The sequence below is a fragment of the Pseudopodoces humilis genome, chromosome 9 (assembly GCF_049639895.1).
Source record: "Pseudopodoces humilis isolate 2021_Gansu_Grassland_sample_001 chromosome 9, ASM4963989v1, whole genome shotgun sequence".
NCBI classification, from domain to species: Eukaryota; Metazoa; Chordata; class Aves; order Passeriformes; family Paridae; genus Pseudopodoces; species Pseudopodoces humilis.
This window is the reverse complement of record NC_142208.1, coordinates 264047-336135: the sequence shown is the minus strand read 5'-3', so window position 1 is coordinate 336135 and position 72089 is coordinate 264047. Positions and strand designations below refer to the sequence as shown.

Below are 72089 nucleotides of genomic sequence, written 5' to 3'. Positions count from 1 at the left end.
GACTAATTTTTCAGTATCAATATTCTTTAAATTACTTCTATAAATTTTTTTATACAGTCCAGTTACACTTACATAATTTAGATTTTCACTGGTTGTTGCCTAGGAGGATCTGTTTCCAGTTATTCTCACAGAAGAATCTGTTTGTTTGGCTTGACTGGAGTGTGAAGATTAGGACTTTGCCTCCAAGTGGAAGTAGGAATTTTAAATTGTCCACTCACGTGTGAGGAAAACATAGGCAGAGTGGAAATCAGGCTCTATTCTGCTTAGCGTGTGCTAATGTAGTCTTCTCAGTGTAATCTTTTACCTTGCCTAAATAAACTTCTAAATGCATATTTCTCTCAAGGTGCTCGTAGAAGTTTCTGTTAGTTGGCAGTGTGCAGCAATTCCCAGAAAAATAATACCAAGAGAAGTCACTGAGAATTGTGTTGTCATAAAAGCTAGAATCACTTATTTCCCTTTACAATTTAAAACATTGCACAAGACTCTCCAGAGTAGAAATAACATCTCCAGCCAGCCTGATTTGTGTTACTAAAAGTAACAACTCCAAAAAAACCACTGCCTTCTATAATTTAAAATCGAATGTATACCTTATTATCAGAGTAGGAGGAATGCATTTCACTGTAGTTCTCATGGCAGTGTCCATAAGGAGGAAAAGAAAGAAAACCAGCAAGGTCTTACCCAATCATAGAATATCCTGGGTCATAAACCTTTGGTAATGAAAATTAGAATTCAGTGAAAATTCACTTGAAATGGTTCAATTAAAAGCAGTCATTATGAAGGATGAGTGTGTGATGCAGCCTTTCAAAATCTGTCTTTTAAAATTTTGCCTGTTTTGACATTCTGATTTGACTTTGTGGCTTCTTTGTCTCTGCGAACAGCCCTAATTGTCTCTTGCTAAAAGCCATGAAAGTACAAGTCAGCCAAAAAGGACGTGAGTGAAGACAGCCCACGGTGTGGGGGTGGGTTTGTGTGTGTGCAGAGGCAGCCGTGCTTCACGTGCTGTGTGAGGGCTGTCTGAAGCAGAGCAGGCAGGGCTGGGCCCTCGTGGTGCACACCTGATGAGAAACAAAGGACACACCCTGCAGTGCTCCAGCTTCCAGGCACTAGGGCAGTGCTCTAACCAGTTCCATAGAATCCCAAACGCCCTTACAGCCAAAGGGTACAGCTCCTTCAGCATTCACAGTGTCAGAGCCTCCTGGATGTCAGTGAGTTAGCTCAGCTGCTACAAGCTGGTGTCAGGGTGTCAGAGAGGAATGGGTGCTGTTGCACAGCAGCCCTGCTGTGTCACAGAGAACGGAGGGCAGGATGCACTCGTTGCTCTGTGACCCTTCTGGAGCCGTGCGCAGGCAGCCCTGGTGGATCCGGTAGTTCCGGTGCCTCAGGCAGCAGCTGTGCTGCTGCACCCTTGTGTACAGGGGGGCTGCTCCCCCTGCAGCCAGCAGAGCTGGGAGCTGCATTCCAGCCTCAGTTCCCTCAGGATCCTCTGAGCTCTCGGGCCCCTCAGCAGTGGCTCAGGCACACACACGTCTTCTTCGACCAGCACTGCTATGGGGCTCCAGTGTGGGCAGACAGGTGGAGCAGCAGCACTTGAAATTTCCACAGAGGTTTGCTTCTGTTGTTGTTCTTGTGTAAGAGTGACAAACCTTCAATTAATTTACCATCCTAATTGGTCTGAATTAATCCACAGTGCAACTCCATTAGCTTCAGCTGACCCTGTGACATCATTAAAATTATAGAAAGGTATTGATATTTCTCTAATGCAGCCAAGAGTTTGTAAACAGAGTTATATTAATTCTTATGTAATGAAGCTAAAAATCTACATCTATCTTACTTTCCGTTTTGTAAATATATTCTCTTAAATCAGGGACTATTTTACCCTGAAGCACTGGGTTTCTATTGGTATCAAACTCACTCATTTGCAAAGAGATGCTAAATGCAGTTTATGTAGATAAAGTGAAAAGCATAGGGTCTCGAGCAGAGATTAAAAACCAGTAATGCTTTAATGGCAAACTAAAAAGTGTGTGCATTGACTTGTTTGGAGTAGACAAAAATGTAAATTTTGTTTTTCCCAAATTAGAGTGAGTTTTCTGTTTACCCATACCTGCAAAGGTTGTACAAGGGTGAACCGTTCATGTTGAATTTTGGCAGGGTTTGGGAAATACTGTTCCTCTGAGAAGGAAGATCTGATGTGCTCCCTATCAACAGCACATTCCTCTTTGTCCTGTGCTGAAAAGCAAGATAACCTGGAGTGTGCTTGAATCTGGACTTCCTTATGTTTGTCTGTATTATTTTTCTCTTCAATAAATACTGCTGCAGGAGGGTTGTATTTAAGTTCTCAGTGGTCTTAAGTTATATTTGTGCAAGGATTCTTTTGTTTTGTTTTTAATTCTCCTTTCTTTAAAAACAGTTTATTCAATTGATAATTGAACTTTGATCAGTGCTGCCTGACTCATGTTTCTTGGAAACTGCTCCTTTTCTAGGAGTGCTGGTTGGGCTAGTGAAAGGTACTGCTTCTAGGTAAGACACTTTCCCTGTGTTTATTGTAGACGTTATAAAATGCACTGCAGCAAAACATTTTTGTGCTGTTGCTACTAGAATTAGTTTACAAAACTAGCCACATAATTTGCCATTGTTTTTTTCAATTAATATATTTTTTCAGAAATCATCCAACATACAATAAACCTGAATTTTATATCAAGATTCTAAATGGTGAATGTGTATCGGTTTCAGTGAGCTTACTGAACAAATACTGAGTCACCTGAGAGGTGTTTTAAGCCATGTTCATTGCACTGAGCATCTTTTTGGTTTGGTGATTAGTTTCTTGACATCATCCTCCAGGTCGGTTTTTCTTCTTAAGTATCTGCCTGAGACTGCTTACAGACCTGGAGCTAAGTAGACTCTTTCAAAGAGACATAAGAAGCAACTTTTGAAGTGTGTGTGTTTCCACAATAACAGCAGAGTTGGATATTTTTTTCCTTGACCTTGCAGACCTTGGTGCTAGCGTAGCTGTGTAGGGTTGAATGCAGCAAAAGCAGGAGAAACAGTAAATGGGATTTTGCCTGAGGCAGGCAGTCTTTTTCCAGAGGATCTGAGGGCATGCTCGATCACTTCAGGTGGTGATACCAGGGAAAACAGAGGTTGGTAGATCTCCACTAACTGCTATATAGAGGGTGTTTCTTTTGAGCTGTCATAGCCTCAGACAGTTCTTGTCCAGGATCTGTGAGTTAGCCATAAAACTCTGCTTGACTAATCCCATTCTGAGTTGGGAATAGGGTTTTTTTCTTTTTTCTCCCCATCCAGAGGTCTGGATGAGTGGGATACCTCACGCTAATGATAGAATTGCAGGCGAAGTATCAGGGAACAGGGCAGCCTTCCTACCCTGGGTTTAACTCTAGCCTAGCCACCATAGGTGAATCCTGTATGCCCTTCAGTGCCAAAAGCAAGTAGGTAAACTCCTGATTTAGGACTCTGCGTGTCAAGGATGTAGCACCTCTGTCTGAAATGCAGATTCTTTCTTGCCCCCTTCTATCCAGAGGCAGCAGAACCAGCTATCTTTGCAGTAGAAGAGGCATACTTCTGATGCAAGACTTACTAATTTTCTTGGCATCTGAAGGAGGATGTTTTGTTGTTTACTGCTTGTCACAGCCCCATTCCTGGCTTTGCTGGAAATGTGCTCGGGGTTCTTCTTCAGCACAGCTTGTCCCGTAGTCTGAGGTTTGTCCGTGTCCTTTCAGGGAATGTGGAGAGCCTTGTGTTCTGAGTAAGCAATAGTTTCTTGAACAACATGCCCTAAAAATGGCGAGAGCAACATATCAGTGTGGAGAAAGATGAGGGTATTGAGGAGGGAAAATAGAAGTCTGCTGAGGGGATTGTCCTTCATTAATTTTTCTTGCACTTGAGACAGAGGAAACATTGAGTAAAGACCTGTCTTCTTCTCTTCCCTGTCTTAACTGCTTCTGTCCAAATAATGAAAAAGTAACTATTCTCTTGCTCTCTTTTTCACTTTTACTGTTGTTTACAGGGAAAAAAAAAACAGACTCAGTTCAGTATGAGGCCTGCACATATGTATTTCCATCAGATTTATCTGAGATTCTCCCTTCTCCCCCTCAACTGGCTATATAGAAAATACTTCGGTGGAAAATGAAGTCTGCTGCTCTTTCTGCCAGTCTGTAAATGTTCTGTGACAGCTGGGCATAGATATTTAGATTTCAAATATATTTCTCTAAATGCACTGCTAGTGCAGACTGTTTCTTGGTTTCTTCCTGCTTATTGTAGGTGACATATTTGTCCCCGTAAGCTGTGTTCCAACCTTCTGTGAATTCATTGGTTTTTCTGTGAACGCTTGCTTTATTTATGGTAATAGAATCAAAGCTTCAATGATTATTGCTGAATAAAGTTTTGTTGTACGTATAAAGAATGGAGAGCAAACTTTTCACAAAATAAAAAAGAAGGAAATTGTTTTGTTGCATCATAAGGTCGTTGGATAACTCGTTTGGAAAGGATTTCCAGAGGGCTCTAGTCCAACCTCCTGCTGAAGGTGGTATGGAGACTGCAGGACCTCTCTGGGTAACCTGTTGCAGTACCTGGCTGGGTGTGTGGGAAGTCTTAACCTCTCTTTTCCATCTCCAGTGCACTGTGTGATATAATAAGTTACCTCCCTCTTAAAGTCGTTGTTTGTTTTTGCAAGTAATCCTGGGGACATGCCCTGGAAATAAAATGCTGTGTTTGTTCTGACTCCAGGGGCTGGGGGTGCCGGCAGTACAGGCTGGGCTCACTTGGTGGTTGCAGCTGGGTCTGACTGCCATGAAGCAGGTGCTGTTTAAACTCATTTTTGGGTGGTGTGGTTAGGAGTTGCTGTCCTGCTTTGCTTCTGAAAAGTTCACATAAATTTGAATGTGTCTTAGAAATGAACTCAAGGTATCAATGAACTGCCCCAGTTTGGAGGTAGGGAAATGTTTCACTGTTGATGATTTTGTTCTGTGGCTACATGAACATGCAGGGGAAAAAGAACTCCTGTAAATAGGTCTTGCTATCACTATGGGGTTGGAAGGAACTCTGACTACAGACTGGAGATGTGTAAAGACTCTGGAAAAAAACAGCCTTTGAGAGGAGTGTAATGTGCAAGATAAAACAGTGGCTGAGTGCAGAGAATAGCTCAGACGGGCAGGCTGGCCAGTTTAGATTGACGCGGATTTTAGGCACAAATGCTTCCTTTGAAAGAGGAACTGACTCCAGTGGAGTTTTCATGATTACACTGAGCAGTTTCTCTTCTGAGACCATGGTAGAGACAATACTAACACAAAACTCAGTTTTGTTTGTGAATACCTGTTAGTATGGAACAAATTTAGTTCACAGATGAACTTCCATTTATGGATTCTGATGAGAAAGATGAGCAGGTAAGCTGGAGGTACTTCTGTGAAGCTGAATTAGTTACTTGTGTCTGTCCCTTCTTTGTGTCTGTCTGTATTTCTGTGAGACCCATCAAGGTTCAAATCAATGGGCTCATATAAATGAGGCCTAAGGCATATAACATTTCAAATGGGATTCCATTAACGCTGAGCTGAATTCCTATAGAAGTTCCTGCCTTTCTGACTAGAAGTGAATCACTTGTGATAAAATTATCTGTGATACAATCTAACCAATATGTAAAATGAGCAAGAGCATGTTTCTCTCTCTGACAGGTAAATCTAAGATGACATGTTGATCCTAGAAAGAATTTGCTTTGAAAGTCTGCACAAAGCAGTGATCGTCATGGTTGGATATGTAGCTCATTAAAAAGAATAGGGATTTCTTTCCTCAAAAATGAAAGATACCCTAAGAAACTGGCAGAAAGGACAGTGGAGATGCTGAACACAAACAGTCCAGCCTGGATAGTGGCCCTCTGAATTCCTGGGAGTACTTAATCTGAGGAAGACAATTGTCCATGTGTTGGTTTAGTACAGTTATGTGCTGCCTCAGGGTCACTCCAAGGGTCTTTGTGTGTTTCTGCAGTAGGAACTCTGTTCAGCTGAAAGGGAAGAGGAAGAATGGTATGGAAGTGGTTTTACTGGAATAGACTAACAAATGTGTAATCCTAGTATTGTTTTAGGTGAACACTACGAGATCATCTCCCTTTTGCATTTTGCTTTTATTTTGTTTTTCCTCTGTAGGTGCCTGAAACCCAAAGTAGTCATAAATGCTTTCCCATTTAGCTTTGGAGTCAAAATTCTCCTTAGTTATCAACAGCAGCTGTGCTGTTCACTTGCTAGTTTGTGCACGAGGGAGCACAGCACAGGAACTGCTTTTCATTGCAGTTCTTGAAGACATTGCGGTCTTGTCAAGACTTAAATTAGAATTATCTTCTCAAAAAGCCATGTACTCTGGCTAGGAAGCCAGTGCAGCATGTGAATTGCCCCATGATGATTTATAATGACCATTTTTAGTTTATACTTATAACTGCGTTAGACAGTGAGAACAATGTCCTAGATGGGTATTCAGAAGGCTGTCGTGTTACTGTTGCTTAATAACGCAAATTTGAAAGATTAAATGTAATGGTCAAAAAGAAGAATCTGTTTTTAGTGCCTCAGGCTGTCAAAATGTGTCAGTATTTGTGCTTTAGCTGGCCATACCAGACAAAGGGACTTGCAAACAGAATCATCAGGTGTACTGTGAACCAAAACGTGACTTCTGCAGGGTGGTAACATTCAGATACTTCCAAAAATGAGTGTGATGGCCTTGGGAGAGAGTTGAAGCCAGAGGCTGCCATGACACGAATGAAGGCACACTGCCCACGTGCAAGGTATGATGTGGCACTTGTGTTGGACTCCTGTGGGGCGTGCACAGCTCAGTGGTGCTCTGAGGAGGCAGCACGGTTCCCAGCTCCACGCTGTGCTTCTTGCTGTGCAGGACCAACATCTGCATCCCCTACACTGTGCTAGGGATTGGAGGAAAGCTGCCTTTGGCAACGTGCTAGTGCTGAGGCACAGTGGTGGATGCAGCCCAATGATCCCCTGTGCCTCCCACATTCCATGTGCATCTGGTTCTGCCTGGTCACACCAGAGGCACTGGCATATAGCTGGGACACTTCTGTTTTACAGGTGAGATGCATCTTCCTCAATGCTTTCAAGCCATCAGCGTTCTGAGCCCACTGCAAATCTAGAGCAGCTGTGGGACAGCCATCCCTAGGTGACACAAGCACGGTGGCTTCCCAGAGCAGTCTCTGGAGGTGGGCATGAAGATGCAGCAAAGGAATAATACTGCAAAGAATGGAATGCAGATGTGTGGATATCCTGAATATCATGTGACTGGGTCACACCGTGCTGTTACTCAGACCAAACTAAATAGGGATGTTCAAACCCTTTACAGACAACTTGCGTGTTATAAGGAGCTATAGCCTCACTTTTGACTGCAGAGTAATGTCAGTTACACTTATCTGGAACAATGTTTATTGTAATATTTACCAAGTTGTAAGAGATTTGCAGCAGGAAATTGAAATGCAGTAAAATTCGAGAGTCTCTTTCCCTTTAAGCTGGGAAGGCAACTGAGCAAAGTCTAAAATTCCATCTTCTGCTGCCCCTGCACCTTGTACCTGAAGTTAATTTGATCTCTTCAGGACAGATCATGGAGGAAGTGTTAGAGAGGCAGGTTGATTTCCTGTGGTTCAGGTTGCAGTATCATAATGCTGTATTTGCTTGGTTCTCTCCCCAAGTGACTGTAACATGGAAAATGTGTGTCAGTTTGGTGTCATGTGCATGTTGAGCTGTGACAATCATACTTGCTGAGTAGTGCCAATCAAGGCTCTCCTCATTCATAGCTCATGGAAAGGTGCAAGGCAACACATACATAACATGCTGGTTATGTATTTGCTGGACACAGGCCTTTTCCTTTCCTGACACTGTGACATTGTTGGATATCTGCTTTTATAAATTCTGATGTCAGTGGGGGTGAATTGAGCATAGCCTATGTCTGTGTATAATCATCTAAAGAGAACAAAAGTAATTTTTTTCCCTGCTAAATCCCTGGAATATATTACGTTACTGTATTATCTGCCTCATCAGGAGAGCCTGTAAATTGTGACATACATCATCAAAACATTCTTCCTGTGATGATGCATAATGGCACATGGTGTATTAGAGGTAATACATTTTAAAATGGCCGTCAACCACCAGAATAATTTATACTCCATTTTTCTCTAGAAAGAAGAGCAAGCCTGCATACATGCTCTAGTATATAGAACTTACACCAAAGTTCCCAATGATAATGAGTATTTTTATATTGCAATACCTGTTCATGTGTTAAGTACACATTGTACCAGAGGTGAGTAGTGTAAAGCTGCCTTTGCTGCAGAATTGTTAAAACCATTTCAGCATACTCATTTAGGCAGATACTGCATGGAAACTAAACCACACATTATACCCAGGGTTATCCACTTTGTATGTGACAGAGAGGAAAATAAACACACTTTGATTGACACCATTACTAACTTGTGAAAGCATGCCAGTACAGACTGCTTCAAAGAGGAATCAAATAGGTTTCCCTCTGCCCTCTTTTATCTTGTGTTTCACTGTGGTGACATTGTTTGCTGAAAACCCCTGTCCTGTGACCAGTTCATTATCTTGTGAGGAGAAAGCCGGGTGAGTTGTGCTGACTTGCAGAGAGACGTCTCAGTGTCTGCCCGGGTGAACGGGCTGCTGCGGCAGCTTAGAGCAGCATTGCATCTTCTGTAGCAGCTGTTTAAAGTCGTGTTCTGGAGAAGCAGCATGAGAACGTGGACAGCTTCGGTCAGAACTGTGGGCAAAGGAAGATCAAAACAAGTTCCTTTGCAAACACCAGCTTGGGTGCAGTTACATGGAAACCTATCTGAGCATTAGGCACGTAGGTTTGAGGATTAATTCTTTGGCTACCATAAAGGAATGGCATATTTGAAAGAAGGTAAAGGAAGTTGACTCTGAAGGAATCTGAGGTTTTAGCAATGAAAATCCAGAGTGGAATTGGAAAAATAAGATATCTGTATAGAATCACTTGTAAATTGCTAAGCTGCATAAGGAGTAAAAAAGGAAACTAAAGAGTTTTTTTACTTATTTACTCTGGGTTTTTTACTTACAGCTATTTATAAATGAAAACTAGTTATTTAGTCATGTAAATGTTTCCTTCTCCCTTCCAATTATGACAGTTTAATTTCTTGTGGCTTCTTTGACATGTTATGTCAGCTGAGCAGACCCTAACTGTATGGCTGCTAGAGAATTCCTGTGAATTGGTGCTGTGTGACAACTTCTACACAATCCATGAAATCCTGACCCTTTCCCAATATCACACCTATCTGTGAGCTCCCAGATTACCCTCAGAATAGTTTCTGGCAGTTCTCCATCTACAGGTGTCAGATCTGTTGGTGTGTTCTTGTCTCTCTGTCCCGGAGCTGGTTTTCAAACCCTTACGTGTAACGCAGACCTTGTATTTAGGCACTTTCAAACCAGAGGTTTCCCAGCATAGCTGACAGTGCAGTTCTTTCCCCATGGATTTGCCCAGAAGGTCACAGATGAGTACCAGCTGTCCCAATGGCTTGTTAATTTTAATGTTCAGAGTAAATGGTGTCATCTCTTATTACAATGTCTTCCAGCAGCCCTTTGATTGGAAGGTGGTGGAAAAGCGCTCCTATGCTTGATACTGTAAGGGAATCCTGTAAGGAAATACCTTTAAGCTTTCTTATTTTAAAAATCAGTTCAAAATTAACCAAAACCTGTTTTTTTAATGTGATAACATTATGTTCCCGGAGCGCTCCTTTTATGCCTTGAGCATAAAAGAGTTTTTAGAGTTAGATTAGTTAGATTTTAGTTACATGTTGGAGTAATGTTGGAGTCTGAGATACAGAGTGTGTATCTGCAGTCTAGATTCCTAGGCAGGTATTCTGTTCCTTTTGAAGGAGGACGTATTACTAGGTTTTATGAGTCTTATAAGCTGATCTTAAACCACTTTGTGTTCTTTATCTTTGACCACATTCTGACATCTAGTCTGCCAGTATTTATGATCGTCTGTATTTCCTTTAGACAAACCTTCAGTTTTGCTAGAAATGACTTCTTGGTATTTTAGCCACATCTGTTTTTTGAGTGATGTTTATAATGTTGGTGTGTTTTTGAAGGCAAGCATTTACCTTGAGCCTCTGAAGCCTGTCTTTATTCATGAAATGATTTGGATTGGAAGGGACTTCAGAGATCATCCAGTTGCACTCCTGCTGCCATGGGCAGGGGCACCTTCCACCAGGCTGGGTTGCTCCAAGCCTTGTCCAGCCTGGCCCTTAGCGCTTCCAGGCATGGGGCAGCTTCTGTGGGCAACCTGTGTCAGTGCCTCACCATCCTCACAGGGAACAATTTCTTATTGATAGCTGATCTAGATTGTCCCTCCTTCAGTTTAATGCCCTTCCTTCCCCCCTGTCCTGTCACTAGCAGCCCTGGTGAAATCGCCCTCACCAGCTCTCTTCTACTGAAAAGTACTTTCCGGTTTTGTGTGTTTGTGTGTGAGCATTTAATGAAAGTGTCTTAGAACCAAAGCTAAAAGCTTTGATTTTGTGATAGTAAGAGTCTAATGCAACATGATATTTGCAATATAGTAACAGAACAGAGAAGATAAAGAGGATTAAATCCAGACTGGTATTTTCCTCAATAAAGAAAATCTACATCATTCAAGCCCCACACAATTAATGTACCCCTGCATTCCGTGATAAAAGAAATGAAGAATGAAACTTCTTGATCCACATCCATTCCTGGTCTCCCTAGCAGGCCTGCTGAAGAATACAGGACTAATTAATTCTCAGCTGAGATAAAATTAATGTTGTGTGGAACTATTGGCCTTTTGGTATAAAAGCATTGAACATAACAGGGCTAGGATACAGTGCCTGTGGTCATGGTAAGGTAGCTCCTTTTTTTAATGTTTGGTTAGTCCTTTAATACATACTGAAAAAAACCAGAAATTATTTTTGGGATTTTAGTGAAGGATGGCTGGGAAAAATCCTGGATGTAGCCTGTCAGCAGATCAGCTTGCAGAAAAGTATTGTTGTATACGATAAGGAATTGAAGGATTAAAATCAAAAGTTACGGTATCTTTGGAGAGAACATGAAAGTTTCAAATGACTTGGCAGAAGAGTATCTACTACATGTGCTTTATTTGAAGGTAATTTTGAGAAGTGCTTGTATATTTAAGTGAAAAGGGGATTTTCCTCACAATCTGTAATGGGATGAGTTAAAAAGTCCAGGCTGAAAATTCGTGCAGATGCTCTGTTCCTGTAATTTGAATACATTGCAGCATTTATGCATGTATTCAGTTTATTGTGAATTTCTGTAGTTGACCTGTCAAGAAGCAGTTTTTCATTGGTTTCCTGTGTTGGTTAAACTTGCCATGCACTTTGTAGTTCCGTCTTGCTGCGCTGTCTCGGATCCATCCGGGGTAACGTTTGTGTTGCTGTCAGCTCAAATGCACAGTTCAGATTATGGAAAACAAATCCAGTCCTGGCAGTCGTGCTCAGAGCTCACTGCTGTGGAAGAGCCAGCCTCGGGAAGCTGCTTGCCAGAACGCTTTGAGAGGAAAGCCCTCAGTCCAGAGTGCTTGAAGCTGATGCATGTCTGGAGACTTGTCCTAGAAGAGGCATGTTCATTTTGTTTCTTTCTCTGTACATTAGGATCCTGCTCATTCTGCTTCTCCTGCATATAAAAGTTTGGCAAAAGAACATTTACAAGCACACACAGTACAAAACTGACCAAGAACACTACGGAATGGTATTTACTCTTGCACTGTAAATTATCTTTTTTATGAGTCATGGCTAATGACAGCACAGTTTTGCATCTTCTTTGGAGCGGTTCAGTATCATGATTTGCAAGTGATCATATTTGTCATCATTTATATTTACTGATAGAAATAGACCTAGTTTGGAACACATCCTCAGATTCTCTGGTGCTCTCTGGCACTATGAAGCGAATGCATCAGTTTGGGAATTCACTTTTCAAGTACCAGTACTTCTCCCTCACCTGAATTAAGTGTTCCTGCTATCATAAGATATTTTTGAATTAGCATTGCTGTTTGCCAAATCTGTTATGTCATCTGGCAGATGCATTTTAAACTTTTATTTAAGCTATTACTGAGTATTACAGAATGGTGTGAAAAATCAGTGTAAAACAAATTTGCAACATTATTTTTTACATTTATTAGGTTTTATTTTTATGCTCCTTAGCATTAGGTGGCACTATTTTCCAAGCTTACCTTTCACAAGCAAGTCTGAGATTTTGAAAGCTGAAATTGAAATGCCATCAAGTAATGGAGGTTTTAGTGTATTTACTGTAAGATAATTTAATTAAAATGTGGCATTGTGACTTGGAAAGGTATTGACCACTATCAGCTGGAAAGATAGAGACCTTTTACAATAATGCTGTTACAGTTCTGGACGGACACAGCACCCCTCAATGCACTAGACTTTGTACCACTAATGCAGCTAGGGGTGGGACCTTGGGATTTACCCTGCTGTACTTGGGACAGCTGTGACTGACACCGAACCAGGGAATAGTTCATCTGCATTTCTACCTGGCTCACTTGGGAGCTTTTTTGTTTGGTCACGTGTGAGATGCTTTGTTTTGTTTTTCTGGGTGCTGGTGGGGTTTTTTTGGTATGTATTTGGAGGGGTATTGGTTTTCTTCCTTGCAGTCTGTAGGGTTCCTACAGCAGCTTTGCTTCTTTCAAGAGAAGCTCACCTGTGCTGTCTTTAAAATAATTTGCCTGTCAACCATTGCATGAGTTGAAGTTAGATCAGCATGCTTCTATTAGTTGGCACAGCAACAAGAGGAAGAAAGATGTCCTGGAGCTGTGCTGAGAAAGACTTGTTCCTCTGCAGCTGCCTGTCCGTGCTTTGTGTCTCCTGTCCTGCTGAGGGCTGTTCTCCCGGGCTGCGGGTGTGTGCTGCTGCCAGGCTGCAGTGGGGCTGCGGGAGGGCACGGGTGGAAGGGCTGCTGGGCTCAATTCAGGCTGTGCTCAAAGCCTGCCTCGTGCCTCAAGCGGTGGGCTTGGCAAAGTGGTTTTCTTCCCACCACTGCTCTGGAGGCTTTCTAGATCCAAATTGCGTGTGTTGCGTTGAAAGGCACAGCCAGAGCTGCCAACACGAGTGTGAGTTGGAGCAGTGCAGTGCAGTGGCCAGCAGATGGGAGCTGCTGGCATCAGGAATCTGCACTCTGCTGCTCTCAACCAGGACTTGGGACCTCCAGGAATCAGTCTTCTTGGCTCACTGGTCCTTAGTAAGATTTGGATACATCCTCATGTATGGACCATGCTATGAGTATCTCAGCAAATAGAACTCAGTGGTGAATGAGCAAAAATAACATTGGGGATAATAATGTCAGTGTGTGGCTTAAGTATTTAATAGGGACAATTTGATTGCTAATGGAAACTCAAGTATGACCGTTCTAAAAACATTCAATAAACATGAAACAAAAAAGCAGTGATATTTTTCAATTTTATTGTCTAAAAGGGTCAAAACCAAAACAGAAAGAATAAATTGTTGAACAAAACTCCAGCTTTACCATTCTGATTATTATTTTCTATAAATTCTCCTCCTCTTTTGAGATATCATTTTACTATCTGATTTAAGTAATGAGAAGGAGAACACTTGCTTTCTATAGTGGTCTATTTTGCAAATACCTAGAAAAGAGTGCAGAATTGCTGTGTTGACACCTGGGTGATTCAAGAGAAGTGATCTTGCTACAGGAAATGACTCCTTTAGTTTTCAGATGTCGGCAATGTTTAGATGAATCAGTGGAGCTCCCCAAGATGTGACTGGTCTCTTAGTGTGGAAGGGCTGGGTGATGGTGTCACGTTCAGGAGCTGCTGGGGGGTGAGGGGATTTCCTCCTTCTGGGGCAATAGCCTTTATCACCCTGCTGTCCCATGGGACTGTCACCTTGGGCCCCCTTTGGTACAGCTCTAGTCAGTATCCTGAATTCTGGGACAGTCTGGGGATAATGACAAAGTTAATTAGTCACCTTTGCCAAGAGGTGCTCGTTACATACAGCAGCCAGCAGTGTGGAGCTGCTGAGTGTGGAGTCAATGTGAGCTCCCCACTGCCTGCGCTGTCCTGCCACCTGCACAGGTGGAGGTTGTGCACCACAGACAAACAAGAGCTCCTTCCCCAGCTGCTCTGAGTGGGAACAGGAACAAATGCCCCCAGTGCAGGACTGGGTGAGAGACAGGGGCTGTTTGTCCTCAGGGAGGCTCTCACCCTGCCTTGGTCACACTCAGCTTTCTCCTGACTTGGAGCATGGACAAGGTTTGCTTGTAATCGCTTACAAAGCACAAAGGCACGCCTGGATACACCAGTCTGTCAGTTTGTCCTTTTTTTTGACTCAGTAAGCATCTGCATCAGGGCTAGTAGCCATTAATTCAGGTTGTCTTTTGTGTTTAATTGACTTTCTTTGGTTCAGGATGTCTGTCCCCTTGCAGGGGAAAGAACTCGACAGTCTTGTCACTTGCTTCTGTAATTTATATTAATTAGCTTCTCCTTTCCCCTCAGACTGCAGTTTGCACAGAGAATTAACTTTGAGCACGAGTACAGACGATTGTAATCCTTGCTATAGTGAATATTAAAAAAATTGATCATTGTCTAGGGTATCAGAGGCCTCTGAGTGTTTGTCATGTGAATGCTTTTAACACTCTGATTGCTCTAATACCATTGCTAGCCAGAGTAATAATGTGGTGTTAAACTTCTCTTTTTTAATACATGCATGTTCATTCAGGTTTATAAACTGGTTTATATGATACACCATTCTTCTTGTAACCTCCTCTGTGTGTGCCTATGTTCTTTATGCCCTGCTCAGCAGAAAATCTCAAAATACATTCAAGTATCAGGAACTATTCTACAATTCTAGAAAATTTTGTACTGCCCTAGCTTGTTTCAGGAGCTGGTTGCTAGTTGGCAGTTAGGTACAAAGTAAGGTGGGAGGAAATAATGTTTAATGTAAGCTGCTGTGTAGCAAGTACTTGAGTATCTTTAATAGATAATGCCAATACAAGAAAATGCCTGGAGAAACACAGCAAACCCAGATGCTTTGGAGAGTTTCTCCTAGCTGCAGTTGACTACAGGTATTTTCTGACATGCCTGTAAATATCCTGAGGAAATAAAACATCAGCAGTCAATCCTTCACCTCAGAGAAAAGAGTCTGCAGATACGTGAGAAGGCTTTGCTTCAACTACAGAATCAAAGTTACGTTGGTTTTGAAAAGGTTTTCCTGTTGCAGAGTGCACAGGGCTGTGGGGGGATATTTAACTGGACCTGCTGGCCCCGAGTTGTGCATTGTTGTGTGCTTGTGCTAGCAGAGACAAGACTGGAGGCCAGGGTAGCTCTTGTGAGGAGCAACACAAAGATCAGCTGCACTTCTTCCATACATAGCTAAAAGGTTGTAGTCTCTTATCCCAGGCATCCTTATGAAACAGGAATTGTGCTGCACGCTCAAGAACCCAGAAAGTTACCAAACTCTGTGCCCACACTGTGTTCCCTGCAGAGAAGTCCTTTACCTGACAGAGAACACCAGCGAGCGCTCAATGACTCAACAGCCTTCCTGCCACTTGTCACTGTCCTTCGATGTCACAAGCACCGCCCATAACAGCAGGGGCTGCACTGTGACAGTGACTGGAGCCTCAGTGAAGTCTGGTCTGTTTGAAAGTCAGGGTTATTTTAACAAGGTTATTGTACCACTTAAAAACAACTGATAGAACCCAATTCTAAAATCCAACTACACAAGTACAGAATCTTTAACCATTCTTTTCATTTAATGTATTAAAAACGCCTGATTTCATTGTAATATTTTTTTCACTAAAACAGCAAGCCATAAAATCTCCGGCAAATGGAAACAAATTTAAAATTTAAATGAGAACTAAGTCAAAAATTTGGTGATACAATCATGTCTTTTCAATTATATATTCAGAGTCTGCAAGTGATTTTATTTAGGCCAGTGTATCAGCATCATCAACAAAAAAATTCATCATAATTACCACTTTCATCTGGCACAAATTAGTAGCAGATGTTACAGAACTTTTCCACGTTTATATTCATGGATGCTTGACATTCCCCCATTGAGCTCAAAATACAAAAGCACAGTGAATAACAGCCCTATGTTTTGAATCCTAATCTGCACTTTCAAGTGCCACCACCCTGGCCTGCAGCAGCCACTGCTTGTCAGACTCAGGCTTAGCAGGACAATTTGCTGCACAGAAAGGGCACCAAACACCAAACTGGAGCACTGGCTTGCAGGTCAGCTACTGCCCAATCACTGCCACTATTCCCTGGCCACTGTGATTTACCTCACACCACCAATAAGTGTCAGTCCTACTCTGTAGCCCCCTGGAATATTCAGTTTTACTTGTTGCATTGGACAGGTCGCTAAACTGTACAGCAAACCCTTCTACATGAGCCCAGCCAGACTCACAAACACTGAGTGAGGTAAGATTTGTGAGTCAGGGTTGAAAACAAACTCACAGAACAATGCAGGAAAAACAAACAAACACCACTACAAAGAAACCCACAATAACAACTCATTGGCTGTCCAAGCAAAATTATCCACATTGTCCCCCTTCTCCCTGCTGGTCAGGAATCACATAGCTCATAGCGGTGACAAAGTTTGGGAAGGGGAGAAAAGAAGCTTCTCTAAGGTACCTGCATTGCAGACAGGGAAATCTCAGGAAATCATGAATTGGATGATGAAACTCCAATTTCTTAACATACCTACAGACTTTGCCTTCACATGACTACATCATCCAGGAACTAAGTGTACCAAAGGTAGCTTTTTTCTCCTCCTTCAAAGGATTAATTTTTCAGTGAAGTGATTTACTGCATGAACATGAGCACTCAGACAAGGGAAGTGGCAGGGACCTGTGGCAAGGAGCACACAGAGAGGAGACAGCAGCCAGGGATTAAAACGCAAAGGACCCACGCTATAAAGATGTACCAGGAAGAGAGGGATTTGTTCCCAGATCTGTTTAAATCCCTTGCTCTCCCGGGTGCCAGGAATTCTCCTGGACTGGCGTGCCATGCTTCTCTGGTGAGCTGTTCTGCACTCTGCTCCATCTGACCCCGGAGCAGCCGCTGTGCACCCCCAGCACAGCCACCAAAGAGGCCGGGAATGCTCTCGGGGGAGGGCAGGGAGAGAGGGGGAGGAAAAGCTGCCCCACATCCCAATTTTTATTTTCCTTCTAACCAGGCAGGTACACCTAAAAGATCCCTCAGGGACACAAGCTAGAGCAGGTGGCAGGAAGGACAAGAGGAATTCACAATCAACACTGGCACTCCAGCAAGAAGTAAAAAGAAAGCTGTGGTGCCTTAGATAAAATACTAACAACTCTAGCCCGTAGCTAGCAAGTACACAAAAAGTCCTGATGTGCCCTTAATTCCTATTTTACAGTACACAGCACAAGCAAAGGAGCAAAAGACTGCATTGTAGAAAAAAATATACAGACCACATAAACTGGTAATAAACCTGAAATATTAATGCAATGTCACTCTGTCAAAGCATGTTTAGTCTACCAGCTAAAATACTAGCAAGAAAAAACCCACAGCAGTGCAGTACTCCCATTTATGACTGAAAAAAACCAGAAATATAACTTTTGATTCGCTGAAACCCTGTATTTCCTTGAATCTACAGATTATACTTTATTTAAAATGTAGTGAGTGAAGTATATTTATTTGCATCAGGTTACAATTGCAAATAGTTATAAATCTGTACTTGGAGTTAAATATTCCTGCAAACAGGTGTACAATGTCACATTTTCTGAACTAGATAAAGGGGATGTTATTTGATGTTAAATTAACAGGATATCAAGATAGAAAATGAAAAAAAATTGCTGTATATATACCTTTAAGTATGTTTGAGCAGTTAAAATGTAGCTACATTTATAATTTTGAATTAATGGTGAATACCAATGTTTTTAATGCAATATAAATTGTTACTGAGAACTGGGAATACATGGAGCTTTGTGTTGTTGGTTTATTTGGTGATCTGTTTTCTTTTTGTTTTAATACAGTAAGAAAAAAATAGCCCTCCTTGCAAGCATCAGTAAGCAGAGACACTCTGCTCTCATCCCCAACAACTCTTGCTATTTTCAAGAGGCAAATGCAGGAAAGCACTTCAGAACTGCAGAGCATGGCCATAAGGCTTTTATCAGGATTCTTGGAGGTCTCCTGTTTAATCAAATACCAGTAAGAGTGGAAGGTAATTATAAACAGTAACTTGGAGGGCACGAGAGCAGGAATCAGCTGTGCTGTTTCCAAAGCTGGCTCAGACATCTATGAGAAAGATAAATCTGACAGAGTATGAGCATTGTAGTATTAACTATTAATGTATTTTAATCAATGTTTTCTAGATTGTTCTGGGAAATGTAATGTAGCAGGGGAAAGTAGCAAGCACTCCCATACCCCCTGAGCTCGGTTTTACTTTTCATACAATACTCCTGAACATTTATCTATACACAGTAGTTTTTACAAACACAACAGTAAAAGCACCTCAGGTCTGTGGGCTGCAGTATCCATGGGATCCCTCTGCTCCCTCCAGAACTCATTCCTCATTCACAAAGCAACAATCCCCTCCTTCCACAACTATGTGCCGTTCAATTTCCCTTTCGTCTTCTTGAGATTTTCAAAGCCTTAAGCTACCCACAGATAAACATACCCAGCAGAATGCAGGAAGACCCACAAGTTTTCAAATAATTAATCTCTCCTTTCAGTCAGTTTTCTTTTACAAGCAAAGAGTTTCCTCTTCTACCAAGTGAAATTCTGGACAAGTTCTTTGTTAGAAAGCTTGAGACAGAGGAGACAGATTGCCTGGCCTCCCTAAAGACAAGCAGGAATATTACTTCATGACACATGCACCTACAGTGTGTTCAGAGGGGGGGTTACATTCCATGGCTATAGAGATTCCAAGGATTTCATGACTATGAAGAACCAAGTGCAACATAAACAGAAGTTGTCTATCAAATACAAGGAACGCGGCTGTTGCTCTCAAAATTGGTGTCACAGGGCAGTAGACAAACCAATCACACACTGGGATTGTGCACTTCACACTACATCAACTCAGGGAAAAGCACAACACAGCCTCTGTGAAAATGAGAAACAGGAGGCAGCTGTATCTTAGGGTCTGTCTGACCCAAAATTCCAGTTCTCATTCTATGAATTCCCATTAAAAAAGGGGAGGCATGGGGGGTGAAGAAAAAAATTCCTGTTTTAGCTCATCACCAGCGAGTACACGTTCACTTTGTTTTCTGACAGCAGTTTCCTCTTGGAAGCAACTGTTCGCATTTCCAACTGGTTTTTGTCTTTGCTGCTGGACAGATCTTCAGGCAGTGTTAATGAGGTTGAGGATTTGCATAGTTCCACTTGTCTGAAGCACAGCTGTGCCACCTCACACAGGTACCTGCCCAGCAAGCTGAGCAGGCAGATCCCAACAGCCAACATTCCACCCTCCCCAGAGGATCCAGGAGCGAGGATCAAACTACACCTCTCAAAGCACAGTCACACGTGTCCACCCTCGACTACAATTCCAGGCAAAAAGGGGCAGTGTAAATTCCCTCTGGGAAGGGATACCCAGCACATGGCATGGGAAGGTGACAAAGAGCCAAGGAAATGTGTCCTTGTGAAGGCAGATCCATTGGCCAAGGGCACAGAGCAAAGAAAGGTCCCTGTCCCTGCGGGTGCCGCTGTGCCACACCACAATCCACCTCAGGGAAAGCCAAACTGAAGCTTCCTGCGTTTGCCCGAGGCACTCGGTGCCTGCAGGGACCCTGCCTTGGCTTCTGGCTCTCCTGACTCTGCACAGCCACCGCTGACGTTCCAGAGAGGGCAGAGATCCCTGGGCCTTCATTTCCCTGCTCAGAGCTCCACGTAATCCCTCAAAGAGTTACTCTTGGGGTTGCAGCATTTCATAATAAGTCTTTCCATAGCTGAGTTTTCCCTTCACTGCTTGCAAACTGACATTGTTTAAAGTCACTGAAGCAGAGAATGCAAAAGACTGAAGTAAATATAACTAGAGCTAGACTGCCTGATTTGGCTTCAGAAAGGGGGGTGGAGAGACAAAGAGAGCTGTGAAAATTACACACATTACAATGCTAATTAAACCTTGTCTCTTCCATCTCACTGGAATATTTCAAGTTTTCTACAAACTGTAGCTCAGTACCAACTTCAGAGCAATCTGTCACTTTCAAACTTCTTAAATACCCAAGTATAGATTTCAAAGCCCAAATTTAGTCCCCTGATATGCAAATTTTTATCCTGGAATGGGTTCTGGAGGAAGCTTCTTGACTGTAAAATAGGGTCTGGTTGCATGTTCAGATTGAAGCAAAGGACGTGACTCGGGAGCAGAGCTTGTTTACTTTAGAACATCTGTGTGCTCCAAACCACACATTCTAACACATTTTTCAAGGGATGTAAGATTTGGGACTGATGGGGTAGGAAACGCAGAACACTGCATTTTGGAGAACTCCCACATAAGAAAGACTGCACTGTTTGGTTTTGAACTACTAGTAAGAAGGCACATCAAATCCCTTAGAGAGAAGTTATCCTTAATTAAGCAGTACAAAGCCGTCTGTGACAGCCTGGTTGATAAATCACAGCACAGTGACTGACGACAACTACAGCAGTAGAACAAAAAAAAGTCTTAAGTGGCTGGATGTGCTCAGCATTCAGAGATAGAAAAGAGCATCTTGCACATGTAAAAGAATGCCTTGGCTTTGGTGCTCTTCAGGACCAGAGCTGGTCAGGAAGAACCAGCCAGGCTCTCAGTAAACACTAGAAACAATCCATGCAACCTGTGAGTTGCATGTTAAATAATACTGAAAGCTCACATTGGAACTTCAACTATTTGGAGCAAATCATGGAAACTATGCATGGACAGGGGCCAGAAAGGATTGGATTGCAAAAGAAATTATCTGAATCAATGAAACTGTAAATGGAACACACTAAAAGGAGCCCCCAAGTGGTGAAGCAAATTAATTTCCACTGAGAAAACAAACCCCTACTTTTAAAGTTATTTTCTCATTTATCCCAAGTTTCATAAGATCTTTCATTTTTGGCAGGACACCTTCTGCTAATTCAGTGTTGCTAGTGTAAGTGCTGGGTTTGTGAAAACTCTAAACATGAGCAGAATGCAAGATGCAAGCCCCGAGGAAGAGCCCAGGGCTGGCTGCTAAGCCAGGGCCTGTAGCTGGACATGTGAATTAAAATCCTCCCTCCCATTCTCTGCCTTTGTCACTGAACATCAGCAATGCTGAGCGCTTGCACAGCAGGTGAGCCCGAAAACTTGGCTTGTTTATAAAAGCACTTCCACAAACCTTCATTAGACTGAGGATGACTTGCTTTATATGATTTTAGTAAACAATATTACACTTCTGTTTTATTATTTAAAACTATAGAAGTTTAGGACACCTTCAAACGTGAAATGCATAGGAGTTTCAAACTCAACATCAGGCATTTGAAACCTTTTGCTCATTTTCCAAGGCAAACAACTGGGTATCTAGGAAACAGTTTTAAGATGCTCTTTAATTTATAGTCATATTTCACACAGTGTGTAAGGCTGTCAATTCCTGACCTCACAGATCAGACAGCCAGACAACTAAGGCTTTTGCCTATAATGAATCGCAGAAGATGGATTTTAAAACAAAATTATTTAGGCATAGATTTAAAATTACTTGAACTATGGTTTAACTTGCATTATAAAACGTGAATCAAATTATTTTGTAGGCTTCTCAGCTTGTTTCAACACTCTTTTCATCACAGTACATTCAGACTGTTTTAATCAACATCATGAAAGCCAGACAATGTTCCTTCTTGCTGCCACATCCCTGCTCATGACCCTGCAATGGGGAACACAGCAGAAGGAGCGTTTAGGAGCATTGTGGTAGAGAATAACAAAGCCTGGCTTCCACTTTCCAGGCTGCATAGACCGTGAAGCACTGACAGATACAAAAACCCCAAACAAACCAGCTTTTAGGGCCTGGCCCCTCAGTCTTACCCACCCAAAGTCTCATGTGCATGTGGGACATTGGTCATTCAAGTTCACATTTTCTTCCCATCAATATCACAGGCTCAGTTTTAAATGTCTGGGGGAGTTGCAAGGGGTTGCTCCAGCTAGAAGATCACCCATCTGAGAAGGAAAAATGTCCAGATGAGCAGACTTCATTTGGTTTGCAGTGGAGCTGAGGCGTGTTCCTCCCACCCCAGTCACATCCACATGAACAATGAGTGAGGCGCAGACAGGGCAGTGCCCAGCTCTCCCAGTGCCAGAAGGGACAGGACACACCCTGGCAGTGGATGTGCAGGGACACACAGACTGCTGTTACCCCTTCCTCTCCTGAGAAGGGGACGAGGAGCTCACAGCTCCCTTTACCCACAGCAGAGCGAGATGGATTTGATGGTTAGCAGCTTGTTGGAAGCAGCGGCAGCTGTGGATTTCCAGGCCCCCAGGATGTGTCACTGAGCTCACAGCACAGGCGCACACACAAGGCGGGGCCCGTGCCGATTATTCCCGAGGCAGGTTGCTAATTCCTGTCATGAATACACAGCCAGGTTCTCCAGGCAGCACCAGAATAACAACAAGGCTCCCGGGCCGTGCCTCTCCCGTGGCGGAAGTGAAATCCATCCTCGTGATTGCAGACATAAGCACGCTGGCTCAGACCTTCAGCCGGCCTGATAAATGTGATGGTGGTTTTCCAAATCTACTGGGACAAGTCAGGTGACAAATGATTTCCATTAGCTTCAGCAGAATGGAAACAAAACAGATCAATACAAATGATTTGCAGCAAGTTCACATCATAAATTTCCTTTTGCCCAGTTCCATCATTTTAAAATAGAAGCGTTCCCCACACACAATATGAGAAGAGGCAGTAGTGATCCAGAGACGTGATCATTCCAGTTACAACAAACTGCTTGTGATTTCAGCTTCGAGTGCTTTTTAATCAAGCGGTAATTTTACTCAGTGATACATAATGGTATTATTTTAAATGATAGCAAACAATAAAACTTGTAATGACCACATTATTTTTGGAAACTGAATTGGATCCTACTGTTACGTAAAGCCATAGCAATTCTAAATTCTGCTTTTACTTTACTAAAATTACCTCTTAATTTTATTTTTCTCCTTCTTTTGTCTATAACCATTTCTAAACCCCGTTTGTGAAGGATATTTTGGGAATCACCAGTTCTTGTATCTTTGAGATCAAACAGCAGATTACGAGCCTGCACTGCACAGAACAGCTTGCATATAGCTCCTTGTTCTTCATAGCTGCCTATACTATTTAACAAACTAGAATCCCAAAATACACTCATCTTCTGTATCATAGATGAGATACGCTGATTTATGAATCCCCTCTAATGAGTAAATCATCAGTACTAATGAAAAAGACATTCACAAATGAAGGAAATTGGGTGAGGCAGGAGAACCATTCATTCCTTCAGGGCAGGCTCAGTGCACCCCACTTTCAGAGCTACGTAATACACTTGTACACCAAAACCTTGTGGGGAAATTGTCTCGTAAATAGCTCATGTAGTGACAGACAAACACAGATGTTTCTCATATGCACTCACATTCTCCTGATATTTCTGTACAGTCATAAATACCAGTGATGTCTCCTTAACTAGCTCTGACCCTGGGCTCATTGTGATGCCACAGCTGGTTCCACAGGTTAATTACCAGTCACAAAGGGAAAACAAGCTTCCTGTTGAATTAAGTAGTCTCCATGTAAGATGCAGTGTATTGTCTTTACCTCTTTTATTACAAAAAAAGAAAAAAAGAGAAAATTGTCTTTTTTCGATATTAATACTTGAATAGAATCTTTTCAAAACATTTCTCCTCTTGACACAAGGGAAGGAGGTGGGTGCAGTTTCCTCCTCAGGACTGCTACACACCACCCTTCATGGGGGCACATCCCCACCTGCCTCGTCACAACACTTGGCTCTTACCTCTCTCCACTCACAAGTCACGCAAATTGGCCACTGGGAGAAAACAAATATTCCCCTGATATAAAGCAATCCTACTTTTTCATTTTTGTACTTGACAACATAAACCAAAGAATTGCTATAAATCACCAGTGGATTTAATTGAGTGCTGGGATCTTATCTAGAAACAAAGCTTAAGAAATCTGAACTGAATCAAAACAGTACCATGGGTTAGAAGTTACAGATCAAGTACTGTCATCCATTGGTACGTATTAATACTTACCTGGAGGAAAAATAGTTCACCAAAATGTGATTTTAGAGTTTATTTCAATAAACTAGAGCAGTCTTAGCTGAAAGCTGTCTAATTATCTGGAAGCTAATTAGAATCAAATAGCCTCCCCTTTAAGAGGTAGAATAAAAAGCTAACAAAACATATATTTTACTTAAGCCAGAATTTCAGCAATATCACACAATGCTCTGTGCTGTAAATTACTTCAAGCACAAAGCACTGTTAATTCATCAACAGTAAGAACACCAAATTCACAGATGCAGCACCTGATGAACATCCACCAGCTGTTGCATTTTCAAACAGGATACGAGAGGCATTAGCATGATTTTATTTAATGTGGAAAGCAGAATGGATTTCAACAAAAATTCCTTGTGCCATTACGAGATTTACTGTTGGACTCAGATTTTACCTCCCTCTCCTGCCCCTTGCCCCCCAAGGTTTCTCAGCAAAGTGGGATTTCTGGCATGCACAGCTGAGCACAGAAGTGCAGGTTTCAGAAGAGGTTCCACCCAGCCCTGCTGCAGCCCGCTGAGCCCTGGAACACGACACTGGCTTGGTGTGATACAGGTACTGCAGTGACAAACCTGTGACAGCTCTGCTCTGCAGGACTCTCTAAGGACATTTGCTGAGGAATTTCCCTGAAGAGACACCTTCTGGGCACCATCCTGTCCAATTCCTGCTAAAGAAATCGAGCACCACAGTGCGGACAGGTGGGTTGAACTTCACTTTTTCCATCTGTCAGGAAGCACAAACGGCACTGGAGGGTGGGGAGCATTTATGTGTTGTCCATCAGTATTATTGGGATCTCCCCACCCACATTCACCCCCAGTGCCCTTCTTTGTTCAAGTCAATTCAAGTCATTTTACTATTTGAAGTCAAAAGCTCTGATTTTTTTTAATTCCTAAATTGATCTAGATCACAGAAATTGAGTTTTTCCCCCTCAGCAGATACGTAGTACCCAGTTCACAGGGTATTTCATCAGTTGCTTTAACATCCAGGAAGGTTTTTACATCAGTTCTGCGAATGTCAGCTCACTGTAATGCACCACTTTGAAAAGAGCGAGTCAAATGCAGCCATTTTGAGTGTTTGAGAGGCACTGATCAGGAACACAACAATGAACTGCAATGGGGATTCCACACCTGCACAGAAATAAATGCAGTGCCGATAGCAGCAGTGCTGATCCTTCACAACTGAACTGTATTGTCAGCTGTGGGGGGCAGATACGACAACAGCACCAACAGCAAGGGCTGCAAGAGGCTGTTAGCTTTTCTGGAAGCCTCCATGAGGCTTCCAGCTTCTCAGGAGGGAAAGGAGGAAAACAGAAGAGATGTGCCTCTAAAATGGTGAGCAAATGGTCACTTTAGGACTGCAGCTGTTTCTCTCTGCAGGAGGCACAGAGAAGACACCAGAAGAGTATTCGGCAAAGATGTTCAATACATAGAGAAATACATAATGTGTGATCTATGGTGCTCTGCTTTCCCCTTAAACAAATCCCATTCCCAGATGGCCTGCAAGATATTAAACTATTGCTTATGTTTGCAGTTCCAGCTGGAGACCGCATATAAACAAAACGACTTCTCTAAGTCTCTTCGCAGTACAGTAGAATGTTTATTTTTAAATAAATCCCTTGAACAACATTAGATATAAATACAAAATATATCAAATTTCAGCACTAACTTACCACTTCACCGCAGTTATTAAAAAAATAAAGCAAGAAAAACTTCCCTTGGTCCAGCCTACCAAGAAGAAAAATCAGGGTTCTAACTAGGTCCTAACTGCCCTCCAGGCTTTAGAAGACTTCTCCAAACACCACTCCATGAATGAAAGCAGAAACAAAGATCCAGTGAACCCAGGAAATGTCTCAATTTGAAACAGTTTAATGAAGAACTTTAAAAATATGCCACAAAGCATACAGCCTTTGGTACTCTAATTGGTTGCATAATCTCTAATTAAACAGTTGCACCTAAAACAAAAATGGTGTGGGAGAAAAATCACTCTACAAGAATTCACTGGGTACAACATATTTGGAATTGTTTGGCTCCTAATTAAGCTTCCCTTAAGTACACAAGGGGGGAAAAAAGGGATGTCAGAAGACAATATTGAGAGCATCAACTAGATCTAGAGATGGCCAAGTATTTTAAAGGAACTAAAAGACAGAAGAGTGCTAAAGACGTCCTTGAGGCAGCAAAACTGGACTCGGAGAGGAGGAGCAGCAATGAGCTCTCCCATCACATCAGCACCCAGTGACAGAGGCAGCTGGCCAAGCACTTGACAGCTCTGCGGGACTGCAGGAGGGGAAAGCAGTTCAGACCGTGCAATTTAAGAGAAATCTTTCTCCATGGCTTTGCTTAGGGGGCAGACCTGATTAAAAAAGGAAGCTCCTTCCTCCCAAGTGGTATGGAATGGCAGCCCTGTTAAGCACAGAGCTTCCTCCCTTTTCTAATCTGTGCCATGAAACTCAGCTGCATCCCCCAGGCCTTCCAGAAAGCAACATGAACATTTCAATTTAACATTTTAATAAGGATTACCTTTGAAGGTCTTTTCCTTCCTGTAAACTTCTGTTCCTGCTTTTACTTTCTGCCTTTCTGAATTCTGCTAATCCCTCTGCTTGTTCTCTGCTGCTTTCCTTTATTTCTCCTCAGAGCTCTCCAAATAAAAGACTACATCAAAGCATGGCATTTCACACACACAGTGCTTCTGTGCTCACCTGTTTGTTGACAGGAGTTCAAAGCCCATTCCAGAATCTGGAATTGTACATGGAAGTCAGTAACACATACGTGCAAAATGATGGGCAGGAAAAGCCTCCCAGTTGCTGCAGCAGCTTCTAGAGCCCGTTCTATCAGGCTGGGCTCAGGGGAGCACACCGGGGCACTCCCTGACACAGGAGGGTATCGAGTGTTCTGCTGAGTTGTTCCTCTCTCTGTTCCCATCCCTTTCTGCTCCATCCCTCCTCTCCCCTCCCCTTTCTGTCTAGCAGCCATTCTTAGAGCTCACAGCTCATGCAACCCAGAGTTACTTTTAGCTTTACAGACAGGCACTTTTTACATTTTTTTTTTCCTGATGCTGGCCTCTTCCTGCTCATTTTACTCATGCTCAACAAATCACTACAGGTATGGTAAACAGATAACAAAACTTACAGAAATACAGAGATCATTCTACACGTGTTTTGATTAAAGCAGTAAATCAAATGAAGGCTTCCATGAAGAGAGAAATCTCAACGCTATGAGCACCATTTAGCAGAACAGATTCTAGCCATTCACTTTCTTTACCTTTTTTTGAGCAGAAGGGTGACTTTTAATTTACTGTACAGCAAACATTAACATACTGACACAGCCCATGCTTCCATTTGTCTAAATCCAGTTCTACAATATATTTACTGCCTGCTGGATGCAAGTTCCACTCCAGGGAACCGGTTGTCTCCATTTTCCCTACACCTGTAATATGAAACTCTTTTAGCCTTTGCTGCACTGCTAGGATGATAGGGATCAAATACTCTAGAATCTAAGACTGATTTGGAAGAGCACTTTTAGTTATTATTGAAAATGTTCTCATAACCTTACTGTACTCAGCAATACATTCCGAGCTCACTCTTTTATCCAGACTGCAGCACCTTTAGGTTCTTTGCCTGAATCTGTACACGTCTCCTGACAGACAAGGTCTGAGCTGCAGGCAGCCCAGGCACTTCCAGAATCTGGGAAGAACGTGGAGCATTGTGCCTTGGCCTTCCTGGGAGCTCAAGTGCAAGACACCAGACTTCAAATAGACACTCAGAAAAACAACAAACAAAACCACCAAACCAAGCAGCCATCACCAAACACAAATTGGGGTTTTTTGGGCTGAAAAACCCAAAGCTCACAATTGGCCACCTTACTTAAACACAAAAGCCTTTGAAAATCCTGCTCATTATGTCTGCTTACATCAACCTCCAAACTGCAGCTCCTCCATTTCAGCTTCCATGGGCAGACAGAACAAGCTTCAGTGCATGTTTTACCTCTTGTTTCACTGCTGCAGCTTTACATAATCCCTAGGAAGGGGGAGGTGTTACCGAGGGATCCCTCAGTTGCCAGGTTCCACAGGTTTGTGCCACAGGTTAGCTGCTGTTGTTCCTCACCTCCTGTACCTGCCAGTCCTGGCTGCACCACAGCATCTCTCTGCTGGCAGAGAGCAAAAACCCTGACTCCCTTCTCAGCTTCTTTAGGCAAAACCATTGCAGAAGAGCTTTCCAGGTTTAACAGGGCCTTGCTCTGGAGTAAGGAGCTGCAGCAGGCACTTGCCAGCAGCTAAAAGGAAACACGACCACAGCCCCATCCCAGCAGAACCCAAAGTAACAGGGAAGAAATTAAAACAAGAAAGATGAAAACCAGAAAGAGCCCACATAGAAAACCATCAGAGTAATAAAATACACACAAATAACCTCAAAGCACAAACCCCCATAATTTTACACCAAGCCTCAAGACAATGATGTCCCCACCAGAGCAGGCACCCCTCTTTCACAAGCCCTGGTGGTGAGACTGCCACTGAAGTGAGGGTACCAGAGCTGCAAGGGATTCAGCTCCTGCCCTTCCCCTTGCAGACACAGAGGCCCTCACAACCTTCCCCCAGCTCTGCCTGTGAGCCCATGGGTCCTTCTCTACCCCAGACAGCTGAATTTCAGTCAGCATTCAAAACCCAGCCTGCTGGAATTTACTTCTTTAGCTCTAAGTGATCTGAGCATTTCACAGCTGCTGTTCTCCTGCCTTTTCGCCTCTCTAGCTTTAGTGAAAAAACACTTTTCAGTTCAGTTCCATTAGCTGCACTGCCACTCTCGTTCCTAGGAAGCCACTACCTTTTTGACTGTCTATCCTAAACTAAAACAACTCCCTGCAAATCAACCAAAAAAAGCACATCCAGCACAAAAAAGCTTTGTCTTTGTCTTCTCTAAACCAGGGATGTGTAACACTTGGATTAAACAAAAGCCTTTTGTTTTATTAACTATAAAAGCATTTCTGTTTAAGCCATCTCACACTTCTGGAAGGAACCCACGTTAGTGTAATTCTGCTCCAAACCAGTCCTGTTTGATTAGCACAACAATTGGTTTTAAGGGCAGGAAACGGCAGAATTAATGGCTGATCATCTGCTGAAGTCAAAGCATCACAGGTAACATCCTACTGATCTCAAATAGAGATGGGAAAGTCAAGCAGCTCTATTGATCTGTGTGAGATCTGCTGCCAGCAGAGTACTGCAATCGCCCCACACTGAGTTCTTGCACACAGAGCAGGTACACTTCACCTGCTGTCAGCTGTGTCACCTGCACCAGCCCAAGTCAGTCCCCACAGCACACACCAACATCCAGAATAACAGCAGTTGTCAAAGTCCGCTTTAATCTCTCCATGGACTTGGGGTTTCTTTGTTAATAGTACTTGCAATTAGGAATAAGTACAAACTCTGCTGTGCCAGCCTATCAAATGATAACCAGCATAAAGAAGATGGGGAAGGGCATGGGTCAAACCGCTGCCACATTAAATTGGCTGGACTGCCAGGCTGCACATGGCCAGCACGAGCCACAGCCTCTAAAGCCAGAGCTGCCAGCATTGTTCCTAGCATAAAAAGCAGTCAGCCCGATCACTAAACATTTCATTTCAACAATGGGAAGCGGCAGAGTTGGGCACTGAAGGATTCCTATCTGCAGAACAGCATGAACTGAGCACACATCTGCACTGAAGCCTCTGGCTGGGGCTCAGGCTGCTGGGAAGCCAAGCCAAGGGCACCAAGAGCCCGGCAGCACACTCCCTTCCCCAGGGAGGATGTACAGGCAGGGACCTGCAGCTCAGGGGTCCATCCCAGCTGCCTGAGCCACTGTGGGTGTGGCACAGCCAGGAGCCGAGCTGAGCTCTGGCACCAGGGGACAGAGGTGCTGTGCCACACGCCGTGCTCTGGCCGGGATGCTGCCCCTCCTGGCTCCAGAAAGCTGCTCGAGCTGGCTCATTTGCTCCCTGGCTGCCTCATTCCCTGCACACACGGGTTCCATGAACACCCAACGCTCCTCACTCAGCTGCCCCAGCAGCGAGTCCAGTTGTGGAAAAGGCACTGCTACCCAGAGATGCTAGCAGGATATCATGGCCTTTCAAAGCACAGCTGATAAATGCTGTCTCCTGCTCCATTCTCCTCTCATTGGCATCATGAAGGAGGAATGAATTGGCATGTGCTGGAGGACTGGTAGTAGATTTAAAAACCAAAAAACTCACCGTTCCCTGACTCCTAAAAAGCACACAAACAAAAACACAAACTAACACATCAGCTACAAATAAGTCAGTAAAAACACACGAAAGCAGGCAATGGAAATAAAAAACCACAATAACTTATTTGGGGTCAAAGTAAAAACTATTATTTCTGGTCACTCTAGAACTCTCCATCTTGCCACAAATAAATATTTTAAATATAAATACTTGCCTGTAGAAGGTTCCCAAAATTTAGCTCACGTTAATATGCCTTTTGTTTGATGTTTGCCCTGTTGAGAGACTGAAGTCTTTTCAGAATGATAACTGTGATGTTATCTTTTTTTAATGTCCATTGAGAGTAAAGCAGCTAATACATGTAAATAGAACTGAACGTATACTTATTATAAATGGATTTGGAGTTTGAGTGCAAAGGAAAACAAACTATATTCCCTCAACAAATAGATACTTGGTTAATTCCTAGCAAGACCTAATCTCCACACCAATCCCAGAGCTCTGTGCAAGAAACTCTGCAAGGCCAGAGAAATCAGAGTTAGTTAATGCCTTGTATTTCCTCCCACATCAAATGGGAGAATGAGATTCCTCTACTGCACTGTATTATCCCATCCTCTTTAGAAAGTGAAGATAAAAACACAGCTCTGCATCCTGGGAGGAGTGGAGGGAATCAGATTTGAACAATTGCATTATTTTATCAGGTAAGAAGTGTGAGAGCCTTACTTGGCTTTTTCCACTGCAGATTCTTCAGCACCAGGACTGAAGTTCAGCCCCTGGTCTTGTGTCACTCTCAGCCACAGCCTGCAGCACAAAGAGACTTCTGACACAGAAGAGAACACCTCAGTCTCCCTACACCCAAGCTAATCTTTCAGACAAACATTGCCAATGTGTTCAAGCACATCCACATTTTCCAGAGCATTCCAAGGTGTCAGATACAACTCCTAGAACTTATGTTTTTAAAAGTAACAGATGTGCCCAACAGATCTCAGTTGCCTTGCTATTTCACGTTCGATAAATATCAGCAAAATTTCCAGCACTTGAAACATACCAAATGTTTCCTATGTTTGCACACTGATGTTTGTGCACATTTAGAAATACACAGCATTTTAAACAAACAATGAAGTAATATTAAAACAGAGTGAAGTGCTTTGAGGAAAAAAAGATTTTCAACTTTCAACAGCATGTACAGATGGGAAATCAGATTTTTTAGATACAGCTTCTTAGACAGCATTTTCATGCAATATTCCTAAAGTAGAAGCCAACTCCTCATTTTATTAGCAGTAGAAAAGCCAAAAGCAGAGTATGGTCTACTGAAATGCTCATTTTAGGTTCATATGAACAAACCAAAGTACAACCCCACTGGATCCTGTTGCTTCTTCCTAACACCACAGAAGTATAATAAAATATTGAATGTGCTCATATTGACATTATTTTCTCATTTCAAGGAAAATGCTTTTCCAAACTCACCCTGAGGAGCAGAAGGCAAGAACTATGGGCAAATCAATGTTTATGTGATGCTGTATTTATTTAAAAGCAGCTTTTCAAGCAGCATGTAGCAGTGATGCTCTGAGCAGCCCTGCCCTGCTGAGGCAGGCACAGGCTGAAGGAGCAGCCAGGGCCATGGAAAAGTCTTCCTTCTGCACCCTTCCCCAAAAAACCCATTCTGGGGGCAGCAGCTGGACACACACTCATGAGCTCATGTTCATTCCCACAGCAGCTCCAGCTTCCTCAAGGGCCAAATCCTAGATTCTCTTGAGGAGCTCTGGTTGCTTCACTGATACACAAGCCAAGCTGGACTACAGGTCAGTTTAAGACTCCACACTACAAAACGTGCTTGTGAACTGCAGCTTCTATGTAAAAGTCAGTTTTTGAAACGACCAAAATTGTAAAGAAATGTTTAATGACAAGTAAGATGGTCCTTTGTCAGCTACATTCCCGACAGTGTCCCCATACATTATATACAAATACCCCAAAACCAAACAAAAAACAGGAGGAAAAGAAACAAAGAAAAAAAAAAAAAACCCTAAAAGAAGTGCCTGGGATTCCCTCTCCCAGAGCACAAATGTATTTAGAAGATTTGACTTACTCCTATCTTCCCTGAGAATATCTGGTCTCCTTCAAGGTAACAATCACTAACATTTTGAGAAATAAATAATAAATCCACCATACGCAGGGTCATAATTAAAATAGAAAATTCATCATTCCAGTCTATTAATATTCACAGAGCCAGAATCCAGTTCACAACATGCCTTCAAGCCTCGGTCTGCAGAATGCTGAACCTAATTTGTTGGAGGTACAGTTGTTAAATTCTTGTAGAATTGCTACAGATGCTTGAAGGTTAAACCAACAGAATTATAATTTATGGGATTTAGAACATAACCACTAGCTGATGGCTGCAGAATTTGATAAGGCTCTTATCTTTCAAGCAAACCACACTATGGGATGTGCAAATCACAAACCACTACCCCTTTAGTTTCCCCTTCCTCCAGGAGAAAGGCCAGAGTACCAGTGTTCAATATGGATGAGGGCAGCTCATGATGTCACCCTATTCCAAATTCCAGCTGCAGCAGATTCAACATGCAGTATGTTAAAAAATGAAGGTGTGGAGGTTTTCTGGTTTGTTTTTTCCTTAAACAGGGTCCTGTTGTGGACAAACTGCCCATTTCCTCTGGGGACAGAAAGCAGAGAGCACCTCAGAGCAAACCCACTTCCCAACACTCCCCACAAGCTCTCCTCAAGCTCATAGAAGCAGCATCTTGAGCCAGAATGGCTGGTTCATATCATATCCCAAGTCCCTCCAGTTCCCTTCCTTCCTGCCAAAAAACCCGAGTGCAAGCTGTGTGCTGCCCAGCAGCCCTCCCTCCCTCCCGATGCTCCCTGGGTTCTCAGGCAGGCACAGCTCAGTGTCTGAGCCATGGGGCTCACAGAGCTGCTCTGCACTGCTAGAGGGGCCCTGCTCCAGGACAGCCACTGCCCCTCAAGTGACTCCATCAGTTTGCAACAAAGTACTCAACGTGTTCTACTCCTGCCTGAAAGCAGCTCCTCCCGCCTATCGTTAACAATGCTCAGTACATCACTGCTCTGTAACAGCATCATGGACTACAAACCACTTGCACAACTCTCAGGGCTCTCATCTCCTTCCCTTGCTACTTGAAGAAAAAATCCAACCTTTTGGATATTTCCCATTCTCTGTGCTGAGACAAATGATGGAGCATGCAGAGCAAGGGACACGCAATCCTCAACATGCTTAGTGTACACTTTTCTAAGAGCCTGTGTGCTGTGATACACCTGCAGAAAACAATCTGCGTTAAAGGAAACTGCATTTCATTAGCCACCAAGACAAAGTACTAAACAGAAATGTAAAGATGCTCAAATGGAAATTAATCAATCTGATACTCTAAACTCACTCCAGTGACCTAACAACAGAAAACTATTTCCCTTAGGCTGTCCATGGGAATTTAATTTACCTCAGCAGCCACCTGCACCCACAACGTTAATATTCTCCAATATTTAAATTTTCCTTTCCTTCTGCACCTGTTCACGCAGGCCCTGCACTTTCCCCAGGAAATGCTCCTGTACGCCTCAGAGAGCATTAATTGTGGCTCCATTCCAGTAATGGATGCACCATGGCCTTCCCAATTAAACAGCAGCCAGCAACTGTACCACAGTGCCCACAGGCAGCAAGTACAAATACTTCATCGAAAAGCCTTTCCGGGTATCTAGAAAATACATACACAGAGCTCCTAAACAGGCTGTCCTTAAGTGTTCCTTTCATTTGTGCTTTACATGACTCCTAGTTTTTCACCATTAATATAAACCCCAGACACCCAGCAGGAGTTGTTGCTACATTGCAGCTCTTGAGGCGATTCCATCCGTGATCCAATACAAACCTGCCATAGCGCTGGGCCTCTCTTCACGTACAAAAGTATCATCCCTTTGTTCTTGGTCTGAATTTCACCTTCCCCAACCTTTTCCCATTTAGCACCTCCTTGGCTCTACCTTTGTTTCAAGGAGATGCAAGGAGTGACACACCAGGCCCAACTCAGAGAGCGAGGGTCAGCTGGCAGAGCGATCAGAGGAGCACGGAGCCGAGGATACAGTGCAGGACACCAACTGCAGATGAGCCATGACACCATGGCAGCCTCGTGGCAGCCCTCCCGAGCCCTGTCCTGCCAGCTGCACGAGCTCACGAGCAGAGGCACCGGCACGGCGCGCTATCGCTCCCCACTCTGCCAGCTCGTACATCTCTGTCCAATACTCCCGTGCATAGCAAAGTACACCTACTATTTGCTTCAATTCCACAGCTTATGCTAAACTTTGGCTTGTCAAAGCATCTGGAAGACAAGAAGTAATGTGGCTGACACACAGAGGAAAAAAATTATTTTGTCCTCTTTCTAATACAGATCTACCACTAATGCTGCAGAATATTTCCTCCTGCAACTCAGCACCATCTCTCTTCTCCTCACCACCCTGTCACTGCCCCTACATCTACTCTTATAAAAGTACTTCATCATGGTTTGCTTTAAAGTTTTTTCCCCGTGAAAAATCTCAGTGTAATGGAGCATTCCATCAAGAGGCCCACGGCACACAGCCAGGACTCTGAAAGGGGGTTTGGTGATAGATAAAGGTAATTATAGTGTAACATTTGCCATACCACAGTTTAAGGCTATGTCAGCACTTTCCCCCCTTAAAGAGGCTTATAAGTCTGAAAGCCTCTGGCCTGAAACGTGATAAATACATCCAGTGAAAAATAATCTGAATTGTAGAGTCAATGAGATGCCTTGAATTGAAAAGCAGTCACGCCAAAAGCAGTCTCGAACTCATAGCGGATGGAAGATTAGATATGAGTTGCAAAGAGATCTAAAAATAAATCACTTCATGCATATTTTGAAGAACTGCCAGTGGACAAAGTTTTTAGAATATATACTCTTAAGTTTCTCAGTAAAATTATAACTAAGAATGAAAAATATGCCTGAACACATGTTCCAGACCTCAGCAACTGCTGGCCGAAAGTTTTAGCAAACCAACAAAGCCCATCCTTTCTCCAGGGCAGCCTTCCCCCACCCAAGTGTTTTAGGGAACCCACTGGAACTGTACAATAGACATTTTCCCATTAATCCCCTGTGCAAACACCCTGAAATCACAACTGCCCTTCACAGACACCACTCAGGGCCTGGCCATAGAGCTGGGTACAGGCCAGGGGAGCACAGAGCTGATCCCCCCTGGCCATGGACACAGCACAAGCCCAGAAGTGCTGCAGCAATCAGCTGGGTGATGCAACTGAGCCACTTCTTCATTAGTGAATACCCCAGAGAGAAGGGATAAAGACACAAAGGAAAAGGAAAAAAAAGAGGAAAGGAAAAGGGGGGAAGAGGGCTGGGGGAGGAACTCCCAATCCACACAAAGTAAAAATAAGCCACAGCCTTCTGCAGTTGCCACAGTCTAAGGGTGGTTCAGTTAGTGCCAATACAGTTCAATGCAGTTTAATTACAAATCCAGAAACACTGAACTGGACTATCTGTAATTTGGCTGCACACTCCTATAAACAGGCCCAAGTAGCTGAATTCAAGCATCCTGAACCAGAGCTGTATCCAGGCTCCAGCTCATTTGGCAAAGCAGCTTAGCCAGTGTAGAGATACTGATCTGCCCCAGTTTCCATCAAAGCACAGGGCCTGAGATGGCTGGCACAGGTCAGGACATGGCTGTGGAACCAAAGTGCCACTTCAGCTGTGAAAGGACTCAGCAGTGGCACAACATACATTTTGGATCATGCCTTGCCAAGTTGTCACAATGAGCTGCACTACATTTTTAAAGTCCCAGAATCCATTTGTTTTACCATCAAACATCTATCAATTCTACAGCATTTTCTGGAGCAGGACAGAAAACAGAAGCCATGTCAGGCCTGCCTTCCCCTCCCAGGCTGTAATTTCTGCATTGAGTCTTCTACAAAAACAGCAAAAAAATGTCACTAGTTGTGTATTCAATGCAAATAAGAAAGAAATTTCCTGTAGTCATAAAACATTGCCTATAGCTGCAATCTGTCCTCATTCAATATGAAACAGAATCTCTCCTTTTCACAGGAATCTCTCATACACAGGGAAAAATACCACTCAAGTCAATAAAGTTACACTTTTTTTGATTTTTAGAAACTAAAGAAGAAATTCAGTAATCAGCATTTCTTCTAAAAAATCACCCCAAACAGCAGGAACAGTTCCACCTCACAACAAACCCCAGGAAAAAACCCATTCTGATAATCCCATCCCCACTTCAGAGCCAGTCCTTGAAGGAGCAGAGATCTGCCTGGTATTTGGCAGACACTATAAAAAGACAACCTGGCATCAGGCATGTTAATATAAATTATGTCAGTGGGCAGAAGTCCCTCTCTGGTGGAAGGCTGCAGGGTACAGACAGAGCTGATAACCCTGCACTACTCCTCTTAGAATAAACTTCTGGGGAATGGTGACCTTAGATCAGGTGGTGGTTCCAGGTGTAGGGGCAAAGGAAAGAATGAACACACCTCTCAGCAATAGTTCATGGCTGATAAAAGTCCAGGCACAGTCATCCCAGAGGTTGGTTTGGCTGATCCAAGTGATCCTGGGGAGGTTTTATGTGCTGCCAAGGGCCTCCCTGCCATCCACAGCCACGTGAAGGAGAAGGGGAATCGCTTCCTCCAGGGGCTTTGGGAGAAGGAGGGCAATAGGTACCTTACATGAACTGGACTTCAAACACAGGCTGCAAAGGAGAAACCACAGCAGCAATGATCCCAGGAAGGTTCCTGGAGGAATGAGATACTTATCCAGCTCAGAGATTTAGAGAGGATGGAACCAAAAGGACATGGGAATGTCACTAAGAGCATTTCAGAAGAGCTTTTTGATACAGGTGGTTGGAAAATGAAACACAAACTCATTCTGACACTGTCTTTTGCAATCATAGAGTAAGAAAAGGATAAAGTAAAAAGAGAGCAAATGGTTTTTCTCCATGAGGAAATATAATTTTTTTTCTTATCTCCACATTCCATGGAAAATCCATGAACAAGGTGATCTTATTAACTCACTGCATACATGAGAATTATATTGTAGAGAAAGGTGACACCAAGTACCCATGTGTCAAGCAGAAGGAAAAAAAATGAGGAAAATCTCACATGGACTGGAAACAAGGACAAAGTACAAAGATAAAGTAACAGTGGAAAAAAAGGAATATACTAACCAAGCTTATACATGAAACAAAAATGACACAAAGTTTATTTTAAGTGAAATTACATTACAGTAGCAAGAATCAAGTCAAAAGAAGACAGCACTCAGTAGTTAAAGAAGATCCAATTAAAATTCACAGAGCTATTGATCTTAGCCTTGCTCCAGTGAACCCTCTTTCTGCTTCTAGCTCATAAACAAGATGACATAGAAAAGAACTATCGATTTTCATATGATATCTTTTGGAGACATTTTCTTAGAATCTTAAAATTGCATCAAGTGTTCATAAAACAAATAAGACTTAATGTGGTCACGTCTGGCAGACAGCACAACCCATTTGCCAATTATTTTACATGGGGGAGATAAAGCAGACAGATGGGCTCTGCTTAACACAAACTCCAGTTTTCCACCTGGAAACCAACACACATTATCATTCTATATCCCCTTGTCTTGTACGTGACAGAGCTATGACTCTGTACTCCAAATAAGTACAGGCTGATGGAAACACCCCCAGCTGGCACTTCTTGTGAGCCTGAGGAGGCTGAACCTCTCTGACCACATTGCAGAGAAATGCTCCCCAGAGACTGGCACACCTGCCAGGGGAGCACCTTGCCTTCTTGCTCACCAGCCATAAATATAAACTTGTAAAATAAACCAGACTTGGGCCCCAACTTGCAGCACTTCTAGGCAGCGAATTATGAAACAGCTGAACTAAGGTTTAACATTTGAATGGGAAAAGGCAGTTAAAACACAAGCAACAGAGAAAACAAATGTCAGGGTGCTTAGACAACAACTGCCTGTGCCCAGAGAGCTCTGCAGGAGGTCAAAGCCCAGCCCATCTCCCTGACATCACCTCCCAGCAAGTTTCGGGTCACAGTGCCCACAGAGGTAATACCAGGAATTATATCTGCCAGCATTAGAAGAGGTAGGAATCCTCTCCCCTCCCTCCTTAGCCCACCAGCCTTTTCTGTCAGGCTGGGTCAAAAGGACACACTGACTTGCCACTCTTAAACTATACCTGCAGGAGAGAATTGTGCCTGTGTGGGATAAACATTATCCCACCTGGGATTATCATTTCCTCACTGGGGAAAGTGCAGGAGCTGAGGTTGAGATGGGAGGCACTAAAACTGCTGTTTTTACTACTGCCCTCTCAGTGAAGGAACTAATTACATAAACCAGGCAGCCAAAAATCAGTCATTGTGCAAAAATTTGGCTTTCTTATCTACTTATTTACAACCTGATGCAAAACTGATCGTGCCTAGATACAAGAATCACTCTATATTTGAGCATGTCTAAACTAGGATATTTGATAAACTCCAATATTATGCACCTTTCTTTGGAGTGAATTTTGAATAAGGGACAACATAGTGGTAATATTAAGCCTAAGAGAGCAACAAAGACCATTCAGAGTATAATGTTCTACTTGCAGGAATAAAAAGTAGAAAAATAGTCCAAGGAATCCTTTTATCTGTTAATAGTTTTGCTCTTGTAAAACAGGGGAAAAAAACCACACAAGCAATGGCAGAATATTTTGACAGAATTATTTTGTGATCTCCTGTTTTTAAGCAGAGACCACTTCAAAACATTAATTTGCTTCAGGGATTTGTTTAAAGCTGAGCAGGTTCCTACACAGTTCCTTTTCAAGACAGAGACTAAGTTGTGGACTGTTTTGATTCCCCTTTCCTAGTAATCTTGCTCCATATAGTATAAATAATTACAGAACTTGCCTATAAACAAATAAAAAAGACTCCTAAGCCTTTGCTTTCTGCTGTACTAGTGATTTTCCTAGAAGGCAGTATACAGCCTGATTCCTACCACTGAAACTCAGTTGGAAGGGATGCCCTGACTGACAGGTTTTTACCTGGCCTTGAGCCAGCACCCTCAGGCACCGTGTCCTTGGGGCTACCTTACTGCCAGGAGGGTCCCAACCGCTGCCTTCTCATGCCAAAACATGACTTGTTAACTTTTGTTTGAGCCAAGACAAACAGAGGGAAGAACACCTGAGACCATTCTGTTTTCAGAATCCATTTTGGGCATTCTCTCCCCATCCAAACACTCTAATGCCTTCAAGCTTCATTTCTGGACAGCTTTTCTCAGCCACACTCACAACTCGTCTGTTCCACCGCCCTATTGACTTGCCAGATGGGTCATTTACAGGTAAAACTGTACCTAGCTGCAGTCATTTCATCAGCGTTTCCATTGCTGGTTCTGGGGAATCTTTTATGTGATATCAAAAGCTTTACTAAAATTACTGCCACTGTTTCTCCTGGAACAAAGTGCTATTTTTCTCCTTAGAAGGAAGTCAAGTATGTTTACCAAGGACAAATTGTGTCAATGTGGGCTACTACTTCCTTATCATTGCTGACAAGAAGATTAATTCTGAAGTCCTTTGCTTTCATTTGTCCTCATAGTTAGATATAACATACTTGTCCTTGGTCCCTGTGTATCCTACCTGGCCCAAGAGCAATAAGAAGATGTAGTGCCTGTGCACTGACAAAACAGTTTAATGACCTCAGCTAAGATGGAAACCAGGAACCACAGACCTTACACCTTTACAGCTTTCTGATTATAGACGTACTTCAGCTGAAATCAGAAGAGCAGCCCCTACCACAGGAACAGCTTAGGATGGCTGCTTTTCCTGCAAGAAAACAACCAAAGACCTGTAAGCCATTAAATCCTCAGGCCAAGCAGTTCAATTCAGTATTAACCCTGTTTACATTGCAAACCAGTGCCACCTGTCAGGACCCCACCTTGCAAGCACCCTCAAGAATGACTGTCCTTTCTCTTTACTACTCACAGTGGAGGTCATGACAAGGGACAGAGGGAGGGCAAGTTGTGAGAATATGGGAAAAGTGGAAAAACTATTTTTGATTGTCTGATAAAGGCCTAACTCTGTAGAGTGCTGCTAGGAGAGCAGAAAAGGTGCAACGGGAACTGTTAAATTCTGTCAGTTGAGAAGTATGCTGACGTCCTCCAATTTCACATTGCAACTTTTAGGCTCTATTTTGATTCATGGACTAATACTTTCTGCAGACTGAAACTTTGATACACACTTAAGTTTAAAAAAAATGCACCTAACAGCCAAGTCTCTAACAGAAAAATTATATAACTCAATGGTAATTTCTTTAATGCAGTTTGTGCTGGTTTCTATGATCAATATAAGTAAAAACTGTTTAATGAAACAAATGGAAGATTTCTTGATTTTTTCAGACTGGAAAAAATCAAGTAGAAAAAAAGACTTAACACAAAGGCAGAAATCTCAGCTGAGGAACTCGGTAACAAATCCCTGAGATTTCCACTCTCTCTGTGATAGAGAAGATGGGGACTAAATCCTGCATGGGTAGGAATCCTAAATTGCAAAAAAGGTGTGAAGAAAGACCACATGCTACGTGAAGTAAGCTGCTTTCCAACCCTGTCTTTTTCTTTTGGTAACTATTACAGAGTAGAGACTCCCAAACAGTCACCACTGCTTTATTCAAGCCATAACATAAGCAAAACCCCCAAGAACCCAAAGCAGTGCTCACAGGTGGCGTTGGAAGGCAGGGAGCTCCTCCTGAACTCATCTTGCTTGTGCTGGAGGCAGCAGGGTTTTACCTGCCTGAAGAGCAGCTGTGATGCCAGCACTGTGCAAACACACCTCGGGGGCTCTGAGCAGACCCTCGTGGATGAGCCCATGGCTGCAGGTCCCACGCCTTGCCTCTTTGGCAGTGCGGGGACATTCCCAGCAGGAAGGTTTTCTCTGCAGGTTATGTGGGAGTATGGATGGCCAGAGGATTTTCTGCTGTCCTGTTCCTGGTTATAGCTCTTGTTACAGCTGCTGTGTAAGCCACAGGACAGCTGATATTCACAGACAAACTCACATTCACACACTGCAACACTATTAAAGGACTTGGCCATTTCTATGCCTGTTGTTCATAATCAACCCTTACCCATCGCTTCCACATCTGAAGGTGCTCTCTGTTCCCTCACAGTTTGTGCCCAAACAGCAAAGAATCCCAGCACAGACCGCAAGGATTCAGCCCCAGAGGGAAGAAGTGTATTTTTCTATCCTTAATATTTCTTTAGCAAAACATTTCATATGGAATCCAGCACTTGATTTTCTCCTTCAAATACAGATTTCCTTCTTTCAGATACATTCCTCCTTAAAGCAGAGAAACAAAACACTGTTAAGTTCCTCTGAATATACCAAAGTGATGATTTCAGGAATATAAAGCAAACAGCTCTAACATCGCTACAGAGCTAGTACCTGCTGCATTCAGAAATAAACTAGGTATTAAAAACTACACATGCAGGAAGAATCAGCACAGACTGATAAGAGAAGGTATTTGATTTTAAGAACCAGAACAACAGCATCACCCAGTATGAGCTGGAATCCAAACTACCCTGCATTACAACTGAAACGCAGTGAAATGCAACGGCGTGACACAAATGCAAAAAATAATAGTATCAGCAATGCTCAGATAATAGCCAAGGCTTATCCCTTCTGCTCTCTTAGATCCACATCTCACCTTCTTTAGGCATTCTCTCAAGAGAAACAAAAATATATCACCCTCCTCATTGCAACTATGCAGCTTGAAAGAGAAAAAATTTAGGATGGCATGGAGTACAATGTGCATAAACTTCTTACACTTCACTGCATGATCCAGATTTGTGAGATGTGAAAGTCCAGTGCCACCATCTGGCGCCTTCCAAGTCTTGAATCTTTCTTTCTAATCAAAAAGGAATTCACACTTTATCTAATTCACTACAGGAAGGGGGGAAGTGAAAGAGAAGCAGTTCTGAACAATAGATCAGGAGGCTTAAAGAGTACTTTCAGCACCGCTGTTGCAAAAGGAGTCCAATGTTTTGATGGAGCAAAACAAATACTGGAGGTGGAGAAGGATTAAGAAAATAAGCAAGGTTTTATCAAAGAAAATGGCTAAGAATTAAGAATATAAGAAAATATAATAAATATAATAAATATAATAAATATAAGAAAATATAAGAAAAAACTAAGACCACGATTCAAATCATATCCGTACACATCTAAGGAGTTATCAACTTTCAAAAACACTTTTCCAAGCATTGCTAACAAGAAGGTCGGGATCATCCAAAAAAAGCATCAGCTATTCTTATGAGTTCACACACAAGCAAAAAAAAAAAAAAATCACAATTCAAAAGTTCTTATTTTCCTTCTGTTATTACTCTCAGACAACAAAATCAGTTCCTGGGACTATATTCAATTTAAGATTTTTTCCTAAGAAGCAGCTAAGCATATTGCTTTTTAAACTGTTTTATATGGCCATCAACTGATTTTACATTTGTATCTGATGATGTTTGGGAACCCTCTGGGATAATCCCACTCTTAAGTTAAGGAAACATGACAACATTAATTAATATTTCCTCCCTCCCTTCTTCGAGCGGATCCTTAAAGTGGGAGCTACTTAATTTCTGTGCTTTGCTGGCTCAGATGAGCCCTCTCAATGCCACTGGAGGCGGTGCACACCCCGAATTCCCATCTCCCACGGGTCCTTCCCTCTCCTGCCCCCCGTGGCTCACCCTGCCCAAAGAGCTCTAAAGGCTACAGTGGGTACCCGGGGTTTCACTCAGCTAACAACAGGAACATTCTCTAGTTCTTTGCAAGTGGGTAGTGGAAGCTGTAAATCCAAATATTAGACATGGATAAAGTTAGCAGGCGAGGCAAAACTGAAAACAGGCATACACACAGCCCATCTAATTCCAGTCTGGTTAATGGAAATCCAGGCACCTTAACATTGAAAGCACGGACACATTCGCTTTTCCATCTTCCTTCAAGTGAGAGCTGCTCAAGCTGCAGCTTCAGAGCCCCCAGCAGGACACACAACTTGTGCTACAGCAGAAGTCCTTGCAGCTTCCAGAGATGCACCCCTGGCCAATTAACCAGCAATTCATTTGTAAAGCCATCAATCCACAGGACATCCTTATGGTTGTGGGTTTTGTCATCCTGACTCAACTCTTCAGATTCCCTCCTGGAGGCAAGCCTGAAACATTCTGTCACAAAGCTGTAAGGATGAATTATTGGGTGGATATTGCCAATACAGCTTTGCATTAATTATTCATAATCATGGCAAAATATTTCCCACATTCATAACTCAGTAAATTACTAATTTAGGTTCATGTTAATCCAAAGATGATGATTCACACAGCAGCCCATATGATGTAGCACTTAATCACTCCTTGAAAGTTAGGACACCTGTCCCATGAAGTTTACAAGAACAATGCCTAAACTACAACAAGTTTATAACTAAGTAACACAATAAATCTATATTCATATCAGAACAGTTGGATCTGTCTTTGTCATCTCTGCCCAGCAGCATCATTTAATTGCTTCACACCGTTCACTTCTCATTGGGCCAGCTAAATTAAGAGTGGTTTACGTAAGCAAGTTCTTTAAAACATTAACTTCTAAAAAGCCTTGAGTTGGATAATGATAAATGGAAATCACATATGCTGTAATTGATATGCCAGAGCAACAAAGTGGTATTTATTAATCTACAGATTTGAAAGGTGCAAATAAGCAGTATTTATTTACAGTGTCTGTTAGCAGGTATCGGTATTCGCAAAAACACCTAACGAAAACCTAAACTACTGCTCAGGTAAATTGAAACATTCTGGGTCTATCAAAGTAAGATCTGAAGCCCAAAGCAGTAACCTGTGGATAGTTCCCCTCTCAGTGCCATGTAAGGGTTTTGTTATATATTAGCTCCTAGCAAAGTTTGCTCTTTGAGCAAAACACAAATAATCCCAAGACCTTGCCACACAAGACACATTTTATACAAATCTGATTTTCTTTTCCCCAAAACTAGAAAACACTGTTGTTCTCTTATACATGACATTAAGGTTTTTGCTATTTCAGAAGCAGGGTTAGGCAAGTCCTAGGTCTGTAACATTAGGGACCTACTTCATGTCTTTCATGATAACATACGAAACAAGGTTTTTTTGCAGTCTGAAAAATCCTTCATGTCAGCAGAGACACCGTCACTGGCAGTTTCTAAGACATGACTGGAAAAAGAACTAGATTAAAAAAAGATAACCTCACCTAGGTTCACCAAAGATAGATAACCTCACCTAGGTTCCCTTTCCCACAAAAGCTGGGGCAGATATCTCCACAGTTACTTCAAACTTGGGCTTTTCCATGATGATTCTAAGACTTCTGGCCCAGTGTCTATAACACAATCCAAGAGCCAAAACCTATTATTTTTTATAAAAGCCTATTATTTTTTATAAAAAAAGAGCTTATCACTAGCACACTTCCCTGCTGTCTGGCCAAGTCCTTCCTGCAGGAGGTCTGGCATTACTCCTTGTCCCTAGACACAAGGAGGGGAGCAGATCATTACTTGGAGCTCCACGGATCTCTCTTGCATCTGAGAGCTGATGTCTTCTCCAAGCCTTCCTGTTTAGTTTTATATTTGCAAACCTGTGCATACATAGCTCTTCCAAGATCGTATTTCACATACCTCTCACCACTCTTGTCTTTCCTCCAGGCTACTTTTGCCTGGCTTATAAGCTGCTCTTAGACCAGAGCCTGAACTAGCTGCAAAGCTCCAGGCTGCACCTGGCAGCGTGACAAGCAGAGTGGGCAGATGACTCCCCCTTTCCTGCAGAAACATAAATCTCCCTCATACATCTCAGCAATGTTAATAATATTCACCAAAGCTCGACCTTGCTGGCATTGGGATTCAGGTGAGCACTGTAACTCCCAGCATTCCCTGCTGATGGTGTATGCTGCATCCTGCGCCTGTGCGGATGCTGTTCTTACACTCCTCCCTGTCCAACTGCTCAATCTGCTGTGCCAGTACAATTGGATGCTTTGGCAGGGGGCTGTTCATTTGGAATTCCAGTCCTTCCATGTTTGGTACAGCGCCCACTTGTTAAGTGCACTCTCCATCCATCCCTTCCTTCGACTGGTTCACAAGAAAAAGCAGTGCTGAGCGGTGCCAGGCCCAGGCCAGCCTGCTGAGGACAGCCCAAGGGTGGTTCCCAGGCGCTCTCTTACCAGCAGTAGCTGCTCTCACTGACAGGGCCCTTCCCAAGCCCCCAGATACAGCCGGGACTCTCCCACCGCTGCCTGCAGCCCACGGCCGTGCATTCACCTGTGCCAGGGGAAGGGGAGGAGGTGCAGCAGCCTGCAAGAGCACACATTGACTCCAGCAGGCAGAACACTTTTACAGCTGCAGTAATTGATTGCCTTCGCAACAAGCACACTCCGCCAGCTTCATTTTTCAGGGAAAAAACATCAGATTGGAACAGATGGGGGCAGATCAAAACAGATTGCACAGAACAGCCACAGCCTAATGGCGAGTTGGGAATACTGAGCAAATATAAGAGGCCCATGTGCTTTGTGTCTGAATTGGAAACAGAGCTCTTTCATTGCAGCTCTCAAGTGCTGGTGTAAACGTTCTCCTATCTGTTCTGACAGCTAATGGCAAACTATCACATTTGCAATAGCTCTACTTGGGGCTCAGCACTGCAGTTATGGCCAGGATCACAGATCTGCATAAAGATGGGCACAGACTTCTCTTGCTCACACTAAGCAAAGAGATGCAAGCACAGAGGGTGTCCTCAAGCCACAGCTCATCCCTCGCCTGGTCACCAACACTGCACCCACAAAGTCAGCCGTGCTCAGCAATGCATTTAATCCACAACCATCTTTTGATGAACATAGAACCAATCATCACTTGGGAGACAAGCGATACAGAAGGAAATTCCAGTAAACTTTTTTAATGAGTCTTTCTACATCAATGAAAATAATTTCTGGTACAGTGAGGCAAAACAGGAATCAAGATAAAAACTTAAGTAGCGTGTCCGTTCAGAATCTGTTAATTTCTATTCCTTCCTCCGCACAATTGTTAGATGCTGGCTCTACCCCCTTCGCCTTTTATTTCTAATTTCCACCTTAAATCTTCATTTTTGGTTTAATTATATTGGTGGAGTATTGCAATGAAATGATTATCCATCAAATTGTCCTGTATTTTCACTCAGTGATCCTACTTAGGGTTGGAGCAGGCAGGGTTATACTCATAGCACTGTCTTTTTCTTTGGTGATTAAATCTAATCAATCAATCCTTTCTTGACAGGGCAGGCTAAACAGTGTTTTCACCCAATTCTGTACAGCTAAAAAAGCTTAACAGCCCTTTGCCAAAAAATTGTATCAGCTACAGCATTTGGACCCACCTTTTTTAAAAAGGAATGCACCAAGGAACTGGAATTTCATTACCAGATATACAAAAAGAGATTAAAAACTTCCAGGAACCCATGTGGGAAAAAAACAAACAAATTACAACTATTGTTTTAGGCTATCATACTATACTATAGTAGGCTACCACTGAATGCATCAAGCAGAAATAATTAACACTTGTTTCTCTTTGTGAATAATGCATAGCTGTAATAAGAGCTTTGCTTTCAAGCAATCACTATGCCACACAGCCAGCAGATACTTCCAGAAAGTAAAGCACACTGCAAAAGTTGTGTTCTCCTTGTGCTCTTCCCAACAGGACTGATTTAGGTACTGAGGAAAACACAGACCTAGGGCGAAGAACAGCTGCCCCTCAGTCTTTCTGACAGGATTTTTACACAGCTTTCTGCAGGCCAGCATGCAAAAATCCCACAAGTAGTAATTCATTATGAAAAGGAAGCTTCCACTCATTGGAAATTTATTTTTATTGTCCAACTGACTTTTTGGTCTTTGGTGCTTTTCCTTGCATTATGAGTGCCTCTGCCAAGTACACAATACAGCTTGCTAATGGAAAACTTGAGGATAAACCAAGCTCTGCTGAACTGGTTTTCCTCACACTGTTGCTGCTTTTATTCCAGCTTCTTAGTCAATGTTTCCAGTCACCACCACTAGTAGGAACTCAGAATATTCAGTGTCATTTGGGAAGGGTGACCCTCACAGAAGGCCAGATGGCAATCATTGGTTTACTTTATTTATTTGGGCCTACTCAATTTAAACAAGAAGTCTGCCAGGCCAATCAGCCAGGCCACTGCTAGTGCTCCAAGGCACCACTTGTGTCCTTACCTCGAGCAGGGAGAACAGCCCTGCTATGGGGAAGGTAACCATGACCTACAAAACCCACCTACCCAAAAGCTGCAGATGCTGGGCAGCCACAGGCTGCAGGGACAGAGCCCTCCCAGGCTCGGGGTGACACTCCCAGCTCCAGCACCACCTTCCCTTGCCACCACAGGGGCAGATGAAGCCTAGGATGCACCTCTGCTGTGGGCAAGCGTCTTCAGAGGGTTTCCAGCACCAGAAAAGCACCAGGTTTGCTTCCAGGATCACTCATCCCAAAAGAAGCCCCCGTTCCAGCAGGGCAGCAGCACATGCATCCCACAGGCAGCGTGGGGATGAGCCAGAGCCACCCCTGCTCCCTGGGCACGGGAGCCCAGCACTGCTGCACACATTGTGCTCAGCACAACTGTGAGCTGTGCACCAGCACCGCCTGACCCTCAGCTGCTTTTCTCTTTGAAGAGAACTTTCATAAAAAAAGGTAAAAGAGAAATCCTCAAAATTTGTTTTGCTTCCAGGGCACACTATTAAAAAAACCAAACAGTACAGCAATACCGCAAACCAAACGTTTGAATCCAAACATCTTCAAAGAGCAAGGCTAACAGCACCTCTTTCATTCTTTTTCATTTAAATAAAAAAAAATGGTTTGCTGCATACACGCTGTTCACTCCAAAAGACCGTTTTTAATCCATTAATAAATGGAAGCCTAGAAAGAATCATACAAAAGTGAATTTTTAACACATTAGCCAAAACAGCAGCCAGCAGATGGGCAGGACTGAATTAACTCTGTGAATCCTTCTCACAGGTATCTTTGCAAAGTAGGAAAGGAACAGCAGGAAAGTACTAGAAGGCAAAAAGTTTTTTATGGTTTTTTGTTTTCAATTAATGAAATAGGTTTCATTGCACTCCAGGTTAGGTGGTATAAAACATGAATCTGTTTTTAAAAAGACAATCAAACTGTATTTGTACCTATCAATTATATCCAAAGAGTAATGATGACATGAAAATGATAATGAAAAGAAAGAAAAAAAGCCCCATCTTGTCACATAATTGCTCCCTGGTTTCAGTGAATACTTCTAGCAGATTTGAACTGGACTACTTTTGAGTATCACACCTTACAATAATACAAAGAAAAATATCTATATGAAGACTGGTTTAGCAGGTTCATAAACTGATAATTAAATAGAAAAAAGTTCCCACTTTTGGTGAAATTCTTCCTGACTCATCCTTGGCTCTGAGAGCTTTTTGCACTGCCTTGTCTCCAATCACTCACGAGATAGACAGCTGAAATCTGAATTTCAAAGGAAAGCTCCCTCCAATACAAAGGACTTCCTTGCCTGCAGGAAAACTATCGTTCTCCACACCTTATCATGTTTATTGACAAGCAGTTCATCAGCTTTCCCATCAGCTTTCCGGCACACACCAACATCTACCCTAATCCCCCACTTCCACAAAGCCCTGGCAATCAATTGACAGCTGTCAAAACCCAGCCACACTCTGGAATCGGAACAGTTTTGGAAGGACTCCTTTCAACCCTTTTTGGGGGTACCAGCTTTTGAGGTGATCACCACTGAGTCGTTATCCTGATGGAAAGACATGGGCTGTGACCCCTCATCCTCTGAATTTTAAGAGCTATGGTGACTTTCAGTGATTTTGGTGTTTATCACAAAACCAAACAATTCCATTAGCCCTGTTCTTGTTATGGAAGTAGCCCACATCTGCAATACCTTGTTCCACATGACACACTCCAATTTAAGGCCAAAAAAAGTCACCCTGGCTGAGTACATAATCCAACAAGCACCACTGTGTATACTCAGAATCCTGCACATGTCAGCTCATCCCTTTTAGTCAAAAACACCCAAGCAAGCTTGTGAGATCAAAGAGAGCCACACATGTCAGCACCCAGCCTCCTCCTGAGTGCTTTGTACAGATCCAGCCTCTCTGAGAACAGGCAGTACTGTGGATTTAGGAAAGCAGAACAGTAGAGTGGGTGATCAGAGCTCCTTCTGTGGAAGGAACAACTAGGCAGGTTAAGGCTCTCCCTTGCAAGACTCGTGACTAAGCAGCACTGTCACCAGGTTCTGCCAAGTCAGCAGTGAGATGGGAAGGTCAATAAGGAATGACCATTAACCATCTAACATCCATCCATAGCATTAGCTGTAAGAAACAGGGGACATCAAAGTTATCTGATACAGAGCCAAACCAAGGAAATACAGAGACTTCAAAAAGTGACTGGACTGGAGAATTCATTGCCCTGGTGGCTGCAATGAGAACAGTTAAGTGGGGTCAGTAAGCAATCATTTACATGAATAGATTGTTTAAAACTTCATTAGGCCTTAAGTGCAAAGGTGCCATCACCTCTCTCTGAAGGTATCTCTGCTCTGTTTCAGGAGACAGTTCTCTGAATCATCATTCCTACTCATTTGCTCTGCTTCCTCAGGCACCTGCCACCAGCCACTGCCAGACAGAGCCACTCTTACATCTTGGGACAGGTGTTAAAACAGGCTATACCTTAAAATAGAATGTAATCAAACCTGAAGTAAGCGCTGAGGCAACAGCCCTGATGCCCAGGAGCCTTGTGATCCACATGCAAGACAGATTCCTTCTCTGTGTTAGGGTGGTCCCTTTTAATGAAAAAAACTCTTCTTCCCACAGTACCAAGACCTCTCTTATCCTTCAAGCCTTGAGATACAAAAATAATTTTCATTTGCAGCAGGGCAGTTTAGTTTACAGTGTTACAGCCCAGGGTGTGAGGAACTGGCTATCTCTTTCCCTAGGAAAGGGTCACAGCCCAGCTGGGACAGCAGCTGTCCCACAGCAGCCTGGGCTAGCAGGGGAAACCACAGGCACACTACAAACAGCTTCAAGTGATGCAGACACACCAGGAAAGCCCAGCTGCCGGGCTTGGCACAGACGCAGGACGAGGAGTCCTCCTACCCTGCACTGCTTGAGCACTGCAGACACTGCTACATAAAATGCATCTTGACACCAAAAACCCATCCTTTACACCCCTGGGAAAAGACTGCACCCAAGTGACATCCTATTTCACTTGGAAAAAAGCAGCAACTTTCACCTTTGCCCTTAAGGACCTTCACTTCAGAAGGGGAACAGGAACCTTCCCCTTCTGATTTAATGTCTCAATTGATTTATCCAAGCTGGGTTTTTGCTCTTCCTTGGGGCAGACACGCAGTGCCTGTCTCATCACTGTGGTGAATGCCCCTCTCCCCTCAGGCAAAGCCTTGCCCAGGCTGTCAGTTCCCTCTGGCTCAGCCCCAGGGCCCCTGTGGTGCCCAGCCCTCACCTCTGAGCTGTTCCCACGCCCAGTCACTCCCAGGCCAGGCTGGCACAGCCACCTGCAGCTCCTCCCTGCCCCTCTGGCTCTGCAGGACAACACTCAGGCAGGTGAGGCCCTGTGACATTTCCCTCTCCACAGAAGGATTAAAGTGTTCCTCCAAAACCCTACAACACACACAGAAGCTGTTCGACTGGCAATTCTCGTGTCTGTTTCTCCTCCAAACCAATAAACAAAGGACTTGCCCTCTTTTCGCTTTTCTTTCTAATCATTATTTGAACTGCATATAGCTTGAATATAATTTTAAATTTTGCTTAGCTGATTTTTATTCTCTTATCTCTTTTTCTCTGGGCAAGTATATATTTGATCTTGAGAGTAAAATTGTTATAATTAAATCTGTGTTTTTAAAGGTAATATGAATTAGAGGTTAGAGCTGAAGTAATACATAATGGCTTGCATGGCTGGAATAATAACTCACTTGTCTGAGCAGCACACCAGGACAAATTAGTCTTTACCCAAAGAAGTTTTGTTATTCACATTGTAGAACCCATTGAAATACTACATGATGCTTAAATATAGTACAAAAATGTAAATATATTACCAAATATATTTTGTAATATAAATATAATTTATAAATATATTTAATATTATTTACAAAATATAAATATATTACAAAAAATATATTACAAAATGTATTATATAAAAGCCTCTACAGAAATACGAGTCTATAATACAGATGCAACTGGGAGTGTCAGCCTTTCAACTCAAACTGCAGTTTTGAGCACTCACCTCCCAGCCTAAATCCCCAAGATGATGGTCAAGGTGCTGCCTAAGGCAGAGACAATCCTTTAGCCTCTCTCTTTACTTCACCATGACACACAGGTTGAGTAAACAAAAAAGATGGGTTCAGGGAAGGAAGAATGAAATCTCAATTTAATTACTACAACCCAAAATTTCCTTTGCTTTGTGTTTAGGACATCAGGTATTAACAGCTTAAGTTTGGCCTGGAACCAAAAGGCCACTTTTTACTTCAAAATCTGTACCTATTTGTTTAAGTACAATTATGTGAACAACTTTGCAGCATAAGACTAACAAATGCACAATAGATTCGCTTGTCCTCTTTAACACAAATGATATTTACATTTTTAATTCCTTTCCAAATTCTTGACAAGCCAATGAGAATAAGGCAAGTGCATGGGAGGCCTGGGCTACTATGTCAGGCAATTTAGCTTCTGAAATGCATAAATCTGGTACTTGCACATGTTATTCTTTATATAGCACATGTGAATTCCATGTGACTTGTCTATTCCACAAGTTAAATTATGCCCCTAATTGGTACTTCATAATAAAATGTCTGAAGGAAACCAGGCTGCTCTGATATGTGAGCAATTTTAGATGTAAATTAAGTTAGGGATTGATTTCCATTTCAAAAGTGTTTTTGAAATTTAACATGAGAAATACAGACACTGTTTTCAAAAAGGGACACGAAAGATGAGACTGCTAACCGGTCAGGCAGTTAACACAGCAGAAGCGTTATACATGTGAAAATGTTTTTCATCGTGTTACTGCACTAGATTTAAGAGAACAGTAGGGTGGTCATTTTAACAACTCTTCTATAGGAGCACATACTGATGGGTGGAGTTTAATTTTCTGCTACTTTATCTAGCTCTGATACTTATTTCATAACCTAGAACTGCATTCTTTCTGAAAACACAAGAAAAAGTTGTAAGTTGTAAAATAAAGATCATAAGGTGGTTTTGTAACCGCTTAGCAGGACATCCTGTAATGACCAAGAAATGCTGTTACTCTGAAATTAAGTGGACGACACTTGTTCGCTTTGAAAGCCATTAAGAAAGGCAGTCCCCCTTTTGAAGAGTTTATCCTTGTAGAAATTCTGTTTACACTTCCATAAACTCCACAGCACAACTGCTCTGTTCCCAAACTCAGCACAAGCTAGGTTTCTTCTATTTTCAAGCTCAAGTAGTTCCTAAAAATACTCAAGAAATTTTAATCTAATGCTGCTGGGAATGCAAAGGCTTAAAAATGGGAAAGTGAAGGAAGATTTGGCTTATTTTGTTCTGTTCTGCCAGAATAAAAAAAAAAAGCAAGGTTATCTTTTTGAAGAAAATGCTTTACTGGTAATTGAAGCACCTGCCTTCTGATTCCACCTGCCATAGGCTTACACTTGCTGATCTTTGCTGGCCTCTCCATTCTTCTCATTTCTCCTCACCTACAGAAGGTTGCTCTGAGCTGCTGCTGCTGGAGCTGCTGCTCCACCACTACCTGTAACCCAGCTGAAGAATTTCCTGCTCTGACAGAAGCTACAAAGGAACACGGGAGCGTTTGTTGGGTAAACAGCACACAAAGCCGCGGACGCCTGACACCGCTGGGCAAGAGCAAAGCCTCTCAGCAGGGACACATCTGGATTAAAAGAGAGGGGAGCAGGGGAGGGAAGGAGGGACAGGCCTGCCCAGGGTAAGATTTACACACAACAAAGGATATTTGTATGCAGGATGTTTTATTAAATTGAATTTGTTTGCTTTGTGTTGCACCAAGGTATCACCTAGCAGTTTAGAGAGAGATAAGAGACCAAGACAATGCTTTAGAAAATTGGATACTGTGACTCAAAAGGAAAAGAGGAAAATACACAAAGTCAAAATAAACAAAGCCATTTAGATAAAGGAAAACTGCTGAATTTAAAGGCATCTAAAATACAAGCATATGTTCTTACAGAAGACACACAGCTACAGGAAAAATGAACAGCAAGCGATTAAAGGCTCCTTTAAGCATCTAAAGCCCCAGTGTTTATCAAAGCATCTCTGTACAAGTATTAGGTTGATGGAAAACAATTTTAACCTGGTGGAACTGGAACCACACAAAAATCTCAAATTTTCTAGGCTTCCAACACCTCTCTCTGCCTTAGGCAAAACTTTTAAATAGAGATTTAAAAAATAAAACCAGACAAGATTTTCTGAAGCATAAAACCCCTTGATTTGGAATCAGATCAATTTGGATTAAATCTCTTTATTTAGACATAATGTCATAAATTCTATGTTGAAGCAAGGGAGAGGGGAATAAAAAAGGCATGATAAAAGCATGAATCAATCAAGAGCAACAAATATAATGAGAGAGTTGAAAGCACAACAGATTCACAATTTCTGGATGCACAGAGGTAATAAAAAACTTCTATTTACATGCAAAATTTCATTTGAAAATTGTGACCACACCACATTTTTAACAATAACTTCAGAAAAAGGAACAGGCAGGTCACAAGGTGAAGCACCAGGGGCAGAGCTTGAGAGGACTGCACCCAGAATCTGTCTGGGCAGCTCTAAAGCGTGGGAAGCAGCAGAGCCGGGATGCTGCCCCTGGAGGTACCAGCACGGAGCTGTAACACACCAGTACTGGGGGAGGCTGCTCAAGAGGAAACCACGCCCTGAACACTGGCAATCACAAAAGTACCAGCAGGAGGAGCATGAAGGATGCTCTCACTTGGAAAGGCAGATGGCCAACACTTCAGGGTTGGAAGGGCAGGACAAACAACCAACACAGCCTTGGCCACCTGTAGTTTCTGCTGCTGGCAGCTCAGAGCTGCACAGGGACAGCTGAGGGGAAACAGTGGCAGGATCATAAAGGCAGGGGAATTACTCATTCTTCCAGGTGGAAGATTTCACCCTAGAAACAGAAAGTAGTGGAATCACGAGGCAGCAGAGTCTGGATGCAGAGATCAGTGACTCCGAGGTACTAAGACAGGGACTGACAGCAGTGCAGAGGGTATCACCTGAACAAGCTCCATTATCACTTTCAAACTAAACTTGTGAGAAGTGCCCAAGTGTGGCACAAGCCACTGCAGTTCTGGAAACCAAATTACAACCTAAGGCTCTCAAAAGGTGGTGCCAGAGCAGCTGTGACAATGGCCACTGGCCATACCCATACCCCTCCAGGGCAGAGGCCCAGCCCTGCTGCACCTCACCAAGTGCCCCACTCCTGACCTGCAGCTTCTCACTCATCCCTCCTCTCTCCTGGTGCACACCTATGTGAAAAACCCCAAACTTCCTTCCAAGACTAGAGTGCCCCTGCACTCATGTTCCTACCATGTTTCTCTTCCTCCCAAGTTCGCACAGCACAGCGTTAGCTCTGCTTTTCTCAGTGTACAAGCTCCAGTCAGCACCAAGCACAGCAAAAGGCCATCTCCTCTCACGGGAACCACTCACCTGGCAGCAGGTACTCCCACCCTCCCCTGTGCACCAAGATCCCTCAGCCTGACTGCACTGGAGCAGCAGGAGCTGCAGCTGCACGAGCCACGACTCCCAGGCAACCACTGCCACTTGTTCTGCCCTAGGTCAATGAAGGAATTCATCTGAAAGCTAGACACAGCTTAGAGCAACTTTCCAGGGTGTTTTCCCTATGAGCACTGCACTCCAACGTTCAGCCCATGAAGCAAAGGTGAGGATACATGAGGTGCCCGATGGAGTAATGGTACAAACAGTCCTTCTAAAACCACAACACACAGCCACTGTTTCCCCCAAAAAGAAAATGACACCAAAATTAAGGTGTTCCAGTTCTCATGGAACGTTACAGTACAAATTATCTCAGCTATTCTTCTATGAGCACCTTCAGGAATATTTTTTGCCATTGAATCTTGTGAAAAAAACACAGCTTAGGAGAAAATGTATGCATTGGATCTATTTTTCTTCCAAGAAGGACAAAAAATTCCTCAATTTTGCAAGCATAGTAGTCTCATGACACTAAACATACTTTGCATCAGCTCAAGCTGTTGTGTATACTAAAATGATCAATGTTGAAAGCTCCTGAAATTATTTCCACAGCTAGATACTGCATGGCTTTTTCAAGGCTTAAAACAATTTCCTTCTACATTTTTATAGGTTGGGAATCAGCCATTAAGATGAATATGTTCAAAATACTAAGTGATTTTCTGGCATTTTCATTTCTCCAGTATACAAAACTGTTCTGAATATCCCAAAAGTCACACTTGCAAATAAATTCAAGTACCTAATTAGCTCCAAATAAACAGGAAATTTCCTATGATGTTGCGCAGTAACAATTTAAAACATTTGAGAGGTTAGATCATAGATTGAATTAACCTAGTATTTTATGAAAAACCATAAGGTGACTATATTTATTGAGCAACAGCACCAGCTGTAAAACAATTTTAAGATATGGTGATTAACTTTGAAAGCACAGGCGAGTCCAATTGGGACTGAAAACACACACAGCTGACCCACAAATAACGAGATCAGGTCACTGTTGTAATGCTTCAGCACCTGATCCCTATGACGAGAAGTGTGAAAACGAGCTTGCTTTTACAACCATTTTCTAGTCCAGAAACAGAAAACTCCCCAAGACAATTATTAATTGTGACAGATATGTCCTGGAAGTGAAAGAACTGCCATTACTTTCTACATAAGGATATGCGTTGCAAATTTCAGTAGTAAAGATGACAAATTAGCCATGCTGAAATCATGCATTTCCTCAAAAGCTCCTGCTCTACGCTTGTGTTTGTACAGAGCTGGGTTGCTCCCTTATGGACACAAGCATATGTAAAATTGAAAAATTACGAGTTAAACTGGGACTCTTTAACATCTTTCTGATGTGCTCTAAGAGTTTGTGCAAGACAGGTGATTTTGGTGCAAGTTTTAACTACATTTCTATTAACCTACTGCAGCCATTAGAGGTTTTTTCCATTAATTTACAGTAAATGATGTTGGCTTGCTCACTGATTAAAAGCATTTTTGAAAAGCAGAAGCTACACAGCAGTACTCACTTTTACAGCAATAAGGTAAATAGTTATTCCAATTCTGTATATGGGGCAAAAGGTAACCAGTCAATACTCAAGGACAGACCACTTAAGTGCCTTGAAAATTAAATTACATTGCAGCTCAACGTAACTTAAAATGTCAGAGAAATCAGAGGTTCCCACAAGATTTTAATTAATCTCTCTATTCAGACCTTGCCTTTTCTCCACCCTGCTGCTACTATTCCTTTAATATTTATTCACTGCACAAAGCCATAAAAACAACCAAATTTATTTCATCTTATTTACAGTAGAATAGTTTATAAATAAACAAGGACTACGTTTCCCATCATAAATAAAGAACTGATTTGGACAATAGCATTTGAGAAACCTGAGCACGCTCATGGCATAATTTCACTGACAAGTTGCCATAGAAATAACCAGCTCAAACAGATGCTAAATCTCAGTCAGAGAACAAAAAGTAGTTCAATATTCTTTAACTAGTTTCAAGGGGGGGATGGGGGGCAGGAAGCCGGCGGACAAAGCAGCAGGTAAAAGTCAAAGTCACAAAAAAGAGGCTTTGCAGGGAAGCCAGGAGCCTGCAGCACTGAGGGAAATGCAGATGTGGGGTCACACGGGGCACCCCAAACCCTCCCCAGAACACTGAGGGAAATGCAGATATGGGGTCACACGGGGCACCCCAAACCCTCCCCAGAACACTGAGGGAAGCACAGATGGGGGGTCACCCCAAACCCTCCCCAGAACACTGAGGGAAGCACAGATGGGGGGTCACCCCAAACCCTCCCTCCCCAGAGCAGCTCCAGGGACCCCGCAGGACCCTGCAGCCTCGGCCCAGCCCTGAGGGCAGCGGCACCCCAGGAGCAGAGCTCGGCTCCCAGCCCTGCCGAGGGCTGCGAGGCACCTCAGAGGCAGCTCTGTGCCTACTGAGGCACAAGAGGGATGGTGAACGTGGCCACGGGCACCACGAAAAGTGAGAAAAACCCAAACAACCCCACCCAGAGGGTGCAACGCACCAGAAGGGCCCTACAGAGCTGGGCTGGAGCCGAGCAGCAAAACCCTGTGAGACTTACAAAGCCCAGCGATCTCCAGATACACACAGCTCCCTTAAACACAGCCAAGAGATTCCCTGACAAAAAAAGCGAACACTCGTAATCAGCTTTCCCTTACCTTTTATCCCGGAGAGCACACGGGGCTCAGGCAGCAGCCAGGCCGGGCCGCGCTGGGGCAAACGTGAGGGCACAGAACGCTGCCCACACGGAAATGGGGCAGGGGAGACGGGCCCAGGGCGGCTCCTCAGGGCAATTAACCTCGCTCAGGGTAATTGGGGCAGCTCCTCAGGGCAATTAACCTCGCTCAGGGTAATTGGGGCAGCTCCTCAGGGCAATTAACCTCGCTCAGGGTAACTGGGGCAGCTCCTCAGGGCAATTAACCTCACTCAGGGGGAATTGGGCCGGTTCCAGCCCAGGGACAGCTCCTCAGGGCAATTAACCTCGCTCAGGGGGAATTGGGGCCGGTTCCAGCCCAGGAGCTGTTCCTCAGGGGAATTAACCTTGCTCAGGGCCCAAGCAGAAGCTCCCAGGTTTTCTTTGATGTTTTCTTCCCAGGCAGTATCATCTCCTCGGCTGGAGCTGTGCCAGCAGAATCCCATGACTGATAGTGCCAAAGGCGACTCCCAAAGGCTGGAGTAGCCTTTTCTATATGGCTGGCTGCAGCCATTCATTTTCTGTGACAATTCCACATCTTGCTCTAGTTTTTAATGTATTCAAAAACTAATTCGTAATTCAGCGCTATTCTCCCGACCATTTCTAGGGGTTGTTTTTCTAACTTGTTTCAGTTCCCCAGGTGAAACAGTTGTGATTGCAAACTTTGTATCTGCACTCTGCAAATATATTATAGTATGCGTTTCCACAGCTGTTCAAGAGACATTGGATAGCAAGGAAGTCTGTCACCAGGAGCCTTATGGAGATCAAATTTAGCTCACAGTCAACAAAATTATAATAAATTGAATTAGGAATTCAACGTTTTTCATAGTCTGCAGACCACTTAACGGTACATATAGACAGCACCATTAACATTTATTTGCAAAAGGTGCCCAATTGCACCACTTCCTTAGGAAGTAACTGGATTTCTGCTACAGTGTATTTATCTTTTCTACTTTGCTTGATACATTTTGAATCCTTTAAAGTGAGAAGTAATCTATTTTCCTTCCTTGGTAAGGTTTTCCTGGTTACAGTTGGTTGAATGATAACAATTTTTTGCTGAGTAAAGGTTCTTAGGTTTTCAGTTTCTGGCTGAGGCAACATATGCAATTAGGAGCTTTCATGTGCCATAGCTTAATCAACCTCTCATTAATATTCTTATCATCATAATTTTACAAAAAAAGAATTCTTTTCATGTGGAATAATCTAAAGGGAAAAAAATCAGTCTCAAGACTGCATTGCAGTGTTCTCCTCTTTTCCCAGCATGTTAAGAGGAAAGCGTTACTAACTGTTGTAGTAACAAAAACCTTGTTACCAGCATTATTTACACTTTTGAGCAGGATGCATCACCACCCTGGACTCATAACCACCTTTAAAACCTTTGATAATTTCTGTTTCATTCTGGATTACTTCTGTCATGAAGACGATGACACCGAATAGACTGTTCCCCCTTCACAAAGCCCTTTTTGTTCTTTTTGGGCTACAGAAAGAGGAGTTCCTACCCCTGATGCTGTGTGGCACTCCGGTGCCCATCTCCATTGCAGTATTTCTGCATCAGAAAGAGCAGGCAGACAGAAAGGTGCCCGAGTCCCAGTGCTATGGAACATTCCAGACCCCAGACACCTGGAGACGGTCCCTGCCTTACCAGGTGCTGCTGGTGGCCTCCCCACTGCTCATCTCAGCTTGGGGCTGGCTTCAGTTTCAGTGCAGTCTGTTCCCTCTCCTCCAGCCCCCTTCCTCCCCCAGCCTGCCCTGCCAGCTCCAGGCCCTGCTATTTGACAGCTCTGTCCCCTGTCACCTCTCCTGCTCAAAACAGAGCCTCATTTATATAAAGTCCTAAAGAGGACTAAAACTGAAGTTGTTTGGATAAACCCCCACCCTGCTCACCCACCTCAGCCTTTAAAAGGAGGGGCAGAGATCCAGGGGAAGGAGCCAAGTCCTTCTGCAGAGATAGTACCAGGAGAGCAAGAAACAATGAGTACTGGGTCCTTCCTCCAAATATCTGCTGTCCCTTGTAGCACAAACAACTGGAACTGAATTGTGACCCCAGACCAAAGACTTTCACCTCTACCTGCCTTACTGATTCCCTGACTCAGGGACCCTCACTTATCAGTTAGTGTTTGGGTCTGGGGTTTTTTTTTTTGCAAGTGCAACAGGAGGTAAAGGGTTACATAACATTTAGACATGAAAAAGGCATTTCCTTACTCACAGCAACGTTTTGGGGATTGGGAGAAAAGGAAGGAAAACCCCAGGATCCTCATAAGTAGTTAGAGATGTGGCAGGTTGTCCTCACGTTCCAAAGGAATCTAATTTTCTTTTGTGGTCCTGAAATGTATCAGCTGACATTTCTTGCTATTATGGACTTTAGTTTAGACCTATGTCTTTATTTAAGCAGTGGATAAGCCAGACACCTGCAATCTAGAAAATCATATGCCAGTATTGATTTTCTTACTGGTAATAATTCACTACCAGTAGCAGCAGTATCAATGCTGTGAAAACTACTTTCATAGTGGTATTTCAACATTTGGGGACATTTTGCAATGAAAAAACTGGAAACCACAGTCATACATTTACCTGCTTAAAGTGAAGACAAATTAGACTAATTAGACTAAATTTCTCTAATATAGCTTTAGTTCTAAGAATACTACACCAGCACTTTGACTCAGAAGTTCCTCTGCCAGGTGCAAAATGAAGAAAGCCACAATTTGAACAAGAGCGAGGAAAAATGTGACAAGGAAGGCAAACTTTAATTGAATATATGAGGCTGTGGCTCAAGTGAGAACACAGCTTGCTTCTGCAAAAACCACTGCCAAGAAGAGATGCTTTATGAAAACAGAAGTTTGATCTAGCAAAGCCTCAAGCATGAGGCAGACTCAGGGCTGGAGTTCAAGTCTGGACTCAGCTCACGTTCAAATGCAGAAGAGCACTGCAAACCCCCTGCAAATGTCCCTGGGTAACTTCTGCACCTGCAGGCAGAGCATTACTCCATCAGCACCTCCCTGGCCTGGGACACGGAGCCCCAACCTTCCTCTCTGACCAGCTGGACTCAGAACTTACCCTAGTGAAAACCACTTGAGAAAAAGTCCATGCTGTGGCAAAGAAGGTTTAGTGACTAGCTTCAACAGGGGTCCACTGTGGTTTTAGCATATGGCTTCACATTTCAGTCCTAGAAAAAGTTCAATTTGAATATTTACTGCATATTACCATTTGTTTTTTCTTTTGTAGGTTTCCCCAGAACTTTCAGGGGATACTGTTTCCTTGAAAGATCATTTTCAAGGCTGCACTAACAATTAGCACATTTACTAAAGAAGCACCTTCATGTCAGAGTCGTGTGTAGCAACCTCTACTGACCCCTGCAAACAGAATACACTGCAATCCAAGGAAAAAAATAAATACATTAGTCCCAAATATTTCTTTCCAGAAGTTCCTTTACAGCTCAGTAGTGAAGATGGGCCACAAAAAGCAGGGCTGGGAAAATGAGACTGGCAGTGAAAACGGAAGAGCTGCGGATGAGAGGAATGAGCTGTGGGGAAGACAAGCAGAATATCAGTGGCATTAGTGTGAGGCAAACACAGAGGATGAAAGAACAGGGAAACATGAGAAGATGGAAAAATGACAATTGCTTTTGATACAGAATACAGTCAGAGTACACTGATGAATCTGACCAAAAAAATGCAAAAGAAAAATCCCTGCCATTATTTAGTAATATTATGGCTTAAAGCTTGCTTAGTTTTCACTGAAATTTTCTTACCTGACCTTAACTAAGCCAGATCCTGGGAGTTTCCTGCAGAAGCTGGCTGATGACAGCGGTCTGGTTTGGAATCGTGCTGCCAGTGTGCCATAAAGTGCCTCACCTAACCTGATAATTATACCCAACTCAAATGTTAGATGCTGGATTTGAGCTTGGACTGCAAAGAAATCCATAGATAGTAAAAGTGGAAATGCACAATTAGGATATATATATATCTTTAATTACAGAACAAAGTGGCACAGTGGAGAGGAGGATTAAATTATCATCCAAGACAGATCTGTTTTTCTCTAGTGTGCAAACACAAATAGTGAGATGCCTTAATTACAGCCATATGGCCAGTGCATGGAGTCACTGCAGGGTATTGTTAATGCAGTTTGAGTGCCCAAACTATGCTCATTCACATCTTGTTGAATTACTCTGAACAGTTACAGATAATAGTAACCAACTCTGGAAATACTGGTTGCAAAGGTCACTGGCTTTTCAATAGTGGTAATGCTGTGTCTAACCACTATACTCTGAGCACACCAGCTCCATACCACATAAACATACATCCACAGAGTGGCTCTGGTCTGGCTGCCCCCACAGGAACGTGCCAGTTTGGAAAGAAGCCCAGGAAAACCCCCAGGTACAGGTTAAATTACTGATCCAGGCATGTGTCATTGTGCCATGGTACCATTTGGAGACAGTGCACAGGGGCACTCAGCATCTTATAAAACTAATCCCTTATTTATTTTAGAAGAGTCACAGGTCAAAAAACAATGAAGTAGGCAGCACAATATATCCCAAAAAAAATTAGGAAACTAGTGGAGTGGTTCAGTAGAGAGCCAGTACATGTAGACATTGATTTCAGATGCAAGGACAGATGAAAATAGTTTAGAGGTAGCAGAACTTTGTTTCTACATGATATTCCAGTGGAAATTTTAAAATATAAAACACTTCAAATGTACTGACTGCTGCTTTGGGTGTGTTCCACCTCAGCACTTGATGCTCCAGAAGACAGATGTTCCTTTAACTGGCCAGTAATGAGGAATAAAGGCAAGACACTCAGCTGAAGGTAGGAAAAGTCCTGTGTTATACACCAACACAATAATAAATGGTGAAAAAGCGTCTCAGGGGCAAATAAAACCAGTCAGTAAATTACTTGTTGGCTCTGAACCTATTTGTGATCTCTCCTAGCTGGACCTTTGCCTCCACATCCATCAGGAGGACCCTGGGGACAGCAGCACTTCCCACTGAAGCCACCTGCACGAGGATGGCGAGTGGGCACTCCCAGCAGCTGCCCTGGCTCTGCCCAGCGTCCTCCCCTCTACTGAACAAGAGATCTGGGGGACACAGAGGGGGAATGGCACAACTAGGAGCATTTTACCGGCTATAGGAAAAAAAAAAAGTAATAAAAAAAAAGAATTATGGAGGAACACTTCTCACAGAAAAAAACAGGGAGCAGTTTCTTTAGAAAATGAAAATGAAAAGATATGAAAAGATTTATAAAGGATGAAGTGGTACCACAAGTGAAGAATGATGTAAACAGGTTCCTCATTCCATCATCTAGGATGTTAAAATATGGGGATAACATTGCAGACAGCAGAATTTTTTGTTTTACATTACCTTTCATTCAGATTTTAAGTTAAGAAAGATTAAAAAACCTTCAAGAGCAGTATTTTCTTTCCATGTTTACTAGAAGACACCACAATAAATCAAACACAAGCTGTACCTCCAGAGCCCCATTATTATCAAGAATTGCCTGTTGTTTCTATCATTGTCCTTTTTATTTCCCTTGTGAGTTTTGGATCTATCTCCCATTAACTAGGGGGACTAAAAAGCTGAGAAGGGAGACAGCAGAAATAATGAAAAGAACGTTTTCTGCTCTGTGGCTACCTATAGACTGTGGTGCACTGGGCCTGCTCATCTGCCTGCTGTTCCTGTAGCTGCTGTCCAAACTCACTAGGCAGGATATTAAGGAACTCCTTGTTCCTGAAAATAAAATAAAATAAAATAAAATAAAATAAAATAAAATAAAATAAAATAATAGTCAGAGAAACTGAAATCTCACCAAAAGATTCTGTTCAGCAGAATATTCTAATTTGCACTATTTTCTTATCCCTATGAATAAATTTAATAAACCAAACAATATTGTTAGCACATGTTGATGTACTCTGGAACAGTGCATATAGGATCCTTCTGACATTGATAAAGTGAATAGTGTATGAAGAAACACAGTGTTTCTGAAACCTGCTCCAAAACACAGATATATTTGTAACATGAATTCCTGATTTAATTATCCAGTAATTCTATATCCATGATGTTTCTCTTCCACAGAAGAATATCTCCCTATATTGTTTTTTCTTAATATTATTTCTTCTATATATGCAAAGTAAACGTCTAGAAACAGCACTAGTTTAAAAGTTAATTTGAAAACCATGTCAGTTGTTTTTCAAGTTTTCAAATTGAAATTTTAGATTACTCACCTGTAATTTCAAAAACATAACAAACTACAAAAGTAGTATTTCAGTGCAGATAATTGTGATTCAGTATGCAGGGAGAGGGTTTCACAGGGAGCATCACTGAGCTATAATCTCTATTAGAAGACAAAGCATCCAATAATAAACATTACCAAGATCCAACCAACAGGCAGAAAGAGACTGAACCCTGGACTGCTTTAAATGATGTGTAAGAAGTATTGCTGAGACAATTTAACCATCAACAAAACCTCGCTACACGCAGGTCTAAATAAATTATCTCTCTCTATTGTCATAGCAGAGTAAATGCTGTTGAAGAAAATCATGGGAATGTACACTCAGTAGAAGTTTGTAATACTTACAGAAGTAATTTACATCGAAATTTCTTCCCAATGGATCTTCAAATCAATTTAATAATTAATTTTTTCCTGCTGGGATATAGCTGACCTCAGAAAATTGTGCCACCTTCCCTTGAGAATGTCTCTTTGACAGTCTAGCAACAGGTTAAGCAGTATTGCACAGGAAGTTGTGCAGGGAAAAACCCTCACGAGAACCAAATAATAAGAATAAAACCCCCCTAGAACTGTGTAAGCACATTAGAAAAATGCAATCAGCTGTGCTTATCTCACACACAGAGAATCACAGGGAGGTGTCCATGAAGGTACAGAAATGGATGGGGCTCTGAGCAATCTGGGCTCGGGAAGGTGACCCTGCTTATGGCAGGGCTTGGAATGAGATGAGCTTTAGGGGCCCTTCCAACCCAGTCCCAATCTGGGATTCTGTAATCAGAGTATTTTACCTACAATCTGCTCCTAGATCAGAGAAGCACAAACCCTTCAGCCCTCCAAAGAGGGAGCTGGCAGGGAGCTTGTTCCCTCAGCTTTGGGAGGCTGCCGTGCTGCGTGCCGAGAGCGCCTGCAGGATCCCGAACGAAGCACGACTTTGGTGACGCTCTGGGATGTAAATGTTCTTCCCCAGGCCATGCAGAGCACTGCTCTAACCCCTGTGTGACTGCCACAAGCTGCACAGCCGTGCCACACACCCCACAAGTGCTGGAACTGCGGTGTGGAGCAGGCAGAACACACGGGTACAGCCTGACGCTCTGGCATGGTTTGCCTGGGCACAGCCAGCCCAGCTGGAGGCTCATCCCTGGATAAAATAACATGAGTGATGGCAGGGTGAAATGGAAGCTGCATAATTAATCTGGCAGAAAAATAAAATGCCATGCAGTGTGTTGGATGTATTTTAGAAAACAAAACTGCTGTCAAACCAAATTGTTGCTCTTGTGCCTCTCCTGAGAATGTGCCCTCCTATTCTGCATTGTACAGTTCTCCACAGGACAAAACCTTATAATTTGGCAAGTTAACATAAAAACATATAAATGACATATTAAAAATGTACAAACCCAGTATCACAGCTCAAAGTGTGATGTTAGTCTTCCAGCACAAGTTCTAGCCATTGGCCCCCCTCACTATTAGGACAGTCTGCATGACAGAAATCTCCTGTTGATCACATCATCGTTTTGCTACTAAAAGAAGATAAAATTATCAGTAGCACTAGTATTATGCCAAAGTGGGGATTGGCCCTGATATTTTAAAACCTTTGATGCCTTTGTTAATTGAACAAGAGCATTTCTCTTTTGCCACATCTGTTGTGTTCTCCCACCTGCACACTGCTCACAGCTTTCACCGAGCGATCCCACCTCACAATAAAATATTAGCTCAATAAACCAAATAAAATATGCAAGTACCCAAAACTGAGAATATCAGCCAGAAACTGGCTGTCAAAATGACTCTCTCCCTCTGGCAGCAGGGTGTTGTTATGAATTTCAGGTGGCTCCATTCAGTGACACTGGATATGTTAATTTGACCTCTGCTCTCGTTAATTTATTCTCGCTTCCTCTTTGCTCTCTTAATTGCAGGTCTTAGGTTACCCATATCTAAAAACAAAGAGAAAAACAATAACAAGTCAAAAAAATGAAAGGAGGCATTGGCAGTGCTTCTCTGTACTTACCCTTAATCCTCCTTCTTCAGAGGGATAAAACATCCTTGTTCAGTAGCTGGCATCCATGCTAATTGTATTTTTTAAAACCTAATTTCAAAATACACAGAAATTATTCTCTCTGTGTATTACAGATCTAAAGATCCAAGCCCTGGGCTGCTCCAGAGATTAAAGCTGATCTACCACACTCTGCCAGGCTGGCAACATTTAAAGTCAGCAAATACAAGGCCTGGAAGCAGCAGCACTTGAGATTTCAAAGTTTTATCACTTTCTGTAATTCTAACTAGTTCCATTTAATTCATGTGCAGTTACCACCAAAATCTTTTAGGAAATTATTTTAGGATTTAGGCTCTTTCAGGAGATTTATTTATTCAGACTGTTACATTTTTTATTTTGGAAATGCGGAACAATCAATATTTGAATGCCTAACTAATGTCTACTTTCACTTGACCTATGGATTTTCTCTAATGGGACTTTTGACACAAATATTTTAGTTTAGGGTTGTTTAATGTCTGCAGGAATTTTTACTTCAATTAGTCTGTCTTAGTAAGTTCCAATTTCTTGATTAATTAAGGAAGCCGTATTGTTAGAACAATAATATGTAAATAATATGTAAATAATATGTAAATATGTAAAAATAAAAAAATACAATTCAAGCATACAAAAAATAAAAGCAATTCTATATAATTCCAGTACTTCAGATAGGATTGTTATTTTTCAATTCTTCTCTATGAATGAAAGTAAAAAAGAGTAAATATCTCCCCTTTTACACAGACATGGGCGGGATATCTTTATGTTAATATATGTTAAACATATGTCTTTATGTTTAATATGTTAAACACATATTGTTTAACTTCATGGTCTGAAGGAAGAGGCTGAGGGAAGTGAAACTACATTTCCCATCAGCATTCTGTGGAACAGAACAATAAGCACATATTGTCACAGGCTCTTTCTGAATGCACACCTTGGGCCCAACACTCAGAGGCCACACAGAGCCTCTGGCACAAACAGAACAGAAATGGCTTTTTCATACATTTTCCTGGCTCCAGGACTCTCTTCATTTTATTCTCTTAGAAGTTTGGCAGCAGAAAAACGATGCCCAGTCAGACTCAGCTCGGACAACACTGCTCAAGTCTGGGACCAAGAGTGATAGTGACCATACTGGTATGTTCCCTCCTGCTCAAAAAAGAAAACTTGGAGCTGTTTTGGAGTCTGAATAGCACCTGTTCCAAACAGACAAGCACAAACATTTGTTTGGCTCATTCGTGGAGGCACTGTGGGGAATCTTCCACTCCTCTGAGTGAAAAACACTTACCGAGCAACATCTCAGCCCTGAGAACAGCACAGAACAAAGGCTGATTCAGATGCTTCACAAAACCTTCAAGAGCTGGCATTTCTTGTAGTAAGAGACAAGAAGATTTTTTATGAGCCCTGGAATGAGGGAACAAACACGGATGTCCTTGCTGCTTTCTGTTGAGATATCTTTTTGTGAGCTGGTGAGACTGAGACCTGCTCGAAAGAACACAGGTGGCATTAGGGTATTCAATAATCTCAAGCAGATGGAGACACTTCTTACAGTTCAGAGGTGAACTCAGTCCCATCCTATGTACCCACCACATTCCTAAACAAAACTCGTGCTGTTTCAAAGACCAAGCTTTGCCCTCTAACACCAAGCCCTGGATTAGCACAAAGGCAGGAGGAAGGAAACTGTTTTCAGCAGCTACTACCAGCATGTTCATGTGACCAGTGCTTAATTAGGTTGTGCCACACTCCCATCTGACACTTCATTAACTGAGAATGTTACCTGGTTTTCTGCTGGAAAGCTCAAAAAGCTTTCATGTCTGAAAAAAGAACTTTATCATTCTAGCTGGTTCATTTGTGCTCTCGCTCAGCTGTGATCTTTGGCAGCTCAGTGTCAGCAGCCCCAGGGGTACGTGTGTGTACTCTTCCTTCTGCTAATTCTGCAACCTAAAAACTCTTTTTGCAAGTGAAATCCCAGTTCCAGACAAGCTGCAAATCTCTTGCAGTGGGTTTGTACCTCTGTGCACTGACAGATGAGGGCTGGCCCTGCAGAATGGCCAGGTCAGCAATCCACACACAGCGACTGCTGCGCTGTGTCCTCACCCTGAGAGTCCCTAATCTTTCACCAGGGTTTCACATTAACATAGAATTCAGGCTGCAAGAGCTGCCCAAGGGAAACAAACACCCACAATTTCTCTTTTCAGGGCACTTTAAATCCTTCTGGTAACTTTGAAAACCTTGGCCTTTGTAGTTATTACTTCTCTGTACTTAGGAAAAGGGAGAGGAGGACTCTTGCTCTGAGTAAAAGTCAGCACAAGTTCTGCTGTTGATTTCAAAGACACCAAGAATTCCCTCCAGCCCTGGCTGACTTGGACCACACGTTTGTAACCACGGGGCAGCATTTCCTACAGCCACAGGCACCACCCAAGGCAGTAACACCCTGCCAGGGGCTGTTCTTCAAGTTCTGCTCATTGACACAGCTGTCCTTGTTGTCTGGTTGCTTCTGCCATGCTCAAGTCTGTTTTTATCTGCTCTCCAGACAGAGTCTGAAGTGAACATCCCAATGGACAGGCTCCATTACTCAACCCCAGATTCCTCTGCTCTCAGTGCTGCTGCCCTGGAACTCCTTTGCAGGTGACTGCCCCGTGCAGTCCGTGGCACTCAAACACAGTCTTACAGATCCCACTCCAGAGCTGGATGCCTTCTTCCATAAATACCAAAATACACACAGATTTCTATACCTTTGCATGTGTATCTTCATGCATATACTTTTAATAGAAATAAAATACAGAAAACACTGCAAATCTTGATTTTCCCACTTTTTAAAAATACCACCAATTTTAAATACTCTTACTGTACCTTAGAACTGGACAATTTACCTAGCAAAAGACTTGGAAAAGTCAATTTACCTAGTATTTGTGAATAAAAAATACTAATGAGACAGGCATGAGTTTGAATCTACATTTGAGAAGGTAACAGGCCAAGAGACTCTCAAATGATGAGAAATTACTGAACCAGTTTAAACAAAACAAGCACACCCTTGAGACAGTCCAGCCAAAACTTTCCTTTAAGACTGGGAGTGCTCAGTACCTGGCAATTTCCAGCCAATCTGCCAGAAGGAATTAGCAGCTGTGCTTTCACTGTGCATCTCAAACACAGAAAATCCATCCCTAAATGGGCACTAAGACAAGTAAAACCATCAAGAATTGCAGGAGGCAAAAAATCCCTTCAGAGGAAAGAAGTGCTACTATTTTGAGTGGTACTGAGAAAATCACAGGTTTTAACAATCTGAATACGATGCACTGGAAAAAATCAAGCCAAGCTATATATCTATTCCCATCCTCCACCCTTCTCCTGGCATTAATGAAGAAGTTCTGATCTGCCATGTTAGGCCTGTTCCCACTGCTGCTTTCTTTAATCCTGTGTGTGCAGCTCAGCACACACACGTGTCCACGCCACTTTGCTGCTTTCCTATTGTTTTATAGCGCCCTGCTGACACTTAACAAAGTCAGCTGCAATTTAAAATGCATGAAGATGTCATTATTCATCAGAAACCTGTTTAGCCTTTACATTAAAGAAGAGGCTGAGTAAACTACAAATATGTTTTCCATCCAGTGCCCTGGGACAATTCCAGTGCACTGCTTTAACCGTTCTGAATCGCCTAGGGTATTCTTAAATGCATTTTATAGCAAAAAGAAAATTTCACAGACACCAGTACACTTCAATATTTATTCAGGTCACACATCATTCTGCCATTCATTGAACAGTCAGCAGCAATGGAAAACACTGCTTACATTATTCATTAGATGCAAGAAGGGGAGTGGAGCTCAGGAAATACCACCCTGTGCTAATGTCTGGTTCAGGGAGTTATCAGGTGTCGCAGCTGAGCAGGTTTTTCTGCTAACAGATGGTTGTACATCACACCTTCAGGTACCAAATGTCAGTCCTGAGTGCACACCAGCACTCCCAAGGAGGGCCCTTGTTTCCATGAGCAGTATTTCAAGCTTCCTCAAATTCATAACTTAACTGGTTTATGCTACTTCTGAATTCTGGGGCTACGTGGGAACTTGGGAAGGTCTGTACAACTCTCAGCTCTGTTATGCAGGTGTCAGCCAAAAGCACATCTTATTCTTAACCTTCAGGAGTTGAAATTAGGGGGGGTTCCTCCCCCCGAGGAATTACCAGAAATAATGTGTAGGAAACAGCAAATGCCTCTAAGAAAGCACTGGGAAACACAATCAACCTGCAGTTTAATGAGGAGGGTCCCCTGAATGTTCAGTGCACCTCAAACTCCTCAGAAGGTTTCCTACTGCAGCAGTGAGATGAAACACCTTTCCTCTGGTCACCTTCAGCACTATGAGAACTGAGAGACAGAGCAGGAGGTGGTGTGAACATGGATGAGGCAGATGTGCTACAACACTCATCTCCAGACAAGTCTGCTTCATGCTTTAATGCCACCACTTTTAAGACAGAAACCTGGGATTATAAAAAGCTGTTTCTCCATCAGTTACAAAAGACACATCCAGTTGCTCTGAAAGACATTTGATTAACAGAACATTCCTCAGCATTTCAAAGGTTAAAATAACAAATTGAAGAGGCACAAGGTAATTGCTCTGGTGCAACCAGGGCTAGGGTTTTTTTTTTTTATCTTTAGAGAGAGAAAAGAATTTCAAAGCTCCGTCATATTTTTTTGCTTTAGCCTCCAGCTTCTCCCTTGCAATGCTGATAGATAATAAATTACAGTACTTAATGCTTCCAGCAGGATGAGAGGGAAAGTAAATTGTAGTGGATCATTTGCCTTTTGGAAGCATCATCTTCCAGAGACACAGTGATGCATCTGCAGGATCAGGCTGACTTGCACAAGGTGCCACCACGTGGAAGTCTCTGTTGCTCTGGGCCAGCATGGTGCCTGTCACTACCTGAGAACAAGGTCACCTCCTTGCACTTGGTTTGAAAGAAGTTTCCAGGCAAAGGCTCCCACATCTGAACTGCTGAGCTCTGCACTAGCAAGGCAGAAGGAGCTACATCCCTGATATTACATTGCTCTCCAAACAAACCAAGCTAAAGCCACTGCTGGCCAATGCCAGTGCTCCACCTCTGATTCCATTTTCACTTTTGCTCTTCCTGCGCTTTGGAATGTCCTTCCCCAAATGATGCCACTGGACCAGGGAAATCTCAGCAGTAAGGCACAAATCCACAAGAGCAAAAGGATTTGAATCTAATCCAACAGCTCCATAAACAATTTTCAAAGTTTTGGGCAGAGCTTTTGTAGATTTTTGTTGTTTGCTTTTCTTAGCTGGGTCAAAGAAGTGACAAATTAATTATTTGCATAACTGTTCCCATAGAGCAGGCAGGGTATTTTAGTTAACCTGACAAAAGGCACCATCTGGCCCAGAGGAACGATTTGTTTCATCACAAGCGTTGTGAGAAGAGTTGAGAGAAAATCCTAATTAATACATAAGGCAAGTCCAATTTTGAAATCACTTCTCTAGAATTTATCAGATATGAATTTAAAGTAAGGATGGCACACTGGGTGCAGTCACTTGAATACCAATGACCTGTAACATTTTTCCAGCTCACAAGTATGACACAGCAGTGCCATATTAGCTGAAATTAAGGAACAAGTTTTACTGAAATTTTCAGATACGTTTATTTCCTGTGGGATTTTGATGTCATGTAACAGGAGATGCTATAAAAGGAAACATATCTTACTGCATTAGCTGTTATGTTCCCTTTGTTTTAAATGAGTACATTTTTCAGGTCTCACAACAGCAGGCAAAAGACAAAACCCAGAGAAGATCATGGTGCCAGAGCGTTCCTGCCAGGAGGCTGTGAGAAGAGTGTTTTCCTAGCTCAGCATCTCCCAGCCTTTCCACACAGCTGCCCTAGCCCAGCCCACAATATCCTAAACACAATATCCTAAACACAATATCCTAAACACAAATATCCTAAACACAATATC

The 72089-nt window shown here is 42.8% G+C and overlaps 1 long non-coding RNA gene across 1 annotated transcript; it reads right to left on the bottom strand.

The window, feature by feature from the left end:
* Positions 1–17200: 17200 nt before the first annotated feature.
* On the bottom strand, positions 17201–58066 carry LOC148183725 (uncharacterized). The gene is made up of 2 exons (XR_015773305.1): positions 57867–58066; positions 17201–22700 (listed from the first exon to the last, which is right to left on the bottom strand). It is a non-coding gene; the product is annotated as an uncharacterized LOC148183725 (long non-coding RNA).
* Positions 58067–72089: the final 14023 nt, after the last annotated feature.